Source organism: Drosophila teissieri, chromosome X (assembly GCF_016746235.2).
Source record: "Drosophila teissieri strain GT53w chromosome X, Prin_Dtei_1.1, whole genome shotgun sequence".
Classification (NCBI taxonomy): Eukaryota; Metazoa; Arthropoda; class Insecta; order Diptera; family Drosophilidae; genus Drosophila; species Drosophila teissieri.
The window spans coordinates 16807914-16876980 of record NC_053034.1 but is presented as its reverse complement, the minus strand read 5'-3'; the positions used below and the strand labels follow the sequence as shown (position 1 = coordinate 16876980).

General features: G+C 42.7%; 8 protein-coding genes across 16 annotated transcripts; 3 read left to right on the top strand and 5 right to left on the bottom strand.

The window, feature by feature from the left end:
- Positions 1-5051: 5051 nt before the first annotated feature.
- Positions 5052-6471, bottom strand: LOC122624418 (uncharacterized protein DDB_G0283357). Its single transcript, XM_043803949.1, has 2 exons — positions 6311-6471; positions 5052-6110 (listed from the first exon to the last, which is right to left on the bottom strand). The coding sequence occupies exon 2, from the start codon at positions 6101-6103 to the stop codon at positions 5384-5386; it is 720 nt and encodes a 239-aa protein (XP_043659884.1). The 5' UTR covers positions 6104-6110; positions 6311-6471; the 3' UTR covers positions 5052-5383.
- An 11467-nt stretch (positions 6472-17938) lies between these two features.
- LOC122624568 lies at positions 17939-18676 on the top strand. The gene has a single exon (XM_043804207.1). It carries the CDS (start codon positions 18079-18081, stop codon positions 18385-18387), a length of 309 nt encoding a protein of 102 aa, XP_043660142.1. The 5' UTR covers positions 17939-18078; the 3' UTR covers positions 18388-18676.
- A 4167-nt stretch (positions 18677-22843) lies between these two features.
- LOC122623804 (sarcoplasmic calcium-binding protein) lies at positions 22844-28279 on the bottom strand. The gene is made up of 4 exons (XM_043803145.1): positions 27763-28279; positions 25031-25252; positions 24090-24398; positions 22844-24030 (listed from the first exon to the last, which is right to left on the bottom strand). Exons 1-4 carry the CDS (start codon positions 27901-27903, stop codon positions 23797-23799), a joined length of 906 nt encoding a protein of 301 aa, XP_043659080.1. The 5' UTR covers positions 27904-28279; the 3' UTR covers positions 22844-23796.
- A 5552-nt stretch (positions 28280-33831) lies between these two features.
- Positions 33832-34775, top strand: LOC122625023 (antigen 5 like allergen Cul n 1). Of its 2 annotated transcripts, none has more exons than XM_043804847.1 (3): positions 33832-33945; positions 34034-34443; positions 34517-34775. In XM_043804847.1, the coding sequence occupies exons 1-3, from the start codon at positions 33832-33834 to the stop codon at positions 34737-34739; spliced, it is 747 nt and encodes a 248-aa protein (XP_043660782.1). In that variant the 3' UTR covers positions 34740-34775. The 2 variants fall into 2 exon arrangements, with proteins under 2 accessions (XP_043660782.1, XP_043660781.1); XM_043804846.1 differs by having other exon boundaries at positions 34031-34443.
- A 25-nt stretch (positions 34776-34800) lies between these two features.
- Positions 34801-36963, bottom strand: LOC122625020 (malonate--CoA ligase ACSF3, mitochondrial). The gene is made up of 3 exons (XM_043804837.1): positions 36771-36963; positions 36512-36701; positions 34801-36450 (listed from the first exon to the last, which is right to left on the bottom strand). Exons 1-3 carry the CDS (start codon positions 36846-36848, stop codon positions 34892-34894), a joined length of 1827 nt encoding a protein of 608 aa, XP_043660772.1. The 5' UTR covers positions 36849-36963; the 3' UTR covers positions 34801-34891.
- A 64-nt stretch (positions 36964-37027) lies between these two features.
- Positions 37028-43607, bottom strand: LOC122625019. Its single transcript, XM_043804836.1, has 3 exons — positions 43135-43607; positions 41992-42309; positions 37028-39977 (listed from the first exon to the last, which is right to left on the bottom strand). The coding sequence occupies exons 1-3, from the start codon at positions 43216-43218 to the stop codon at positions 38475-38477; spliced, it is 1905 nt and encodes a 634-aa protein (XP_043660771.1). The 5' UTR covers positions 43219-43607; the 3' UTR covers positions 37028-38474.
- On the top strand, positions 40111-53550 carry LOC122625021 (autophagy protein 5). Of its 8 annotated transcripts, XM_043804845.1 has the most exons (6): positions 44069-44302; positions 44382-44481; positions 44564-44669; positions 45071-45296; positions 45423-45528; positions 53042-53550. In XM_043804845.1, the coding sequence occupies exons 1-6, from the start codon at positions 44150-44152 to the stop codon at positions 53158-53160; spliced, it is 810 nt and encodes a 269-aa protein (XP_043660780.1). In that variant the 5' UTR covers positions 44069-44149; the 3' UTR covers positions 53161-53550. The 8 variants fall into 8 exon arrangements, with proteins under 8 accessions (XP_043660778.1, XP_043660779.1, XP_043660773.1 ...); XM_043804838.1 differs by lacking the exons at positions 44069-44302; positions 44382-44481; positions 45423-45528; positions 53042-53550 and adding exons at positions 40112-41230; positions 41290-41470; positions 41555-41805 and having other exon boundaries at positions 45071-45243; XM_043804843.1 differs by lacking the exons at positions 44069-44302; positions 44382-44481; positions 44564-44669; ... (1 more) ...; positions 45423-45528; positions 53042-53550 and adding exons at positions 40111-41230; positions 41290-41470; positions 41555-41805; positions 41881-41913.
- A 4087-nt stretch (positions 53551-57637) lies between these two features.
- LOC122623399 (homeobox protein prospero) lies at positions 57638-60994 on the bottom strand. Its single transcript, XM_043802544.1, has one exon. The coding sequence runs from the start codon at positions 60462-60464 to the stop codon at positions 58305-58307; it is 2160 nt and encodes a 719-aa protein (XP_043658479.1). The 5' UTR covers positions 60465-60994; the 3' UTR covers positions 57638-58304.
- Positions 60995-69067: the final 8073 nt, after the last annotated feature.

The following is a 69067-nucleotide window of genomic DNA, read 5'->3' as shown; positions in this document are numbered from 1 at the left end:
ATACATATGTATGGTATGAGTATGTTCTTATATCTATATTTTTTATGACTTTCTGTTGATCTTGGCAGCGAGGGCAGTTTTCCAAAAAACGGTTAGTGGGTGTAGTTGGGGGCATGTTTATGCTTTACAATCCCTATCAGAAGTTCTATAAAACGGATGCATCTTATTGTTTAAGACGGCGCAAAGTTGGTGGAACAACTTTTAGAATTGTGTGGTATGCGTACATCTTGTGCTTGGCCATAAAAAGTATTTCTTTTATTGTGTGTTTAACTGCAATCGTGATTTTTTAATTGGCTTTGCTTGTTACTCATGCAAATGTGTGTATTTTGATACTTAAAATATTGTCAAGTGAAAATAATTGTGAAGCTGGGTGTTAGATACTAAGTAAAGGCTATAATTTAAGTATAACATTTGCCCGTAAAGTGAATGGACTTTAAGAACCGCAGCGACGTGCAAAAAGTTCTATTTTTGCCAACGCGCAAAACTCTGAGGTTTTTCACATGCAAAAATCGACAGGAGGTGGGGGGGTTTTGGGGCAAGGCAACAGCTGGAGTCAACTATGGGGAAAAGCAAGGACAAGCATGGGAAAAGTCAGCGAGGCGGCGGGGCCAAAGTGGAAAATCTCAAATCAAAATGCCATTAAAGCGTGTACCGCTTGACTATAACGGTGAAAGTGGAAGTAAATATTGTCATTACTCAAGCTTAAAATTAAAATTACCCACCTGAATGGTTAGAGGGGGCGGGGGTGGTGGTGCTGGTGGTGGGGATAATGGGGCGCGTTGCAAAAATGATAAACTGCATAAGGCAAAACGGCAGAGCGCAACAACAGACGAACGCGTTTCCCAGCCAGAATTTCAAATGCAAAACTTTATTTTTTCGCCCGTGTGTTGAACCTGCCCCGCCCCGCCCCCAAAATGTTCGCCGCCGCCTCTTTTCCATAAATGCCGCAGCGGCAGCGGCAGCAAAGAGCAAAGTAATTTTCATAACGACAACAACAAAGTCGCCGAACTTGGCAAAAGGTGCGCACAGCAAAATCTCCTGATGAGCTGCAACCCAGTCCACAGAAAATATATAAACCCATCCTACCCCAAAAACCCCCCTCCCCCCCCCAAAAAAAAGTGAGCCCCACTCCCACTACTTCTTATGGAATGTGCCACGTTAAGCACATCTGTTTTTTATTGCTTTTAATTTGCCATTAATAAACCATTCCAAGGCGACCGTCGGTCGTCCAAAAATGCTAATTTATATATAGATAGATGTACTCACGACCCCTTCCACTCTGTATATATATATGTATATAGTAATAAGTAAAATATATCTCTGTGCATTTGGGAGGGGGGGAGGGGCATCCAATTTGAATTTTAGCCAATTATTTTGGGTTGGGGATACTATAGCCCAGCTAATGCCTCATAAGTCAATGAGTTTTTGGCATTTTTATGGCTTATGAACAGACACCAAAGTGTGGCAAAGTGGCAGAGTGGCAGAGTGGCGGGCAATGGGGTCAGGTGGTGTCCCGCAGCTGTTGGCGGAAAAACTCTACTCAAGTTGAGCAAAACTTTTCCAGACGCAGTAATTTCTGCCTTGCATTTACATGGCCGCCTAAAAAACAGCACCCAAAAAGGGCACCTAATATATATCTCAATTTGCACATACATTTCAATTTAAACTACAGCAAGTGCGTTGCCAATAAATGCGAAAACAAGTCCAGCAACATGAAGAATTCTACTGCTACAAAATATTATAATATTATATATTTTACGCAAATTTTTGTAATGGAATGAGCAGCTTAACTGGCCTTTTTGTTGCAGACAACATCAAAGATGCTAAACAAGAGAACCTTTCCTTTGGTTCTCGAGGCTAGTTCCACCATTGGCCAAAAGCAGTGCGAAATTAGCCAAAAGTAATCCTTTAAGTTTGCTGCCCAAAAATTGCACACAATTGTCCTTCCTTCGTTTGCCAGCCACATCCAAAAGATGGCCCCAAATCCCCAATCCCAAACCCCAAACCCAAACCCACATCCAACATTGTCAGCCACCGTTGATGACATTGTGTAAAATTTTGTTGCTGCTGTCGTCGCTTCGTGTTGCCGTTGTCGTTGATGTTGCTCCTGCTGCACTGCAAACTTTGAGATATTTTTCAAAAGTATCCATCGGATTCAGAAATATACACTCAGCAGCTACTGAAGAATTTGCCATTTTAAGCGTACTGAAATACTAGCCATGACTTTTTCTGTGCCTTGTTGCTTCTGTATTTATAGTTTCTCACAGTGTCGTTTTCGCGGATGCTTTTACTGGCTGGCTATAAAACTTTTATAGTAAAAAGTAAATGCCACAAATGAGCAATCGAAAATTTCGCATTATAATGCAAACTGTGTGCATTTTTCGGGGTTATTGTAGTCGGCTTTTGGGCGAAAAGACAAACGCATACCGGCAGGAGGCAAGGAACGTGGAACAAGGAGCCAAATACAAGGACCTAAAATCCAAAAGCCAAGGCAGTCGTCATGGTGGCAACGCTCAATGCCGTCGACTCTTCTCCCTCTCCCTCACACACACACTGTCCCTCTCTCGCTCTCGCCTCTATTAATAATAATAGAATTTTCGGAAAATTTCGCAGCACTGGTGGAAGGAGGAAAAAGGAAAAGGAAACGCTGCCTTTCGGCTCGCGATTTTTGCATTTGACAACGAAAACGAAGCGAACGAGTTGGGTTTTCTCACCATTCCAATGCTAAAAATGAAAATGAGTGCCCAAAACGCCCCATTTCCCCCCGGACTGCATTGCATAATTCAGGGGAGTCTGCTGCTCCGCCTGTCCGTTTGTCCGCCTGTCCGTCCGTTTGTCCGTTTTGTCCGTCCGTTCATTTGTCCGCCGTGGCTGACAATAATGCTAATAATGATAATGATTATAATGCATGAACAAAATATTCCCGGAGATGCCGTCCTTTGTCTATCGAACCATGGACTCCACAGAGTCTCCACTTCCCCGCTGTTTCTGGCATCTAATGAACTTCTTTATGGCTGCATCATTCGCATAGTTAATGCGCAGTGTCTATGCTGCGCCGCTTTGCCCAGGAGAAATTTCACGAGCTACTAGAGAGAAATTTTCAAAAAATGCAATACTACAAGTATAACAATACAGCTCCCTAAACTTTAAATACTATATTCATTTTGTGTACAGCCACCGTAATAGTCAGCCATTCCTGCCATAGATTATTGATAACGTAGTGGCATAACCGAGACGGCAAACACCTTCGCTACGCCCATTAGGTTTTACTGCTTTTGGGTTTTCAATTTTCCGAAGCTCTCGCGGAAAAGCCACGTGGACCAGAATGCCATTTAACGCTGCATAGGAAATCAAACGAGCGAAAGGTCAAAGACAAAATGGCGGGGTTATGGGGTTATGGGTTTATGGATGGGTTTCGGTAGTGGTGGCAGTGGTGGGTGGGTTAGGTTATCACCTTGTGATATATGCCAAAAATGAAGTTTCGCCCTGTGTGTCTGTAGCATCTTCGTGAGCCAGCCATACCAGCCGCCCCCTCCCCCTCCCCCGCCGGGAAAATCCGGCAATCCGGTGGACCAGTAACCCTTCATCGAACTGGAAGAGAGGGAAGGGGGAGGCACTGGGGAAAGGGAAAAGGGTGGCCCAAAAAACCAGCAGTGTTGATTTAGGGTTGCAAACAGAAATTATGATAATGCCTGTGAAAACAACGGGCACGCGGAGATATGGCAGCGAGTGGAAGTCGCCGAAAGCGAAGGAAAATATATTAAATGTTATTGAGAGGAACTAATTTTCATTAAAAGGATTAAAAAGCATTTGAGTACGGCGAAAAGAGTAAGGAGTCTGCCCCAAAAGGGTGGAGATGGTCGCTTGTTTTTGAGAACTGGCAACCGCGACGTTGTCGCTGCCAACGAATTAACATAAAAATCGTAAAAATATTACACTATGAGATGGCAGCACACCACCCAGGAACCAACCATCAGCATTATCATTTTGCACAGAGGCGCCGAGAAGGGGTCATCAGTTTGAATTATAATTACGATGAAAATATATAAAAATACATATATATTATTTTAAATCAAATATAGATCAATTCTTTTCGTAATTATTCTGATTGTGTTAGAAACATACTTTGTCTTTGAGTTTATGAGCTGTGTGATACCCTTTTCTTCTTCGGCGAGCCTCTGGTCATTATCATTACGATGATGACGAACGCATGATGCTCATTAGAGAGGGGGGGTCTGCAAAAAAGGGGCAACGACTTGAGTTTGGGTGAAAGTCAGTGGCGGAGTCTGGCAGGGGGTGGGGCTGCCATTGATGGCAATGCGCGACAATCAACACGAGGCGGTGCTGATACCACACAGCAGTGGGTGGTTTGGGTGGTTTGGGTGGCTGGGTGGTTGGGTGGCTCAATGGTTTGGGTGGACTTTCAGTGGTTCGAGTGCAGAGTTACTTGGATTTCGGGTTTGGTTTGTTTCGGTTCGGTTCGGTTGGGCTGGAGGATTAGTAATGGCCATGGCCAAGGACTCTGTGTGGGCCAAAGGTGGGCAGAGGAGCGGCATCGTTTTGATGATACCAAATGCTGATGACGATGATACCGCGTGCCCCACGAACCCCGAGAACCATCATCCCATCAGCCGCCAACTTGCCACTCAGCCCAATGCAAATAGCATTCGCTTGTTGGGTGTGGGACGTTGTTTGCTTTTTTGTGGGCGTCGCTGCTGCCACTTAGTAACTCACCCGCAGTTTATTATTTTCAAAATATTTAAATTTTTTGGTAATAAGCGAAAAATGGTTTTAATATAACCGAATGGGCGTGCCGAAGCGGACGTGCCTGATGAGGATGACGATGGCGATGACGATGTTCATGATGCTGCTGCTTATGTTTCGTAGGTAATCCACCTGGTGGTTTTGGGCACAGGACGACTTTTGAGGACATTAAGGGGATGATTGGTTTACTTGGCACAAACGGATTATCAACTACAGTATAAGAAACACATTCCCAAACAACCTAAACCAAATTCTACAGCACCATTTGCATTGAAAATACGTAGTTATACGAAAAAGATTGATTTATTTTCAGACATATGTACATTCTCCAAGTTTTTTTCATCTCCAAAAGTCACTATTATATCCATGATCATTTGATACCACTTACATGATCGATTCGTTGTGCAATCAGTCAAGTTTTGCTTGCTATCAACATCTGAACGAATTTAACAAATGTCAACTCTGACGGAATTAGGATAATGCATCACTGCTGTGAGTGCAACACTCTGCTTGACTGGGATATACATATACATATATATAGATAATATATATTTTGGGTAATTCTGTTATGACTGGCACGTTAGGCGGTTTGGTTTTTCCATAGAGCTCGGGGTCGGGATTATTGATCCTTGGGGGACGACTCCACGTTCCTGCCCCAATAGTTGTACTGCTGCTGATTTCTCTTCTGTTGTTGCTGCTGTTGCTGTTGCTGATTTTGCTGTGGGTGTCTTTGCTGTTGCTGTTGCTGTTCTTGTTGCTGTTGCACGTGCATCATTTGCAAATGTTGCTGGCGATTGCGTGTGCCATCATTGCGTGCCCCACCTGGTTGCATGTTCTTGGCATTGCGCTTATACGTCCTCACCGTCTCCTCCCAATCGCGACCCATCACCTCGCGGGATATCTCATCCGGACTGCGCATAAACTGCTTGCGCAACGATGTCGGCTCCGTTTGGCGGAAGTTCGGTCGATAGGCGGTGGGATCGCGGGGATTTAACCATTTCGTATCGATATAACTCTGATCCCGCCACATGTTATCCTCGCGATTGATGCGCCGCTCGAATGCACTCGTATTCACGCCACGCGAATAGGCGCCAGCATCACTCATCACCGTCGATGTGGCACTGGCACGCGGCACGCCAGCTCTGGCCGAATTTGAATTTGAATTGGAATTCCAATTTGAATTCGAATTTGAGTTTGAATTCGATTCGCTGTTGCCAGCACCCCGACCCCAGGAATCGGAGGCCATGGTCCTGCGAAGATCCATCCATCCGCCGCCCAGAAGCCGTCCACTCAGGCGGGGGCGCACAATGTGGCATAGAGAAAAAGACGAACGCTGCATGTTGATGCTGCAACCGAAAAAAAAGAAACCGAAAAACGATGTTACTATTAAATTTTCTTATTGAAAAACTACACGCTTTTAATGTCTATAAAAAATATGAGTTTTCACTACACGCTTTTAATGTCTATAAAAAATAAGAGTTTTCACTACACGAAATATTGTATAGCACACATTCGTAAGATTTCCAAAAAGTCACAAAAATCACACCTTTTAGATATACACAAATAATTCGGTTTACAAAATCCTATGTCACCATATGTTTGTAAAATTTGGAATTTTAGCTAAGTTTTTTTTACGATAAGATTTAGGTCTGGTCTTGCCGGTGGAAATTTCTAAGGTTGAATGAGAAAAACCCAGAGGCGCTACCCAAAGTATTGACAGGCCAACTAACACTAAAGTCAAGGATAGCTTAATCTAAGAATAATAATAAAAACATGCCTACTAGGATGATGTGATCATTTCATTCTCGCAACATATATAATATATTATACATGTTCTCGAATTCCCTTTATTTTGCACCACAAAGCAATGAGTATTCATATGCACATTTCGCCATGCATGTGGGTGGGTGTAATTATAGGGGCAAGTCTTGAAGCAATTGCAATTTTGTGGCAGCACATCCGCCTGGGAAAATCCACTACTGGCGACCATTAACTGCCTGAGTTGGTACTTTCGAGCCACCCTCCTGCATTTTCTTTCCTTTTTTTTCGACTTAAACGTTGACACTTGAACTCTTTTTGATTTCGCATATGTGCGTGGGCGCTGAACAATGGCACAATTATGTTAAATATCGACAAGTGGCCATCCAACTGCTGCTTTTGTTGTGGGGAAATATTAAACACTCGTGGGCGGCCACCAACAATCGAAATTCTAAAATGTTAACAAAAAAAAAGGGGTTAAGCACCTGGCCAGAGTGCAAAAGTTGCGGTTAAAGAAGGCAACGCATTCAAAACCAGTTATTCTTGATATATAAAAGATTTCAAAGGTATTTTCTTGAATATAATATCTTTCTTCCTTTAAAATCTACCGAACCAACCCTTTCAGTTACTTCCATTGATCTCCAAAGAGAGCATAACTTAATTATGCAATCTAAATGCATTGAATCACTTCAGCCAAATGACAATAATCATAATGACAGTGGTTGTGGGATGGCTGATGAAAATTGTTATCCGCCAAAAATGTTAACTCATTTGTTGTCCTTTTTCGCAGTTGGCTCGCTGACAGCCAGGGAAACCACACAGAAGGGCAGGTGAAAATGGTTGGTGGGGAGGGGAGAGGGAAAGGGGGTGAGGTGCTTTTCCTCGCAATTTTCCCATCATCGTTTTCTTTGGCGAAAAGAAGAGGGAACGACAAATCTTCGCAATTTATTTACGTGTCATTTCGTAGCGAACATTTTCGTTAGATTTTCCTCATTCGCCTGGCGGAATTCCAAGACAACTTCAGTCAGGAGGTCCAGGTTACCCCATGTCCCCATGCCCCCCCCCTCCAAATTTTCCAGGGGGTTTTCCCCGCCACTGCCATCTACCAGCTACCATCTAGCATCCAGCATCCAGCATCTTCTTTGGTTTTTTGGCGACGACAAAAGTCATGACGCGCTGATGACGTTGCCAGTGGAAGGATTTAATGGCACATTAAGAATTTTATTACCGCCCAGCAACAACAACAACAACGTGATAAGGTGCTTGGGCAGGGCGGTGGGGTGGAGAAGGGGTAAGAAAGGTGCTGGAGAAATGGGGCTATAGAAAGCACCCATCGCCTACCTTGGCAGAAAAATTTTTCGCGCGCGTACACACAAAATTTTTGACAAGCATTTGCCATGAAAATCTTTCGGTGTCAACAGAAAATGTTCATTTCATTTTGGTTCATTTTCATTTGGTTTCTTTTTTTCTTTTTTTTGTTCGCTACTTTATTTTTGCGTTGATTTTTGGTACGCGTCAGCGAAAGGGTGTGGCTGTTTAGGGCGTTCACAGGAGCTGCTCACAGGATCCTATCCTCGTGGAGCTTCATCTTCATCTTCACTTCCTTAGCCGGGAGTTGGCGACGTCTCGTTGGCTAAGACGATTGTCATTATTACAAGTTTTGCATAAATGAATGAATGACATTTATGTATTTCATTTAGCCAAAGCCAAGGACTCGACTCCAGCAGCTGAATGGTGGCTACAAAGAATGGATAAGAGCGACTTTGAGGGGCGGGGAGATGGTTACCCCGGGAATGTCAGAGATGCTAAAGAATTCGCGTTTATTAAAAACTCTAGATATATGTATATATTTACATATAATGTTTATAAAATAAACAAAAATCAGCAACCGTTTATATTTGAACAAGATAAACCTAAGATACTGCTGTTGGTTAATATATTTAATGTATATTTTTAATGGCAGTTTATTGTTGCCATTCAGGCATCACTGGTGGCAAGGTCGTGAAAAGAGGCAAGTAAGGTGGTAATAAGATGTCGGAGGCCATTTGGTTGCCTGAAATGATGCGCGAGTTTTTCAAATCTTTATGTCCTTTGTTTGATCAACTTTTGCCAGCGCTGCTCCAAGAATTTTGGACAAATGAGTGGAATGGGCTGCATTTAGGATGAGGTCAGGTGAATTCGTTGTGCCATTTACCCATTATGTGTCAGCGAAAATTTCAATCCAACCACAATTTCATCATGACATTTGTGCATAATTGAATTAATTCCGAAATGAAATTCAGACATTTTCGTTTTCGTTGTCGTTTTTGGTGCCTTGGCAATGGAGTGGCTAAAGAGCTTAAAAAGGATTTCGGATAAAACATAAAGATTCCTAATTGCTGATGCTTACTGATGATTGAAGGCAGAAGAAAGGTAAAGAAATGTACCTACAAGTATACATATATTTTGATGAAAAGAATTCTAGTTATATTTTGTTGTTAAAATCTGAATGAAAAAGATCTATGGAAATGAAGCAGCGAACCAATTAAAAAAGTATGTGACCCAAAAGAGCAGCTGCTGGATATGCGAAGTAATCCCCAAACCAGGCAATTAACGTCGATCCGTAGAACATCTGGAATGGCATGTTGCGGATATAATAGAAGTTCTTGTTTTCCGCCCTGTTATTTATATGCAATTTGGGCATATTCTTTCGCCTTTTTTCCTTCAATTTTTGTTTGTGCAACCCTTTTGCGGCCCAACCTCACCCTCACCCCGTGTACGCCTAATTTGAATGCATTTAAAAATGTTAAAATATGAGAATTACCAAGGCAAACGACAAATAAAAAAATTTACAAAAAAAAAGGAGGCTGAATTTATCTACAGAGACACGCACTTTGAACGTTAACTTGGGCGAGGGAGCTGCTGGCCATTCGCTTTTGGGCAGGCCTCGGTACACAAAAGATTTGTACGTGTTCCCACTTGATGAGGCCAACACCAACACCAACACCGCCCCCCCCTCAAAAGCCCGTCTTTATCAACCCCACGCCCATGACAAATACTACGCGAAAAAATGCCCTGAAAAAAAGAAGCAGGAAAAGAGTTAGGCGAGGATAAGGACTATGGTAAATGGAAATGGAAGTGGCAATGGAAATGGAAGGGGGCTATGCACTACAAAAATATCTATAAAATGTACAATTAATTAGAAGATACTACTTTTGGATTATACATGTACAGATACAGATAAAGAGATATTTATACTGCATTTTAGGTGCGCAAAACTTGCTTCTAATGCGCACATATTCACATATATTTTTCCCGGTGCAAGCATAGGCATTATTATAAAAAAAAAATGAAGTGGAGTACACAGAAAAGGGGGTGGCGCATTACAAGGTCCTTCACCACCCCCACCCCATCCCCCTTGCCAGTGGCTCACGTTACGCCGAAAAAGAGATAATTTTATTTCATTAATCCTTTTTTGGGACAAATTCTCTGTCGTTTTCTGTTTTTTCTACTTTTTTCCTTATTTTTTTTTTGCTGCCCGTCTCGCGTTTTGTTTGCTGCCCTCTTCTTTTGCCGGATTCAGCTTCTGTTTTTTCGTGTACTCCGCGACTGGGATATTCTGGGGCGTGGCTCGAACGTAATATTAGCTTAAAATTGTGTAAATAAAAATTACATTCGTAAGAAGGTTCCCGCGGCACTCACTGGCAGCAGCTGCTTAAGTCCCCATTCCCCGCCACATTATGCAGCATGGCCAGTTCCCTTCTTTTTTTTGTTTCCATCCCATTTCGGGATGGGGATCACATGAATCAGTGACCACAAGTCCATGGGCTCCATGTCGTCACTATGCATACATATATTCATTTTCGTGTGCAGTCAAGCGCTATCTGTATCTGTATATGTAAAAGATACAATCGTCTCAAAGGATAGGATACTGATTAAGATCAATAGGGGTTTCTAAATCTCTTCTACTCGTATGATATATGGTACTTTTTACATATACTATAATAAATAGCATCTCTCACCTTAAAGTTAGTGAAGTTAAAAGTCGTTTCTCATACCCCAGGTCGTGTTCAATATTAACACCTTGGCGAGTCATTTGTCTGGCAATTTACAGCACTTTTTCGGCCAATATAATTCGCGCTTAATGGCCTTTCGGCAGACACTTTGGCAATGGCCGGTGAGAGTGGTAAACTGGCTAACTGGCAAACTGGCGAACTGGCAAACCCTTTGGCACGCATAATTCAAACGGCGCAAAGTTCAGAACACACACCGCCACGCCCCCCGCCCCGCCCCTCATTTGCAAATTAATGTTACATTTTATTTGAAGTAGAAAATATAAATATTTTCGCAGCGCTACAAATAAATTTGCCAGGCGGCGCAGGAGTGCGCGAGTTCGCATTTTCATAAAAATTATAAACAGTCCAGGGTGTCCCCAGTTGTCCTTGCCGCCAGTTACGACTCCTGGTCCTCGTCCTCGTCCTGGTCCTGGTTGGGTATATAACTCCGCTCATTAGTTGCCCTACACGCAATTAAGCACAAATGGCTTTCGAGGCGGGCACACGTAGTCCTGAGTCCTGCGTTCCTGAGTCCTTTGCCATCCCATCTCTGCTTTTTGGCAGAAGCTGAAGCTCTCTGCCTATGGATGTGGATGTGCTGCTCCATCGCTATGACAACTCGGTTTTAGCCAAGCTCCCAGGATCCTGCTCCTGCTCCTGCTCCTGCTTCTCCCACTCGCTCAACTATAAATCCTTGGGCCAAAGTTATTCGCAGCGGAAACATTGTCATTGCTTGCTGGCGTTGTCGTCGCCAGCGCCGTGGAAACTTTGACTTTTCATATTTCTTGGGCAAATCCAGAGCGGACTGTACCTGTGTACAATGCAAATCGATTGATCAGTGTTGGAAAAGTATATATTTAATAAATCTTAAGATTTCAAAATCAACAATTCTTATTTGAAAGTCTTTATGTTTTGAATTTCTTTTGCGAAGAAGGAACTCTGCGTTAAACATTGAAGTGATCATGAAGTGTTTCTTTTCTTTATTACTCCATCTTAGTAATTTGACTTTGCTTATTTTTCAACACGTTGGTAACCCTGTTTTGCTCGTGTCGAGGTCACCATTCGACATTCGCGGCTTTTTTCGCTGCTGAAGCCGAGCCGCATTAAAATTTGTCGTTCGTAACTTTGGCGGACGGGCGCATCCGTTGTTTCGTCTGGGACTATCCTTCCCCCATATCCTTGCCCCCATATCCTTGCCCCATATCCTTCCCCTATATCCTACCACCCCCAAAGAGCAACCGCCCGCCAATTTTCGTTGTAACATTCGGGGCAAAGCCAACAAATTTATTACACGTAAAATTTCACCTGCGCAAGACATTGCTTTGCCCATTTTAACGGTTAAATAAACTTTTGGCGCCCATTCCCCCTCCGAGTTTTATTATATTTTATTTTTTTGTTTCTTCTCCTTTCTCTTATTGTATTTCTGACATAAATATACATAAGCGAAGCGAAGTGGAGAGGAGTGGAGAGGAGAGGGGCAGACAGACACACACAAAGGATTCATAAATTTCATAATTGTGAAATGTGCATTTTAATGTGCTCGCAAATGAGTTGAAGACAAATTTTTGAATTATTTGCAAAATTTTGTTGATTTATTGAAATTGCCCTGCGATGCCAGCAGCGCCGCACTGGAAGCTCCTGGAATTATCATTATCCTGGCTGCACTTGCGCTTGTTTGAGTAACCAACTGCTTGTTGATCGCAGGAAAAGTGGAAAGCTGGAAAAGTGGAAAACTGGTGGGACTGCAACTTAATAACCATTTTCAAACTGTTGCGCCGTAGTAGTCCACAAATGAAACTGTAGCTGAAATGGAATAAATTTCAGATTTGAAAATCCCTTTTTTTTGTGTTATTAACTACACTTTCAAGGGGTATATGCTTTTTCTAACAGGCTTTCCAACTGAAACTGAACTTGACGTTGTATGTTGATTAATAACTTTATAGTGGCATAACATTATTAGCATTTGCTTTTATAGGAATATAGTAATTAGCAAAAGGACATCCAAAGGTCTGTCAGTGATTTCCTTGGTCGGCTGGGGCGAAAACTCAGCCATGTGCATGATTCGTTTATGCCTTTGTCAGGTTCGTCAGTGAGCAGCAGTGAAAGCGGATGGAGAAAGCAGCAGAAATGCGGAGAAATGTGGTAGCGGCCGTTTGCTGCACCTGTCTGACCAAGTGGCCACCAGCCCACCCACCCACTCGCACCACTCGCACCACTTGCACCACCCAATCCACCCACTCAGTCTATCCGTCGAGTCAGTTGTTTGATTTTACAGTTGTAGTCCAATTACGATTTTGAGCGCATACCAACCGCACAGATTTCTGCCTTCAGCTATGTGTGTACCAGCGCAGTTGAGGTCAACAAAATAGTACAAATATTACAAAATTCATAAAAATGGTGACCATCTTCAAATAAACAAATTAGCAAGCCTATAGCAATGAATTCACATATTGCTAAATGAAAAAGCACTTTTAGGGTAAGAGTTATTTTACTATAAAAGGCAAATAGCAAGTGGATACTATACTATTACTATGAGCACATGTGTGCCGTGCTGGCAACTGTCTGTCAGCGCTGCAACATCGTCCTTTTCGTCCTTGCTTCTCGTCCTCAGTCGGTCATGCTCCTTTCGAACGGTTTGCACGCGGTTTTCGGCCAGCTCACCACCTGGATTCTAGATGGGTTCGTCCTGGGCTGCTAGTCCTGCTAAATTACATTTTAGCAAGTTAATTGAAATGGAAATTAGTTGAAATTGTAAAACGAATTGAATTGTATGTGATTAGCTGCAGCATTTTCGAATTGGTTAAACAGCAGCAACAGGAGGCAGACTTGCTTTCCACCTGAAGAGCTTTTTGGCCAAGACTGTCCTTAATATTCGAAGGCACAACTGTACCTGCAAAGGAAACGCGTCTAAATATTTTGTAACTTGGTTATTTAAGCAAAATACTTTGACTATACTATACTGCAACTATTAAATTGAAGACCAGAATTAGCAAATATTAAAACAACTGTAACCCTTTATAGAAAAAGCGTGTGTTTAATCACAGAAGTTACTATCTATTTGCATTCCTGCCCCTTCACTTCGGAATACTTACTCACATCCTGTTTCACAACGACCGCAGACAAACGTGGCGTACAGCTCGCATATATTTAACCGTAAGTAAAATTAATACCCATTTTTGTTAACCAAAAAAAAGAAGTGAGGAGTATGCTTTATGTGCGGGTTACTTGCTGGATGGGTGGATGGGTGGGTGGTGTATGGTGTATGGTGTGTGGTGTGTGTAAAATTATTATCCTTCACGCTTAATATGCACAAGCGGAAGCCGTCATTTGTACGCCACGGAGAGATGACGATGACCAAAACCCAGGGCCGCTGGCCATTTAGCATACGCAACTGGGTGTGAGTGTATCCTGCTGTCTTTTTTCCAACTTTTTTAGCCAGGCGTTTTTTATGTCATCGTCCAAGTCGACGTCTACTTATGTACCACATGCTTCGCTTTGCACTCGCAAAAATTAATTACAACTATATATAACTAGAAGAATAATAACTATAACTACTACTATAACTACTTTCAAGAGTAATCGGATGATTTTGCAATGGGTTTGAATGGTAACCCAAACTACGGCTTTTAAAGTTTATTGTAATTTAATTATCTAAATCTTTATCTATTTAATGTTTTGATTTTTGGTTATTTTTGCTAATAATTTTTATGATGCTACCAAATGCAAAACTATCAAAAAAAATGCACCAACAATTTTGTTATTTAATGTTGAAACCAGAAAAATTGTCTTTGGATTAGGGTGACCCAAAACTGGAATTCAAACATCCATAACTTAGTTTATTGATTTTAGATTTCTAAGTGTCATATACTGAAAGTGTTGCAATTGAATTATCTAACTAACTATACATTAAACTTTTTAATTTTATTTTTTTTACAATTTTAATAATATTACCCCTACAAAAAATTAACAATAATTGCTTCACAAAATATGCAGCTAGCTGTTCACTTTAGTTACAATTTCTCAATGCCCAGAGTTGCGCATGTAATATCATTCAATGATCCAACAATTTTGAGCCATGTTATGGATTTTATAAATTTTGCTAATTAATGGTTCATGCAAATTTTCCGCAGTGCATTCTCCTGCTTGCTACGTGAGTTGTCCGTTGTCCGAGGGAGAGCGTGTCCTTACAAAATTAGTGCTCTTTTACATTCATATGCACACATGCATCTATCCCAAATATATACCATTTTTTTCACAATACTCGTACATTATTTCGGTTGTACATTTAGCATGGGCTACAAAAAAATTATTTAAAAAAATGGGAGGGAGCAGCGGACAACCGGACAAGCGGACAGCAATCGCAACGCTGATATATAATATTATATATTTTTTTTGCAACTGTTTGTGCCACTTTGGCGGAAGTATCGCAGCGACATCAGCACAAATATACCCCACACACACCCCGCCCCCCTTTTCTTTGGCCCCATGTGCCCCACCCGAAAGGCCATTTTTTTTTGCAACAGGACACTCTCGAGCATTATGCGTTTTTTGTGTGTTTAGCAAAGCATAGAAAAGTGAGCGCATAAAAAATTGAAACCATTTTCTCATATTAAATGTGTGCCGACCGAAGAAGAGGCGGTGGGGGGGCGTGACAGGAGCAGTTAATAATGAGTGTGGCGCCCCCATCGGCCAGCGTTGGCATCTGGTCGCAAGCAGTGAAGAACTTGAGTGCAAGCAGTGCGCGAAAAGCAATGCAAACCTATCAAGGAAACATATCCTAAAGTAACCATGTTTATAAGAAGTTTTTTATTAACAAATATAAGAATATTTTTTAAGAAAACTTATATATTCAAAAAGTACCATGTTTTCGGTATTAAAATAGAAACTATTTATGAGGTATGTACATATATGATCATTCCTAGAGTCACTTTAAAAACTCATATATATGTACTGGTTACTGGCTGATCTGTCCTTCATTCTTCTGCTACTCTGGCATGATTTTCTCCCCCTTTTCCCCACATTTTACGCTATCCTTCTTCGCTTGACAGTACGTGTCTCCTTGTCAGATATATATATATATATAAATATATATATTCACATATACATATAGCTAAGACACGGAGACGCGACTGCTGATTATTATTCCGCTGACCGTTTCGTATTTATTTGAAAGGCATTTGCCGGCAGCCACCAACACACATGCAGGCGCGCAGGACACACACATCTGTGTGTGTGTGTGTGTGTGTGGTGGGGTATGGTTCCTTTTTTTTTTGTATTTTTGTCCTGCAGGCGAGGAACAAAACGACATATTCGTCCTGCATAAATGATGTAATTACAGCGCAAGATTTTTGCTATGAGCAATTTTTATTTTAATTTCTTCCCCCGGCTTCTTCTTCATTCTCTCCATTACCCCACTCATTTATTTCCCTCCTTTCCTCTTCCTCTCCCTCTTTCTTTTTCTTTATTTTTTTCTTCTTTTTTTGCCCTATATATGCATGTGTGTGTAGCCTCTGAAATGCAAGTACGTACATATGGCATACAGCAGTTGGTCACACACAAGTCAGCCAGCTTGTGAAATATTCCGCATGCTTTTATCATAGTTTTAATTAAATGCACAAATTACTATCATATTTATTTATTCATATTTATGCGGTTCTTTAAAAGACAACGATTGGTGAGTGCTTCTCGATACTATTTCATAGATTTCCAACGAGAAACATCTGTAAATTTAAGATACTTTTAAAATGCTTAAATTGCTGGTCGTCCTCTTAGAATATTTTTAATTAACCCCATTTCATGGTTGACTTTCTACCATTTATTTGTACCATTTTACCAGTCAAAGTCTCGAATAAAATCAACAAACAAGTGCTTATTTTTGCCACCTCTTTTTTTGATAAACCTTTTTTCTGTTTTTTTTTTTTGTAAATGGAACGCTGATATTTTATGGCCCCAAAACGAGACCCCAAAAATATGAACCCACCTGCCAAACAGACTCTAATGCATTTCTAACATGGGTTGAATGTGGGCGGGATGTGGAATGAGGGCTAGGGGGAGGGGCAAACGGGGCAAAAAAGGGGGCGGTGGCGATTTGTTGACACAGCCAACGCCGCAAAAACATTGGCGGGCGTGTTAAATGAAATGAAAAGCCAAACGCGCGACCGCGAAAATCAAACAACAATAAAAAATAAAGGGGAAAACCGCAGAAAGGTAGCTATAACAACAGCCGCCAAACTGGACCAGCAAAATTGCGATGGCAGCGGAAAAACATTAAAAAAAAAACAAAAAAACAAGAACAACACACTCGCGTATACACACAAACAAAAAACAAGCGGAGAAAAAAATATTAGTTAAACCCAATTTGTAATTTGTTTGGCAAATCGTGGAAATGACGGTAAAGGCACCTGAAAAAAATGTTCAAAAAATTTCCCAGTGATTGTAGACCATATTTAATGCGCACATTTTAAGCAGCAAATGCTTATAAGGTATAAAAGTTATATTTTGGAATCATAAATGTGTGAGATTTCCATATGAAATAAATATTTTTTTCAGTGCGCCAATATAGCAACAGCAACAGGAAAAGCCACAAAGCTAAAAACAGCTAACGGGTAAACGGTAAACCAGCGACCGCCTGAATCCTGAATCCTGAATCCCGAGTCCTCAATCCTTTCCCCCCTCCCCCCTCTCTGTGTGTGTGTGAGTGTGGTGTAGCTGTGTGTGTGTTGTCGCGATGAGAAACGTGCCGATGCATAATCATTGAGGCCATTATCATTTATTTCACTCAAAGGTGTCGTTGCCGTTTCGCTTCCGTTTGGCGCCGTGTGCCACCTGCAAAAATCAAAAACACACGCACCGCCAACAGAAACCGCCAACAGAAGCCAACGGAAGTAACAACAAAAGGCCCAAAAGCTTAGCCATGGCCAGGAGATTTTTGGCCCTAAACACGGTGGCACGGTCCGATTTGATGAATTTTGGCCAAATACAATTGCACGGCAATTTTCCGGCATACACGCGGATTTTATAAGTTATAAACATGAAACGTGTCCGCAATGCAGTTAACATAATTATTTGCCAACTACTCTCGATGGAATGTGGAAATTTAGGAAAAACCAAATTCGCCAAAAAACCTATCGTCCTTTTGCGTGCACAGTGTACGCGATTTTGGCATATTTGTTTAGGTCAGAACCATAAAAATCTAACAAACTATAGCGTAATGAAATCAAAATAAACCATGAATAAGTCAACAGCAACGGAGGTAGCATTATATATGCTGCTGATAAAATATGATTGGATTATAAAAATGAATGGAATTCATGCAAAGAAAAAACATAGATATCATAGCGAGAAACGTAGGGTTGACCTGTCACCTGAAGCTCGAACATTCGAGTAGAGTTCAGTTTTCTCTCACCCGCTGAACGATAAGCAACCAAAAATTAAGAAAAACAATTCTTTATTTATTTAACACTTTTTTTCTTAACAAATCACAAATCCCAACAAATCAAATCCCAGAGTTCCTACCAAAGTGATGGCGTTGAAGATGAACCACAACCAGAACCAAGTGAAGATCAACTATGCGCAGCAGTATGTGGCAAGGATGACGGGGCCATTGGTGGAACCCATTTTCCCAGTGCCGCAAATGTCATCGGCAACCCTGCGCGTTCGTCGCGCTGTCGTCGAATCCTATCGCGGTACCCAGGTGGCTCCCGATGATGCCATGCTCCCCATGCCGCCCCACAACAAGCCCCAAAATATTGGCGCAATTCTGCAGGACCTTCGATTGCGGCTAAAGGGTTTCAAGTTTTGGCAGCAAGTCATTCGTGTGCTGAAGAAATGAATGCATCTGATGCATCTGATGGATCTACACACCTTAACCCTTGTCTACCCTCAAAATCCCAATTAAACCAGTTCGCTTTGTGTTCGATGTTCGGTTGTAGTAGCCATTTGAATCAACGTAAAATCAATCTCACATGTAACTTGTAGTCTGGCGTCGTCTCGAAATTTGTGCACACCTGATAATTAACTAATGTTACGCAAAATTAATTTTACAAATAAATAAGTGCGTGGAAAAAAAGGTGCAAATAATACTAAAACTATGAAGATCCTTCGTTACCATGCCACACACAGCTAGCAATTTAAATGTATTAAGAGTGGAGTTGGGACATCTGGCCAGGCCCAAATCGCAGAAGGCCAACACTGCCAACTGGAACAACAACAATGGCAAAAAAGCGCAAAAAAAAACGAATTAAATTCCAACATTAAAATAAGTTTTTAAAACTAAGCACCGTGGCTTATGTCACAGGGGGAGAGTAGCAGTGGCACACAACAAAGCATGGCAGCAAAAAAGCCCAGCAGAACCGCAGGACAGACGGCAGGACGGCATTTAGAATATAAATTTAGTTAAACAAATCTCGGACGAGGCGGCCTCCCTAAGGTATGAATGCGGCCAGAGTTGCCACCGACATGTATAAGTTTTCGCGCGAAGAACTAACAGCGCGGCGTACAAATTGTGGATCTCCTATTATATTAAATAGAATTCAACAAATATCATTATTTTCCAAACGAAAGTTACTTGATTAGGCATTATTTATTTATCTGCAAAATCGTCGTTTTTAACTAATAAAAATGCATATAATAAATAATACCCTTTAAAAGCATTTGAAACTGCTTATGCCAACTGTAGAGCATTCGACCCCAGACCCCCAAAGTGCATTTCATACGTTTTGGGGTTAGGGTTAACGCGGCACTGTGCCTGCGACCCCCCTTAACCCCTCAACCTCTTAACCCCGGTGTCCTCTGCACTTTCTTGTTTTGCTTCTTTATCTTTTTGCCATGTAGGCTTCTCTGGCTCGTATTTCCCACCTCTTCCCCTTTCCCTTCCCCTTTCCGCAACGCCGCCAACCGCTGACAAACGTCAAAATATAATTTTTGCGTGGATTTGCGTTGGCCCAACAACACAGCAACAACAGTAATAAATGTGAGGGGCTAAAACCTCCCACCGAAAAAGTACAAAAAAACAAAAACCAAAAAAAGAAAAGAGTGAAACAATTTTTGCAACTGCTGCCTGCTTCTTATCTCAGGCACGTTAATGTGGCCTATGTGGCTATGTGGCAATGTGGGGAAAGGGTTGCCGGCATTGCATGTCCTACTGTGAGACATAATTTTTAATAATCTACAACACAGCCCGGCCACCAAAAGGGGTGGCGAAAGGAGGGGGGCCCAAAAATACGCGCATGCAAATGGCTTAATTTAATATATAATTATACCCTGACATCGCAGGCGGGCACCCACAGGAGATAGGGCTACGTCGGTTAGGGTATGCATTTATGTATATCATCAAGAATTTCAGAATATTTAATATCATTTTTATGGAGCATTTTTATAGATTTTAAAATATCCGGCATCTAAACTTCCATTGTTAATATATTTTTGCGCCTTTCTACGCGCTTCTCAAGTTTTTAATATATGTAGCTATGGTGTCTAAACCTCCCTTTTCAGTATATTTGTAGGTTCTTCTTCCGCGTTTTGAACTTCTCTCTTCAGTATATTTTAAGCGCCTTCCTCCGCGATTCTCAAATTTCTTATATACCTATGGCATCTTAACTTCCATTTTCAGTATATTTTTCCTCCGTGATCTTCAGTATATTTTTTAGTGCCTTCCTCCGCGATTCTCAAGATTCTAATATAGCTATGGCATCTTAGCTTCCCTTTTCACTATATTTTTAGCTTCTTCCTCCGCGATCTTCATTATATTTTTAGTGCCTTCCTCCGCGATTCTCAAATTTCTGCTTCGCTAGTACCTTCTATGCAATTTGCAAACGTCTTAAGTGAGTTTCCAGTTTCCTTATACCTTCGACTAGGGCATTTATTCGTCTGCCATTATTAATTTCTGACGCCCACACTGGCGGGGATTGCCACGGCTTCGGTTGTACACCGTGTGCCTGTTCCTTTTTTATCTGACTCGTAAGGTTGGCCAAACGGTGTTAAGACTAAGATGCCATATACTCGTGTGGAAGATTGTCTTGTCTAAGCTCCAGATTGATGCCGCCTTTGCCGCAAAACCCAATCCCAGTGCTGTAATTAAATTATCATGCCAACAGCATAACGCCGCCTTAACCCCAACCCATTGCATGTGTTTTTCGGAATGTGGGCGGTGTTGTAATTCAAACAGGAGCCAACGGGTTAACATTAGCGCACTTTTATGGCCTCCGCTGGATAAGTATGTGTCCTTTAACCCCCCGCCAGTTGCGAGTCTCTCGTTTTTTGTCTATGATTAGCTGCGAAATTTATGCCACCGCAAAGGCAATCTGCGCCAAAGAGTTAAAACAGCAAAATCTGCTTAGAAAACAGGTGAGCTAAATATAGTTAATGAGTTAGTTAAAGATTAACGCTCAGTTCTCTATATTGAAACCAAGTATAGAGCTTAGATCAGGCTTCAGTGGACTGTGACTCGAATGGAAATCCGGAAAGAAGGAGAAGGAGTGCGGAAAATCGTTTGGTAGCTTTCCCATCTTGGACAGCAGCTGTTGACCAAATGTGGACTTAGGACGTGCTTTTAATTTTTAAAAACTGCTCTTAGAACGCGATAAAACACGTTAAAATGGCAAATAGAGGACGGAGGAGGGTGGAGGGTGGACCATGGAAAAAAATCAAGCGACGGAGAGTAAAAGATGTAAATTAGTGGAAGAGTCGACGAAGGCGGGTTACATATGTACTTAACCAGTTACATGTAAGTATGTGATATATATTTTATTCATATAGAGCCACAAACACACACACACACACTCGGCCAAATCCCAAGTTGGAAAATAAAAAATATGCTAAAAAAAAATTAGAGGGGGGTGATGGGTGGTAGGTGGTGGGTTGGACTGCCAGAGTGGACAGTGCATCTGGAAAAAAATGTGTAAAGCGTGCATTTACATAATGAAAGATGTAGCAGTGCAAGTGTGTGTGTGAGTTTTTCCTCGAGTATATGTGTATATGTGAGGCAAAAGGATTAGCGATGGTCGTCATGTGCGTGGCACAACCAAAAAATAAAAAAAAAATAAAGGAAAAAGTAAAAAAATTAAATTATAAAATATTGAAGCGAGTAAGAAATGCGCAAAAGGAACAGAAAAGCGAGAACACTGCTTGCTCACAAGTGCACTGAAAAATACTTTCGATAATACATTTTGTAGATTTAATTTTGGGAAATTTTTTAGTTTAAGTTTTTAAGCTAAATTTAAGTTTTTAAAAGCATTCAGCTATATTCCGCATACAATCTGTGTTTCATTGTAAAAATAAATGAAACATTTTTGCAACGTGCAACCAAAATTAATGTCCTTTTAGATACAAATGCAATTTATAAGCGCCATTCCGTGTGTGTGTGTGTGTTCCGAAAAATGCTTTCACATGGCTTCCAACGCCCACTCAGCCCACTCTTCCTAAATATATATGTATATATATTATTTTTTTTGTCAACATAATTTTGAATAGCATTAAAATTATTAGCTACAAATGAATAAAAAACGAGCCGCGGTGCGGGGCAGAAAATGAGGCTGCGGGGCAGCTGGAAAGGAAAAAATTAGTGCGAAGGACTAGAAGTAAAGGAAAGAAATGGGCGTACCACCATCCTCGTCCTTATGTTAGGGGAACTTCCCATTCCCGCCCAGCACAAATGCGCATAATGAGCTCTGGTCAGCCAGCCTAGACGGCCGTGGGTGGTTGCCATCGCAGAGATTTACGCGCGACAAGTTTTTCTTGCCCTTTTCCACAACGTAACTTATTTTTGAATGCCCTATCTACGGCGTTTGGGCGTATGCCCTGCTAAGTTCCATTTTGCATCGCAATATAACTTGATCTTTTGACCATTTACTACTATATATCATAACCAAACAATGCTAGCCACTTAAGCTATGCATAGATATTGGATTATTAGTTTAAACAATTTTACTTTAGAGTATTTAGAGACTTGGCTCCACCCGTCGCGTATTTTAGGTAACATTTTTTGTAGCCTTGCAAACTCCAGCTAAACACTTTTCAGTTGATATCGCAAATCCTTTTCGCTGGCGCTTACATAATGATATGTGGCCGCAGATGCCAAGTGAGGGAAAATTTGAAAAAAATGCATGTACAAATAGCAACGGGAAGGAAGTAGCGTCTGCTGCTCGCCTTTTTCCATTCGCATGCAATTTGCGTAAAATGTGGAAAACGGCTTCCTTCGATCGAATAAAATACAAGTCCACAGCAGCATAAACTCGCTTTATAATTAGTGAAATAGTTTGAGCAGAATAATAATAGTGACAGAAAGATCGTATCGTTTATAGTATATTTAAAAATCAGTTTTATTCCGTTATATCATGCTTGCTGTATTGTGTAATATATCAGTTAAACGTAACTCTTAACTAGACAAAAAAATAATCGATTATATGGTAAATAGGGTGACCGTGAATATAAAGTATGTAGCTACACTTTTCCAAGTTTATAAATGTTGCATTTGATCCTCGACCAGCTTTTTGGGCCTTCGCTTGCGGCGTTTCCTTGCCTTTCGCCGTACACGATCGAATTTTCGGATCCGGTCGCAAATTAAATGCTTGAGGTCATCGCCCTCGGCGGCCGATTGACGACTGCATGACATCGTGAATAATATTAGCGAGTTAAGGTAGAAAAAGAATCTTATATCATAGTCATCTAATGATGGTTTGCCCTTGCTTCGATGATTATTATTATTATTATGATTGTTGTTATTATTATAATAATAATCTTTCTGTCGGCCTTCCTTTTCCCATTCCTTTTGGTAGTTACTAAAGTTGTGCTTGCGCATCTTGGAGGCGGGATACGTACTGGCCGATGGATGGGGTTCAAAGGTCGAGCGCTGGCGCTTCGAACTTGCCAAGTGTTGCCGTAAAAAGTCGTAAATGCTCATGTTCCTTATAACGATCGTGGTGTTGGTGGTGTTGCTAATGTTCATTTTCGGTCCCGATTTATGCGGCGCCACATGCTGTAGATTTAGCCAACTGCCGCCTGCCGCCTGCACGCGAGTTGGCAACGATGTGGCCACTAACTTATTGTAATTGTTATTGGCCAACATCGTTGTCGTTTTTAATGTATGTAGCATTGGCTCATTGGTGTTATTGTTGCCGATGTTATGGCATCGGTCGTTGTTGTTGTTGTATTGATGGTTCTGATAATCTTGATTGTAGTAAGGATTGTGTTGGGTTATTGTTGATTTGGTTGTATTGTAATCTACAGCAGTGACTGCAACCCGTCAATGATCGGCGACCAGCGGTCCCCAGAACATTTTCGATATCTTCGAGTCGTCCTCGGTTAGGAAGAACTGGCGGCCCAAATGCACAAACTCCTTGAGCGACAATTGGCCATCGCCGTTCTTGTCTATCACAGCGAATGAAACGGCAGCATCGTCTTCGGTCAGTCCCAGACAACGGAAGAAGAGCTTGTATTGTTCGAGATCCAAATGGCCAGTGTGATCAAAGTCCACAGCCTAAAAGAAACCCGGAAAATTAGTTTTTCTTCAATAATGTGCTTATGCCTTAGACCAACCTTAAACAAGTAGGGCAGGAAGCGACCAATGCGCTTGGCCATCTTCTTGTCGTTGAGACGATGGTGCAGATCGGTGAGAAACTGCTCGGCAGTCACCAGATTGTACGGGGTTATCTCCCCAAACTGCTCTTCCCAAGTATGTTTGATCACATCGTTGAACTCGGCAGCGACCTCTGGGCTCAAATGGCCCAGATCGCTGAAGCGTTTGGCCAGCAAACTGAAGTCGTCGAAGGACACAACGCCATCGTGGTTAACGTCCAAAATGCGGTGCAGAGTGCGCATTTTGCGGCGCCAGAAGGCTGAGTCGCCCTGGAAATGAGGAAAAATATACATATTAATTGGTTTGCCTTACGTTTTAGTTATAAATAAATATATATTTGAGTTAAAACGAGGCACAGGAAGTCCTAAAAGCTTTCCAAACTACAAAGTTCTTTCTAATTCTTCTACCTATTTCAAACTACTTATGCACTCGAAAAGTAAAGCTTTTAAGCTTTAAAGGACATTAGCCCGACTGCTTGCGAGCTTTTAGATGCTTTTAACAATGAACTCTTCAAGGACTTAAAGGAACTGCTTGGTGAACTGCTTGTAAAGCAGGATACTTTGCCATCAACCAACTGCTTTAAGCTTCATATTCTTTTGTTATTCACAACCAAAACCAAAGCTTTGATCGTAATACAGTCCGTACTGAAAACCAGTTACCACTGTTAAATGACCGCTGTTAACCGGGTTACAATGTTGAACTATTTTAAAATGCCGCTAAGCAGGTTCAAAAAACGACATTGAGCGCGATAACCAAATTTCGAAACACGTTTTCTTCGCCTGCCCAGCGAACACAATTGAAATTTCTCGTGGACCAAGCCACGTGGACCCGTGAGTTTTATGGGTCTATGTTTTGATTGGGTTTATGGTTATGCATTTCTGAAGCAATTCAGTTCACTCACCCGTTCGCTGCGCTTGGAATCCATTTTCTGGCGACGACGCTCGAACTCATCGTCCGAGTCGGAATCGCTATCACTTTCCACCTCACGTCGCAATTTGGCCGCTCCGGCCTTCTTTGAATATTGACGGACAGCCTGGACCACGGCAGTTGGCATTTGATGCCACAGCAGTGAGTGTTGTGCTCCATGTCCACACATGTGGCCACCAGTTGCCAGAAAGAGGCGCTGAAATTGGCAGACAAATTGGAAATTAGCTAAATGTAAAGTAAAGTAAATCATTTTGAATGTGCTTTGGAAAACTGTTGCAAATGTATCATTAATAATATTACCCAATCATTGTGCTATTGTGTGCTATTGTTCTATTTTATTCGGTTTTCATAGCCCCATAGCTGAATGCTCTTTTTGTTGTTGATATGATTGCTGTATGCCCTTCGGTTCGTAAGCAATCATTATGTTTTTAATTACAACTCAGCGCACTGCTGTTTTCCCGTGTTGTTTTTGTTGTGCTTGTTGTTTTCCCATTGTTAAGGTCAGTTCTGTTTACACACAAAACAATTCTAAACCACATTCGTTATCTGTTCTTTTTTTATTATTCTCGTTTACGAGTTTTTCCATAAAAGTGCCACAGCATGACTGTCAAAATGTATCTCAAAAAACTGTCAGTTTCACAGTTTGAGAGCCTCTCAGCAATGGTAAGAAACCACGTGGCGATCATGTATGTTACAAACTTAACAGAAGAAACTGTAAGCTAGTAGGTAAAGAATTTTCAATAAATATGAAAGATATATGGCATATACATAAGAACTGCGTGGTATTCTAGAAATATAATACAAACAGTGCAACAAAGATGAATAGATGAAAAAGATAAATATATGTGAAAGATGCCAAAAACCAGTTCGAAGAAAGGTGTTTTCCATCATCTGTGCGACAGCTACCGTCAATGCCATTCGAAAAAGATAAAAGGCTCGTCTCATTTTTAATTACAAGAAACGGAATACTCTTGTAAACGTTTAGAGTTTCAATGGCTCTCGATAAGAAAGAATCCAATAACAGATGTTGCCAGCCACCGACGACGATGATATCATACACACCATGCCATATAACATTATCATAAAGCCCGCACGCTTATTGTATTGGAGTGTTTTGGAACCTTTTTCGGTTCCAGTTGCTTCGTTTGGTTAAACGAACTTTGGATTGTTACTGTTTTTCTGTTTTTCGGTTTTTTCGTAAACAAGTTTCTCCAAAATACGAATTAATGAATGCAAAAAACACGGGCCTCCTTTCATTTAAATGTCTGCGCGTCTCACAAAAAAAATAGAGAGAAACACGTTTCGACTATAAGAAAATTAAACAAAAAACAATGCCAATGATTTATGTAGAAAATGAAGAGGCAGAGAGTAACAAGTCGGCAAATAAAACTCAAAGTCGAGCAACAGGTCAATGTTAATTTAGCAGCAAACAAGAAGTAGAAAAATCGCGATTAAAACCACTTTAATCATTTCCTGTGATTCTAAAACTGCTTTTTCCGGGGCGCTAAGAGAAAAAACGGATGAGAAACTTCTGTTGTTTTCTATTTTCAATGCTTTTGCGCAGGATTTTCCTGCCACAGAATTTGCGCAGTTTTCCGACTGTCAAAATGAGGGGGTTGGTTGTTGTCGGTGAGAAGGGAAAATAAGCTTTCACCTGAGTACACGGTGGAAAATACCAATAGGTATTAATGTTGGCTTAGCTGGTTACATATATATGTACGTAAGTATGTATGTTGAGTCAATAATATCAACATAATATCATAAATTTCGTTTCGAAACTGATACAATTATGTAAATAATTGTGACACATGTTGGCCGGTATTTTCAAAGCTAACATAAAAATAAGATGAAACATGTTTAAATATTAACTGAACAATATAGTGAATGTATTGATTTAATACCAACGTTTTTTTGTGTGTGGTTTTCTTTTGTTTATCTTACTGTATCTTGTTTTGTTTTATTTAGGGATATGCCTCTTTCGGTGCCGGTTTTCTTGTTTATTATTGATTGATTGAAGTGCTGCGCCCTTTAATGATTGATTTGCAACAAATTTGCTATATGAATTTTCTAGTCAATCATCAATGCAACTCAACAATCAGAAATATATAACGCTGCGAACAACGAAAATATAATGTGAAAATTAATATCAGAGAATTTATAATTCCAATCTCGTATTGCTAAAATAATAGTTCAGAATAAATGTATTTATCTGTAGTTATATCAATAAAATAAAATTGAGTTCGACTTCGTACAGTTTCGGATGCACTGCTACAGTTTACTTAGCACTGGCCTCGTTTCGTGAACATTCCCGCTCCCAATTTTCATTCTCCGCTTCCCTTGCTTGTCTCTATTCTCCCCTCTTCCTCCCCAATTACATTTCTCCTTCCCCCCATGTTACCGTTTTTCGAATTGCGATTCTATTTCTCTGCTTTGTTTTGATGTACATATGTATATGTACATACATATCTTGCGGAAGCTGTTTTTTGGTGGAACATCTTTTGTGGAACTGGTTTTAAACTTTATAACTTAAAACTGTTGCATTTCAGCTTGTTTTAATAACTGTTCTTTCCTGCCCTCTTTATGATGCTAATTTGAGGTAAATTATTTTCAAACTGCTTGTTTTTAACCCTGCGATTTCTTTTAACATACAGTTTCTTTCAATTCACTTAGATATTGAATGCACTGTGATAAATAAGATGCACTTACGTGACAATCGCTGTGCGAAATGGGCGTGTTTGGGGGCGGGGAGGCGGTCTGCTGCAGAACGCCGACAGTTGCGGCCATGTTGCGTTCCAGAATTTCTCTTGAAGTGCGCAAAATACCACGGCTCACGATTGAGAATGCCATTTTGTTTTTCGGTCAAGTTTTAGGCTCGGTTTTCTTTAATTTTTCCACAATTTTCGCTTCGTTTTCCTTACAGTTTGAGCTGCACTCGAGAAAATGTGCAACGTTGCTTTAGTTTTTAGGGTTTTTGTTGTTTAACTCTTGCGATTATTTCGATTGCAACGCGCATTTAACAACCGGTTTTTCTTCGAAGATGCACCACAAAAAAATGTTTTCTTTAAAGTTTTTGCTTTGTTTTGTTGCACTTTTTTCTTTTGAGTCCGCTAATTTGTGTTTCGATTTCTCTGAGTTTTCAGTTTTTCAGTTTTTCTTTTTTTTTATATCTTTGTTTTGGAAGTAAACACAACCGTTCGCTTAAGCGTTCGAATTCGTTTTGAAAACCATCGCTGCGCAAAGAAAAGAAGTCGACGTCGACGCCTGTAAAAGCAGAGCGGTCTATCAGTGTGTGTGTGAGCGGGAGTGCAAAAGTGTGTGTTGTGTGAGAGGTGTGGAGAGGAGAGGACAGCATAAGAAGGGAGCGAGGAGAACAGCTGCTACTTGGAATTGTTACCACAAGCAGACAACACACACTACTGCAGCCAAAACAATAGTAGTTACATTTTCGGATATTTACAAAATCCTACTTTATCTGCATACATGTGTGTTTTAAGAATACTTCGAATATGATGGTTTACCAATGTTAAGACCAGCTTAATTATATTTGATATAGTTTCTAGTTTTGCGACCACTGCTGTACGCATGTAAGTACAAACACACAGGCAGGCCATGTAAGCCGGTTGAAGAAGAAAATGAAGAGGAAGCAGGAGCAAAAGAAGAGGCAAAAACAAACAAACACAGAACCCAGTGAATGTCAAACCTCGCTTAAATGGTGAACTTTATTCATTTACAAATGAGAGCCCAAAGGAAAATGCATTATATAAACATGGGATTCCACACACACACATGCATCACAGTTTTCCATTGATAACGTGAAGGAAAGAATCCAAAAACAAAAACAAAAGCCAAAACTCAAAATGAAAATATCATCAAGTGTGCGTATTTAGGTCGCTGCGTGTGACAAACTGTCGGTCCAATACAATATGCCCCAAGTCACCCTTCACCCCTCGCGCCCCACTTCCCCCAAAAGTGCCCTCAACGCACACACACACACACTCACACGCATATGAAGTTACATACACACGCAACAATAGTTTCTGTTTTTCCGTTGCTGTTCTACTTCATTACCCCACAGCAAAACGCATGTTTACACCCATACGTGTGCGGTAAGTGTAATAGGATCATTACAACACTTATTAGAAACATAAAATATCAAAAGACTGTTTCTAAATACTGACTATTTTGTAGGAAATAGCATTTTTAGTTTCCTAAAACTAATTAATTTTCTCCAAAGTGTCCAAAAGGATACGTTATATGTTGATCATTCTTCTCAGTGCAGCACTATTTCTGGTACCTTCACTGTAAACACCCAAACAGACTAGTTACATACATACATGTATACGTATGTATGTACGTTAACGTGTAAGATTGTATAATAGTCTTGATCAAATAAGCGCCAGTGGACTTGGACCCAAAAAAAACCACTCAAAAAAGAAAAAACGAAAACAAAAAAGAAACTACCGAAAAATTAATAAGGGGGGAGTAAATTCGAAATGGATATATCAGAGGCCGGTAAAAATTAAAGGGAATTATCAGCTCCACTAGTTCACTATTATCTGGCTTCGTTTTAATAGTTTTTACTGCCAATCAAGATCAATGCTTTCATAAATCCCCTACAGTTTTACAGTCACTGGTCCCCCCAAGAAGTGCAACATTTGACGTAAAAACACAACAAATCGAAGGCCCCCCACTTTACCGTTTCGTATGCGGCAAGCGGAGTGCACTGCACTCTGCGGAGGCAAAAACTTGAAAATACAGACGGAAAACCAAAACATGTGAGCGGCCGGGAAGTTTCCAATGCGGATTATGCGGCGGTGAACTCGAGATAAATTGAACCTAATCCGTTTATAAAGATAATGGAGCATTTGGGCGAGAACGTTCTGCTTCTGGGGTATTCCTAAAACAAACAAGTAATGGCATTTGAATTCAAAATATTTCTTATGCTTGTATTATTGTGTAATAAGTTTTATAATTCGAATTATGATATAATTTGTCTAATATTATAGCACAATAAAAACTATCACCCTGCTGATAATACTAGATGCGTATTTGATATCCCTATAATATTCTCATAATATTCTCATAATGTTTTCATAATATTCTCATATATTTATAATATTCTCATGATTTTTAGCACCGCATAAACGTCACTTGTTTCGGGGTGGACGTGTGCTTGCAACGAGAACAATTCGACCGGCGCATCGGCTGTCTGCTGACTTTCCGACCGTCACGTAACACCAGGTCCAGGAACAACAAAAGCAACACAACACAACACAAAACAACTGCAAACATATGACCACGAAAACAGGGTCTCAGCCATATAGTATATACAAATGTACATATGTATGTATGTATGTATAGGGTGTGTGCAGTATAGCATGCGCCCGCTACAAATACATAAATTATAATCTATTTGCCGCTGCACCTGCAAAACTAAACAGAGGGGGGAAGTGGGAGATGGGCAAAATAAACAACGTAAATTGGAGCCACACGACCTGTGTCTAATGACGTCACAAATAGCATTTAACATTACACCCACGATCCACATGACATCTATGTACCATATAATATACGTACATACATAAGTAGCTCCAAAATTCAATTGCCGAAAATTAAAATGCGTAATATAAAAGCGCGCGCAAAAGAGGTGAAAAAACGCAGTAGATATTCGCACGTTTGGCTTTAAAAAGAACATTTTTTAAATTCAATGAAATGCTTGAAATCTTAAATGTAAGAGATGCATAAATCTAAAACATAAATCAAGAGTTCTTAGGAACATTTAGTACTCAGTACTTCTTTAGACTGCCACCTTAGCTAGTGCCCACTGTATTGTAATTGTAAGTCCGCTACCGAGATTTTGTTTCTGTTTTATGTGATTTTCGGGCGTGTGCCTGGGTTCCAATTGGAATGGGTGGATCGTTGTCGAGCACACACACAACAAACACGTGTGCGATTCGAGGTACCCTAGAATATTGGACAAGATCGTCTCGTCTTGCCTCACCTTGTGCTCCATGCTCCACGAATTTGTGCTGTTGTTTTCAGCTTCTTTTTAGCTTCTGCTTCTTCTTCTGCTTCTGCTTCTGCGTTTCTAGTATTTCTTGTCGCGCTTTTCAAGGTCCGCAGTTTCACAGTTCCACAGTTTGGATGCCATTTCAGATTTCCGCAACGCCATTTATATTGATGTGCGTACATACACATATGTATGTGTGTGAGTGATGAGCGAGTGTCTGGTGTTGTTGTTGCCTTCCAGCCTTTCTGTTTTTTGGCGTACGTGTTGCGCCCCAACGCCGGCTCAAAAAAAAGTTAAAAAAAAAATAAATAGTGAATTAAAGCACAGCAACATGTGAGCAGAAAATAATCTAGTTTCTCGTTGGATGCTGTTTTAACCCTCTGCAATGACAACAGTTTAATATTCATTGTTTTTTTTCGAACATTTACGCAAAATAGAAAGTAATAACATAGAATGTAATGTAACATTTATGTAATGTAATATTTATGTTATGTAATATTTAGAACAAAAGGTTATTTTAAATTCGAATTCAAAATTCTATAGTTATCTTTCTACCATTTTGAGTTTATAAAAATTAAATTTTTTTAATGCGTTTAATTTTTTCTACTTTTTGTTTGTTAACACGGCTGTTTCGAGGGTTAAGCAAAAGGGTTGTTTTTGTTGCGGACTCACTAGTTTTTCTTTCAGTATGCGGATTTTGGCACGTCGACACACCGGCGACAGAGGAGCGGCGTCGACGCTGGCAGAGAAGTCGTGCTGCGACGGCTCTAAATAAAATGACATAAAATTTAATTGCGTCGTGCACTGGTGTGTGTGCGTGTAAGTTTTCCAGTTGCCTGCACCAAAAAGAACAAAAAAAAGACAAGAAAAAGGCAGCGACTACGTGCCACTTGCAACGCATCCTTTTCCACGTTGTTGTCGTAGGTCTTCCATTTTTCCAATTCAAAACACTCCAAATTTCACGTGGAAAAACTTAAAAGGGTTTTCATACACAGTAAGAAAATGCAAGTATACTTTTAATTATAAGTATGATAATTACAAAAGAAGTTTTTAAAAAATTACATGCAATATATTTAAATTTTCAAAATGCGTGATTAGTAATAGTTTGGTTTGTTATAATGTATTTTTTGTCGTGTAATTAATTAAATTACATCTGACGGCCGCCTTATCAGCGACCTGCTTATAATGGCTGATAAAAGGCCAAAAACAACAGCAACGCCCAAAACAAAAAATAACAACACATGACTTTCTGACCATCGCGGGTTACAAAACCCAAAAAGCTGGCGATAAAAGCCAGTCCAACTTTACGGCAAAGATTAGGCCAGAAAACAAATACGAAATGAAAATGAAAATGAAGTAGGCAAACACAAAACAGATTTGAAAACTCGGCACTGCTTTTCGAAAATGTTCGGTACACAAAGAGCTCGAAAATTTGGCGGGTAAACAAGGCTGTTGATTTGGGATTACAGTTTGAGAGCCACTTAACGTAACGAGTTTGAGCGCTGTAAGTAATAATATGTTAAGTACACAAATATTGAATGTCCATATTGCATATGTAAGCAAATCATAACATTTTTGTTACGATATACATAACTTTATAAATACCAAGAGAGAAAGATTTCAAGAAAAGCTAATGTTTGATTAACTAAACTATAAGACAATCGTAGTTTTCTTTCAAAGAACTAAAATTGATGGATTTATGCGGCTTGAGTTCGCCTTTATCGGTAATGATAAATAACCTAAATTAATCTTTTATTTATGGCCAATAAACACACATTTAGTGCTTGTGTAATTGGCCTTCAAACACAACGGCATTCTGAGAAAGGAAAACAAAAATCAACAACGTGGCCCAGAAAAACAAAACCAAAACAAAAACATGCTAAAAATCTAAACAAACATAAGAGCCATGTGAGTGTTTTTTTTTTTTTGGGTGGCAATCCACACCGGCATATAACATTAGACATTTAACCCTGATGTCGGCCGATTGAAAGCTCCTTAAGTGGCGAGTGGATCTCCACCACACTGGAAAAAAACAAGTTAACATCGGTCATTATTGCACTTTCGAGTTTTACGCTCTTCAGTTTCAATACCATAAACAGTTGTCTTTTGCTGAGTGGTTTTAAAACTTGGTAATGTTTATGTAACCATTAACAGTAACATAAGCTGTAAAAGCTTATGTAAAGTTCTGAATTGTACTGATAATCATTCAATATCCCTTTTACTATTATGTACTATTTAAAGCAATATTTTTTCCCTGTGCAGTGCGAACTCCCGTTTGAAATAATTGTAAATAGGTTGTTGTTTTTCCCATCGCCTGCTATTTTTAGCTGCCAATTAGAATTCGCCTTTTGGCTTTATCTGGCTCCCAAGAAGAAGAAGAAACAGAAGAAGAAGAGTGGAAAAAGGGTAATTTCGATACGACTACGTTGTTCCCGTCACGTTAACACAAAAATTGGCGTAAACAAAATTGTAAACAAAGATTACGCAGTAATCTACCATATCTCTGCATGCTTTTGTAATATATGGGCGCTGGCGTGGGCGTGGCAATGTTTTTCGTTTGGCCAAAAACAAAACTCGTGACAGTTTTTTTGCAGTTTGAAGGCGACTGAGTGAAATGTAAATGGGTTATAACTGTATAGCTATTTTCTAGATTTAAGTATTGTCGTGCCAATTGCAAGGAGATAACACTAACTGAAACTAAAACACGATAGAACATGCATATAAAAGCACATTGCATTTGTTAAGGGCTAAACAAAGATTCTAAAATGTCCGGCTATACGGTGGTAAATATATTCGTACTATCGCTGGTGCTCCAAAGCCTGGCTGAGAATCTTTGCAGACAGGATCTCTGTCCCAAAGGAACCACCCATATAGCGTGTGTAAGTGGTCCAATTCCATCTCATCTATTACATTAAACATGTGGTAATAGTATAGTAATATTAATTTCCATTTTAATGTGAGCAGCAGAATGTAAACGCATCCTTTGGCAGCTCCTGTCCCAAAGATGCCAGCGTGATTAAACTGAATCTCAAGGATAAGAAACTACTGCTCAGGGCCCACAATTTGGTGAGACAAAAGTGGGCTAGTGGCAAGGCTAAGATAAGGCGGCCCGCCTGCAAAATGGCCAAAATAGAATGGAGTAAGGAACTGGAGAAGTTGGCGCTCTTGAATGCCAAAACCTGTGTGGTGGCGCATGATGGGTGTCACAACACCGAGCAGTTTCGGCAATCTGGCCAGAATCTCTTTGTGGCCACATATTCGCTTGGGATGAATGTGACGTCAGCGGTGCTCCTCGAGACGGCAGTGGCGGAGTGGGCAGGCGAGGAAAAGGACATTGCCGCCGAGGATCTGCAGAAATTTGACGCTAACAAAGTATCGTATGTTACTTACTTCCCTTACTTTTCCCTTCATTTTCCATAGTTACAGCTTTGTTCTAACTTTTATTTTCAGATCGATTGGCCACCTGACCGTTTTGGTCAACGAGCGCAGTTCTGCTGTGGGCTGTGGCTTGGTGTCCTACAAGAGGACTCAATTCAAGCAATACTACCTGGCCTGCAACTACGCGTATACAAATGTGGTTGGTGAGCCCGTTTACGGCGAGTGCGCGAAGGCCGGCAGTGGGTGCCCAAAGGGCATTGACCCCATTTATGCGCCGCTCTGTGTTGCTCTGTAAATGCAAATGCTTAAATACAATTCAATCTAAATTATATTTACTATGACTATTTACTATAATATTTATGACAAGGAAAGAAGCTTTATTTGGATAACAGTCGGAAATCACTTGAATTTGTAGCGAAGGGCGCAGAAGTCTTACGTCTTACGTCTCTACTTGGAAACGAGCGTCTTGAAAACGGTGGGGCACTTGTGGGCGGGCAGGTGGCGATAGCAGTACGTCTTGATCGCATCCAAATCAATATCCGCATCCGGCGATACAATGCATATGACGCCCAGGCGATGGCCCCACAACTTATTGGGTATGCCCAGGACAGCCACATCGTTGATGTTGGGATGTGAGATCAGTACCTTCTTGATCTCCGATCCATAGACCTTATAGCCGCCGACGGTGAACACATCGCTGCTTTTGCTCAGAAAATAAAAGTTGCCATTGCGATAGGCGCAAATGTCGCCGGTCTTAAAGAAACCATCCTGGGTGCTCTGCTGCTGCTGCTCCTTGTTGTTTGTGGTTCCCGGTTCCATTTCCGGATTGTGGCTGGCCAACGTATGGGACACCAAATGGGAGGCAGCGATTTGCAGTTCACCAATGACGGTTTGCGTCAACGACGTGTCACCGCCGATATCCTCCACCTGTATGAGGCCGTGGTCCACGGTGCCGCCCAGTTCGTTCTTGCAGGTGATCAGCTCGTCACCCGTATTGCTGATCAATCGGGCGGTGACTCCCTTCAGCGGCGCACCCAACGTGCCCGGACGATAGTCATTGAGGGCGTTGCTGTTTGCGGCAGACACCTGCACTGTTGCCCCATCGCGTTGTGGTTCATCCAGTGGATGGCCCAGAACCAAGCCCGTTTCCATCATGCCATAGTATTCGTATATGTTCTGACCCGTAATCTCGCGCCAGCGGTAGAACACCGAGTCCGGTAGCAGCGCGAAAGCGGTGGCCATCAAACGGATCTTCTGCCGGCAATGATTCACAATGTACTCAACCATGCGCGAGTCCTTGGCAAACATTTTCTCGTACTCGGCAATCAGCCGCTTGTAGACAATGGGCATGGCCAGAAACAGCGTGACCCGCTGCTTGGATGGGCTATTTATGCCCAGGAGAGCACTCCACGCATTGTGACCGTCGAACTTTTGCTGCAGCACCACATTGCCGCCCACATTGAGCACGGCTCCCAAGGCGGCGTGCATGCGATTCATGGACAGAATGGGCAGCATGCAGTCCGTGGGTCCCAAACGCCAGCTGGCGATCAAGCAGCGCACCTGTGCGTCGATATTCCGATGGGACAACATTACGGGCTTGGGATTATTGACCGCATTGGGTGTGTAGATCAGCATGGCCGGCGCCTTGGCATAGAAGTCACTGGGCAGCGTACTTTCGGTTAGGATGACTCCCTGGATGCCCACCAGCTGTTTGGCATACATCGATGTGGAGGACACACTCTCGGCCGTGGGCACAAAGGCGTGATCCAAAATGATGGTGGCCGATTTCAGATCCTGCGACAATTCCTGCGCCAGTGACTCGAATTCCGGTGTGGCTATCAGCAGCTTGGTCTTGCAGTGCGATGCCTGGCGCTGCAGTTGGTCCATCGCCTGGCCGGACTCCAGTGGCACCGCCACCTGTCCGGATATCCAACAGCTCCACTGTATGGCTATCCACAGCGCGTTGTTCGAGCACAAGTATGTCACATTCGATAGCGAAGCGCTGCCTGCAAACACAGAGAAGGATTTACCAGTGAAATAAACGGAGCAGATAGTTTTCCCACTTACCGCATATGTTGGAGATCTGAATGGCCAGACGTTTGGCGGCCAGGTACAACTGGAAGTAGGTGTACTCGCCGGTCATGTCCTTCACGGCGATCTCATCCGGATAGAGCATGGCCCTCTTGAACGTGGGCACCACCAGATTGCTGCGCTCGTCCTCGTCGAAACTGTGGCGCAGCTTCTCGATGAAGCCATCCTGAAGCACACAAATTGGAAATTTATTAGAATATTTAATAGAAATAATTAATTAGCATAGATTGATTACCTTATGTATCAACTCGGCGGAGCAAAGGCGAACCCATGGACGCAACTTTAACTTGTGGCAACGTCGAAGTAGCAGCATCTTTTATGTTTGTAGTTTTTTGTAATTGGTTTTTCTGATTCGTGTGGCGCTTTTTTTTGAGTGAATAGTACGGAGAGCAGAATTTAGCTCCGATTTTCAATTGCTATCGCTTGAAAAGCCAAAACGATTCTGAGATTTTTGGCATGGCATACTTGAGATACAGAAATGAAACTACTTTATTTCGATTGGTTTGATTGTTGGTTGGTCTTTATTTACACAATAATAGTTGGCAGACACAAAAATTAATAATTACAATAGGCATAATCGTAAACGTAAAGTAAGTAAAAAAAAATTGATGTATTTCAAGTAAAATGGAAGTCACAAGTTTTCTTTTGGTATTTCTTTTCGATTGTTTGTTTGTTTGTTTGTGTTCGCCTTCGTTTGTTCGATTTAATTGGTTTTTATTTATTTATGTATTTTTTTTGTTGTGACCTTTGCATAATACTCAAAACTGTCGTTTACAACAATCCTGGCTTGAGAACTCGAACGTGCATGGGTTACAGATGGGGGGCTAAGAGAGGAGGTGCAATTTGGAAAACAAACACTTAGGAAACCTATATGTACAGTCTAAGATTGAACAAGCGAATGGAGTCAACTGTTTTGGGAGATTTGTGGGATTGAGATAATGGCATCACACCGTTTGTTCCTATGGCAGCTATATGATCTAACATACAAGAACGTATAGGAATAACAATTCGAATAACCAACCGATCTATGTTATATGGCAGCAAAACCTTGAGAAGACGGACGGATAAACCAGCGGAGAAACAAGTACAATTGCGGTGTGTATTTAAAATCTAGTTACATTAAATATACAAAAAACACATATATTTAGCACAAATCGCATACACATTTTGTAAATTTGCGTTACGTCCAGGATTCGATTGAGTTTTCTTTGTTTGTTCTTCTTTCGTTTCAATTAAACTCTACATTTTAAGTAAGAGCCGGGTGAAATTTTTTCGAGTGCGATCAAGTGGCGGGCAGTGCTTGCTAACAATGTAACAGCTTTACAATTAACAATACAATCACAGATTACGAATTTAACATAATTAACGAAAAACAAACAATTACAAAAAAAAAAAATTGAACGATTCGAATGGTATTTCTTTTTTTTTTTTGGCATGGCGAAGGAAAGGACAGATTCTATGATTTGGAGATTCGACGCACTTCCTTCCCTCGATTTCCAGCCGGTTTCAGTTTTTTTTTTTCATTTTCATTCTTTTTGTAGAACTGTTTAAGGCACTCGGCAGTCTCTTCTTTTTCACTTATACTCAAAATGCGATTAATGAAAATATGTAGAAAGTTACTGGCACGTTACTGTTTTCAATATTTCGATTATTTTTCTTTTTAACATACTATTTCATGCTATTTCAAGCCTTAAAACGAATCGAAAAGCACACACATGCTTATTCATCTGGCGTCAAATAACAAAAATAGTCATGCATCTGACGACTACTGGGAAAGTCCAAATTGACAAGGCAACATGATTGTTAAATTGAATTGAAAACAGCAACAGTTGTGGGACAAATAAAAACTAGGACTATCTACCCCCGATCCACACCACAAACCCCACTGCACCCAGTTCGATTCCAGGATCTCTGGCTCCTTGCCAGAGCTCAGAGCTGTCTACACTCGCTTCGGTTTGCTGACCATCGTGTAGTTGAGGCCATTGTAGCTGCGATGATCGATGGCTGCCGCCTCGAGGCTGCTCTTGTTGGCCGTGGCAGTGGTGATGGTGGTGCTGCTGCCGCCGCCAACGCTGCTGATATTGCTATTGGAGATTCCTAGATTATTGTTGTTCGTAGTGGTGCTAGCCTTGCGCAGCACACCGTAGCCGCGATGGCTATCATCGGCCTTACGGAAGCTCTCCGTATCGGGACTAGCGATCAATTCGTATTCATTGGGCGGCGGTGGACTGCAACGTATGCGATTGCCGGGTGTGACATTCACAATGGTCTTGTAGCCACTGGATGTCTTGTTGTTCGGCGATAGAAAGTCCAGGCGATCGTAATTGGATTCACTGATGGCCGTGGCGCTGGCGCAACCCTCACCGATGTCGATGTCTATGATCTTGGGTGTATTCTGGCCGCCGCCACAGGTGGATTTCGATACTGATCGCTGGCGCACAAATTCTGAGGTATCGCAGAGTATGGGCATGCGTTCGCAGTGCCTAACATCGCCCACGCCCCTTGTGCGCCACGCCTCTGTGATGTTCTCGATGCACTCGTAGTCGCGCTCCGGAGGCGGTGCTTTCGAGGCGCTCTCATTGCGCAGCGGCAAGTCGGGCGGTAGGTCGGGCGATGTCTCCGGCAGGGATATCGATTCACCTTCGTGCGGTTTCAGTATCACTGAACTGTTCACGTCGGAGGTGGCGGATGGCGAGGATATCGTCGTTATGGCCACAGGCTCATATTTAACAATGTTCCTGTATTTATCACAATGGGTTGTCGGGCTTTTGCGTGGCGGTTTGTTGGGAATGTGTTTACTGCTGCTGCTGATGCTGTTGTTGTTGTTGTTGCTGCTGTTGCTGTTGCTACAGCTATTTGCGGGCACGGATAGCGTGATGCCACCAGTACTTCCTACACCCGTTGCTGTGGCGCCACTGGCTGCCCCTCCACCCGCCGAGAAGTTGTTAAGCGAATCGTTGGAGCTAATGAAGCCCCTCAGGGATATGCAGCTTTGCGTCGAGTTGATCTCGAACTCGCCGCCGTGCGGATTACTCGACGGCGATGGTGGCAGGGGGCTGCGCGAGCCGGGCTCCATGCCAGCTGCCGCACTAAACTGATTCTCGCCGCACTCCAAGGTGCTCAGACTGTCGCCGCTGATCAGTTTCTTCATCGACTTCATCTTGGCGGACATGCAGCGGAACACCTCCTGCGGATTGGTGTGATCCAGGGTGAACACGCCCTCGCCGGTGGTGCACTTTCTGCCCGCCTCAAAGGTGAACTTGCCATCGCGATAGCCGTACTTCCTGATGAACCGATATGGCCACATGGCGATTGTGGCGCCCAAATCCTCCGATTTCAGCTGCAGCTCGGTGGGCGTCATCTGGAGCATATACGTCTTGGGTTCAATGCAGCAGCGAATGGAGGCCTCCGATGGAATCAACGTGATGATGAACAGGCCATCCTGCAAAATTTATAAAAGGGTTGTTACAATTATTGTTGAAGTTTCGTAATATATTCATAGATTTAATAGTTACGAAAGTAATATAACACTCTTATGCTCAGTATTTGATTGTACATTAAAAAGTTGGCATTGTTTTTCCTTTTCAGTGTAAATTATATTTCTTAGAGCCTTTATTTTTTACTAAATAACCCAAAGAAAAACAGCCAAAATCCAACGTCAAAAACGATTATGTATCCTTTAACATTATGTCCAAAATATTTAAAAATCATATAAAGGATAAGGATAGGAAGACTCCCAATAAGGGGACTACAAATAAAGCGAAACCCAATGAGGAGAATCTCAATAAGGACAATCCGAATGAGAAGAATCCCAGTGAAGAGCCTTGCAATGAGAATCCTCCGAATGGGAAGACTTCTAATGAGGATACGACGAAAAGTAACCCGGAGGAAACAAATACCAGCGATTTTGAAAACTCCGAAGTGACAGAAGACACGGAAAACAATGACCTCTACAAACTGCCCTTTGAAACACCCTTTCCGCTGGAAAAGCCTTTTGATCTGCGAGTGGGCAACTTTGACAGTGTTCTGGATAAATTACGCACCAGCGCAACGGGAATAGGTCATCCGAAAATAGCATTCAAAGAACTGGCCAAAAAAGTGGATCCCGATGAAATCATTGCTCATGCATTGGACAAACTCTGGGCTAAAGCCACAGGTCCGCTGCGTAAGTCATCCGGCGATGCGTTGCTGACAATGTTTCGGAAAAACCTAAGACCTGGCTTGATTGTGGTGGTGGAGGACAAGCAGTTCCGCTGCCACGCCATGGTGCTGCAAGTGCTCTCGAGCTTCTTCCGGCAACCGGAATTGGCGCCTTCGCAAATCTTCCAGCTGCCCAGCTCGATGGTCTCCGCCCGGGCCTTTGTGGCCATGTATCGTTGGGGTCTGGAGACAGCCGACACCATGTCCTCCACTCTGCTGATGCAGGTCTTAAGGGCTGCGACGTTCTTCGATTGCCAGGAACTCATTGGCAACTGCTGGACGGGAATCAGTGAGGGCACTCGTACTCCGGACCGGGCATTGTGCACATATCTGCAAGGCAATTTGATGGGAATGCGCCTGGAGGAGAATCTGCTGGAGCGATTGAGCAGTATCTTTTTGCAGTTCGCCGCCAGCAAGGAGTACTTGTATCTGGAAGCTGACACGGTGCAGAGATTACTGGGATTATCTTCGCTGGCGGTGAATTCGGAAATGGAGGTGCGTTTTTCGCTATCAATAGCTTCATCGTTTACAACTACTTCTTGGTTATTATTTAGGTTTTTCTAGCCGCCATTTATTGGCTGCATCACAAGTGGCCACAACGCATCAAATTTTCATATAAGATGATGGATGCCATTCGCTTTGACTGTCTGCCTTACACGTTTTTAATGTGTCTTCTAAAGAAAATGGATAGCGGGCCGCCAGTGCTGAAAATGTTGTCCCGCACTCCGTTTGTGGGTAAGAAGGCCTACAAAGCCATCAGGGGCATGTAAGTCTCGGTCGCTGATTGGCAACATAATGGTTATACAATTCTCGCAACAGGCGGGGTTCGAGAAAGAAGTTACAGGGACGAGGCGGAGATACTGATCGCATTTGGATCTACGATCGCCGGGCTCTGCATCATCATACGCTTAAATGTAACCGTGTCCAGTTCCTGGGCTATGACACCTTTGTGCGTTACCTGGAATTTCTACAGACTGCCGGAAGTAATCACTGGCTGTCCTTTCGCACCATCGATGATCCGGAAATCAGATGTTGCCCCCTGCATCTACGCTACTAATCAACTAGGCAAGGTAGTACATTAATCTAAGAACAGCGTGTAACCCCTTTCTTATTAACTGTATCAGTGAAATGGATGTGCCCTGTAGAGTGCAAAATTCTGGTGAATTCTTTGAATACATATGCAGTGCAATAAGATTAACCATCTATGTATAACGACACACCCCAACAAGTTTATACAGAGATGATCCAACACTCACAAAGGAGCTGCAGTAGAGGTCGTTGTCCTCCTCGATGGCACCGATTCCGCCCGATGGTGAGGTGTCGCAGAAGGCCACCGTTTGCAGGGCGGTGATCCAGTCCTTGAGCTCCTCCTCGCTACTCGTGCTCAGTGTGAGGGTCGCCTGCCGCTTGACGATGTGGATGAGGCGTTCGGGCGGCGGCTCCTGGGTGATCTTCACGCAGTTCTCGAGGGTGAAGATCTTGGGGTTGCGGTCCTCCTTGCTCTCGCACATCTCCAGGCGGGCGATCCCATGGCGACTGGCCTTGAAGAGCAAACAGTAGCGGCTGCATGCTTTCTGCAAAATGATTCCAAAAGGATTACAATTTACTAACGTTCTGAAGAAAAAGTAACCATAATGAATTCGAAACTATTCTGCATGGGTTAATGCTGAATATTATATAGAGTATTAGTAGAGTATGAGTAGGGCTGAGATTCTGGTTTACATAATGGGCTAAACCGCGAAGTACTCATTCACCCTCACCCTGCCCCTTCGTTGCGACCCCCCCTCCACCACCCTTTTCCCCCAGTTTTCTGCTGGCTCAAGAATTTCCTGTCGCACATAAACACAAATACCATGAAATAGCATGAATCGCCAGCTGTGTGTGCCATCTGAAACTCCAACAACGGGGGTAAAGATAATAGTACCTCACACAAGATCAACATATGTATGCTATGTAATATGTTATTTAAATTTGACTATAACTTCAAAACATCATATATTGTTTATGATCATTATTTCGCAAAATCAATTTAATTTTAAGTTTAAAGATATCAGTTCTTGATATAACAACTATCTCAAAATATCAAAACTATGTGTGAAGCATTGTTTGATGCTAGTATTTTGGCCCTAACTGTATGGAGTCGGCCCCTCTCTCGCTCACTCGCTTAGTGCGTCTCACTTCCACTCGCACAGTGGGCCTCATTTGTATGCAACAAGTATGCAGACACAAACACACGCACACGCACATGCACACACTCACATAACACATAGGTCCTGTTTGGGGTTTGTCGAAAACTACGCACTTGTGGGATAATTACGAACAGCATAAACAGTTTTTAAAAGCCGATAAATGGTGAAATATTTAGATGGAAGGGCGGAGAATACGGCGATTTTCCATACCTTTTTCGAGATGCGATTTAGCGAAAATCCAGTTTGGGTCGGCACATTAAGATATCCAGCCAAAACAGGTATTTCAACATCCATTCTGTGCACCACTCCTCCGCCTCTCCTCTCCTTCTTCCCACTCTCCTTCGTCTCCTGCTCTCTTTCCCTCTCCTCTCCTTCGTCGATCTAGCTCACACAATGCGCCTCTGATTCCGAATTGTTGTTGTTCTTGTTGCTGTTGTTGAAGTTGTTGTTGCTGGAGTTGGGCTATGCGATTTCTGGAGTTTTCCTTCAATTCATCCGATTTATTGGGCTTTACGATAGCTTCGCGTTCGCATTTAGTTGATCATTTCATAGTTAACATCACATCATATCGCACAGCGAGTACGGAGATTCGAATTTCGAAAAGCGCAGCCGCAGCACAAAAAAAAAATCACCCAAAAAGCGAGCAGAGGCAAGTCGACTTTATTTATTTATGCGCTGCACGGTTGCATGCAACTGCTGCAATCGTCATCGATAAGTAACGGCGATCGATAAATTATGGTTTTTCAAAAACAAACCGGTTTTATGATTTCGCAGCACTAAAATAATAAATGAATTGCTTATATATAATGTTAAATATAATCTTGTTATATTTTCCTGCCTAGCGTGCATTTTGAATTTCTCATAATTGCGTTTTTGGAGTTACCAACTTTTTGATCGACACGAAAAACCTGTTTACAAACAAATTCAATTTATTTATACATTTTATAAGTTATATATTTAAGGTGTAACTATTTACTGTGATCAAATACTTCAGTGGCTCTGAAGTTTTTTTTAAAAATAGGCGTTGAATAAACCTTAATCCAACAGTCTGGCAACGCTAGTTTTGAGCCTCGCCCGCTCGCGATAGTTCAGCGCTGCCATCATTCGCGGTCATGTGCCATCACTATTATCAAATCGCATTGTTTCGCCCATCTGGCAACGCGGCCAGTCGTATTGTGCAAAAAGTAAAATATAATTTAGCCAAAACAAAAGCCAAATAAGGAACATGGCCCACGACCGCGAGGTGCTGCGTATGATCTGGGAGGGCCAGATAGGCATATGCTTCCAGGCGGACCGGGACGAGATCGTGGGCATAAAGCCAGAGCCCTTCTATCTGATGATATCGCGACTCAGCTACTTGCCTTTGGTCACCGACAAGGTAAACAAACAATGGCTTCCAAATCGCAATATTCGTACCACTTATCACAACCCCACAACTGTCGTTCATATCCTGGCAGGTGCGCAAGTACTTCTCACGCTACATAAGCGCCGAGCACCAGGATGGAGCCGTGTGGTTCGACTTCAATGGCACGCCCCTGCGCCTGCACTATCCAATTGGTGGGCTTTCTATATGCATTCACTAGATGATAACATAGCATGGCTACTTAATACTAATGGTACTGTCTTGAACCCTGCTCAGGTGTCCTGTACGATCTGCTGCACCCGGAGGAGGACAGCACGCCCTGGTGCCTCACCATTCACTTCTCCAAGTTCCCCGAGGACACGCTCGTCAAGCTCAACTCCAAGTATTTATGAAAGATTGCAGTTTGTGTGCCCTACAGCTATACTATATTATAGCTTATAGCTCAGTTGTGGTCACCAAATCTTATCTATAACCCATCATAACTTGCGAACATATACACCGAAATAATAGCAGGGTAAATCATTGTCTATCAGCCAAATTGCATGTTACAAGAGAAGTAAACCATTGTCGCAAAATGCCCAATATGGCAAGTTACGATTGGTAATAGCACCTAATTATAAAATATAGAGTATAATGACTCATAAGTTCAACTTGGCCTAAAGAATAGCGTACCAGAATAGTTTATAGCATTGAATATTTAATCAAAAGCGTAGTAATCCCTGAAGGGTGCACAAACTGTTGCTTGCAAACTGTGAATTATAACCCATGATCTGCCACTTTCAGGGAGCTGCTGGAATCGCACTACATGTCCTGCCTGAAGGAGGCGGATGTGCTGAAGCATCGCGGCCTGGTCATATCCGCAATGCAGAAGAAGGACCACAATCAACTGTGGCTGGGGCTGGTCAACGACAAGTTCGACCAGTTCTGGGCCGTCAATCGGCGGCTAATGGAACCGTATGGCGATCAGGAGTCCTTCAAAAACATTCCCCTGCGAATCTACACGGACGACGTAAGTGGAAAACCAGGATTAGATCAGATCAAATCAGTTCAGTTCAGTTCAGTGCAGTTCAGTTCAGTTGAGCTAAGAAATTGATGGATTTTCCGCATGCTTCTCTTTTGTCTCCATTACTGATAGGACTTCACGTACACCCAGAAACTGATTTCGCCGATCAGCGAGGGCGGACAAAAGAAGAGTTTGGCCGATTTGATGGCCGAATTATCGACACCTGTGCGCAAAGCTGGTGAGTTGGGATTTTCCATTTCGTTTTCGTTTCTAGCCCTTGCATCTTTGGCTGGCTATCAATTACCGCAGGCACTCTAAAAAAAAGAAGAACCTGAACAAGGGAAAAGGAGAAACGGAGGAAAAACGAACGCATTGTCTGCGCAGACGCAGCGTCTCTTGGAAATTAGGGAAAAGGTGCCAGTCAGTCTGGCATGGCCAAGTGCATGTCTATCTATCTGTATCTCTTTCAGATGGCCCGGCCCACACCCGTCTGACTTATTTATTTTTCTATTGAATAACACAAACGAGCCGAGCCGAGCCAAACCGAATCGAACAGAACAGAACAGAACAGAGCTGAGCAGAGCCGAAAAGAAAAATCCGCCCTGAGCGGCACTCTCCGGCAATCATTCTTCAATTCATCAATGTCCCATCCGAACAAAAAGCCGAGAAAAAAGAAATACAAATACAAATAGGAATGGGAATGGGAATAGGAATACGAATACGAATAGAAGATATAAAAGGAGATTCTCCGATGGAAAACAATGGGCCCGGGGTGGAAAAGCGACCCGGAGCGGAGCGGATCGGATCGGATCGCAGGTCTTTTTGGTCATCTCGCTTGTGGCCATTGAAAACCTGGCCAAAAATGCGCCCTGTTTCCCTCTAGTTCGTCACATTTTCCCTTTTGGCCATTCAGACGACGGAGTGCGTGGCGAGACAATAACGAATGGAAAATGCTTTGTCCTGCCGGCTGAAAATTTGTCGACCATGAAAATGTGCGTGTGGATTTTCGGCAGAGCAACAAAATCACAAAATCATCCAGCTAGAGCTGCAAATGAACGAAAAATAACATCCGAAAAACCATAAGCGATTTCAGGCGCAAACAACATGGGCAATTGTTTCAAAACGCAACAGCCATTTTGGGCGACTTAAGTCAGCAATGCAGCAACTAAATATATATTAATGATTCATTTTAGTAGCAAACATAATCGTGGACTCTATAAAAAGTCAATAGATTGTGCAACATAGGCAGACGCAGGCAGCAACTTGCTACTTGCAACAGCAGCCATATCAGGTGCTAAGACACCAGCAATAGAGAGTGCAACATGCAGCTGCAGTGTAAACTTAAAGCCACTTGTTGAAACATGCAAGCAGCAGCGAATGCGTCATCATAGGGAAGCTGCCACACAAGCTGTGCAACCTGCAACATCAACATCAACGTCGTAGAACCTGCAGCATAGAACGGCCACAAAACCTGCAGCCTGCAACCTGCGACTGCAGCAACTGTTAGAAAATGCCACACATCGCTGTTGACCTGCGGCGCCGGCGACAGCACGAACCAGAGCGGGATGGCGATAACAGAGCGACAGAGAGAGAAAGAGGAGGATAGAAAGAGAAGGAAGCAACGCACTGGCAGCAACTTGCAACGCACTGCGCACACACACTGCAAAACCTCCCACTCCAGTGGCTTAGGTGCAATAATAGCATTGGGAATTCCAAAGTTGGACAAAAGGCGGAACTAAATACCTGCGGCTGGGATTTACGAATTATATTGTGAGGGTTTTCTACTTTTTTCGGGAACCACTTGGATGGATGGATGGATAGCTGGCTGGTGCCTATAGCTATAGAGCTCTTTCCATTTCCATTCAGAGCGCGAGAGATCCCTGTGTGCGTCCATATGTTTCGGGCAGGTTGGGTATTTCCCAGGTGTCCCTCCCGATCCGCATCCTCACTGCGTTGTTTCGCGTCCTTTTGGCTACAGTGCAGCCTACACACCAGTGCACCCAAGTGCAACATGCACCCTAGTGCGCTGGCCGAGGTGTGAAATCTTTATTTGCATGCTTATGGCCGGCCTTCTCTGCCCGAACGCGATGATCCTAGGGAATTTCCCATTCGAAAGGTGAGACATTTCCAGCGATTTCCCAAACAATTGCCAATGGATGTCGATCAACACGTATTTTCCCAAACCCAAAGGTCACTCCGGCACTCGGCGGCACTGTCGTCCATTGGCCATTGTGTCCTTGGCACAGGATTGCGATTTCGATTCGGATTTGGATTCGGATTCGGATGCAGCAGGGATTCCTCATCGGCTCCTTTTTAGCCGCACGCCTGGCTTAAGTGGGCCATTCAAGGCAATCTGATGATGCCGGTTCTGTTTCTGATTCTGTTTCAGATTCTGGTTCGACTCGGTGGATTTTCAAGTGTTGGGATCTTTCGGGATCAGTTTGGAATATTGCGTGTTTTTGGCGGGGATTTTGCGTGGGCAAGGCAAACAGGTTGTGTGACTTCTAGTCACATACAAACCCATTACTGTAATTGAGTATAACCATCACCAAGTTAAATCTTATATCTAATATCCTATCTTATATCGATCTATTGCCACTCCAGCCCAAACATTCAACCATCCATTCTATGCCCCCAACTGCAAGAATCCAAGAATCTTTCGCATTTTTGAAGCACACACAAATCGAAATTGAAATCAAAGAGAAATGCATTCAAAACATGATCAATTTGTATCCCCGGTTCTTTTTTTTTTCTTTCATAAAACTCGGATGGTATTTTGGATGGGGGGCAAAGAGGGAAGGAGGAGGGGCCGATGGCTTGGATAACGATTGCACGTATTTGTGGTGCGTGCATTTTCATAGAAAATCGTATTTAAATTGAAATGAAATTCAAATATACAATGCAGTCGAGGAGAGTTGAGTCTTCCGATCCGTCGGAACGTGGAAGGTTCAAAGTAGATGCGATTCCAAGAAATCAAAAAACACAACAAAAAACACAAAAAAAATGTGAAAAAGTGAGGAAAAAACGACGCGAGAAGAAGAAGCGGCAGAGGAAGAAGAATCTAAGACGCGTCAAAAATAAAAGAAACGCATTTCTTTTGGCTTTGCCTCTTGGCTCCTGCTCCCTCTATTGCCATCCCGCTCCGCCGCGCTGCCCCTTCTCGCTCGCACTCGCTCAGCTCCTTGTGCATTGGCATTCGCTTCATTTGTTGTTGCTGCTTTCATCATTTGCCGCCGGCAGCGACGCCGACTGCGCTGCCCGCGAAAGCAGCAAGCACAAATGCAAGTGGCTTTCAGTGTTGCCAGGCTTTAAAAGTTTACGAAAATTTAGCATTTTTTTTTAAAGCTAAAGAATGCAAGTTAAGAAGTCCAAAAAAATGTGTGGGTATTCGGCTATGTTATTACGTATATTTAACTGTATTCATACAAAGTAATCCATTGCTATATTTAACGATCATTTTCGATTTTTCAAATATTTTTTCGAGTGCAAAGGCCGAAAAATATGCTGCATTTTGCACAGTGTCTTTGTAGATGTTTATAAGTTTTATTATTTATAATAAGTTTATTATTTCGTTTATTTAATGTATTCATTTTGTATAATCAATTTCAATGTTAAACGATCATTTTCAAATCTTTTTCCGAGTGTATAAGCCAAGAAATATGCAGCATTTTGCACAATGTCGTTTATATGGATGTAGTAATGGATGTATATAAGCTTTATACATATGTTTTTTTTTGCCGTGTAAAAATAGCTAGAGGCAGCTTGAAACAAGCTAAAGCTGCCTGAGCTGCTGGAGCGTGTGTGTGTGTGTGTGCGGGTGTGTGCGTGTGAGGCATGCTGGCTGCGCTTGTATTTGTGTAGGGTGCCCTCGAATGTGTGAAAAGGAAGTTCTGAGATATCACCTCCGCTTATTTGTATTTACACCTTCGCCGGCACCTCGATCCCCTGCCCCTGCCCCTCCCCCTCCTTGCCTCTCCTCCCCCGCGCCTGCTGCATATATTTTTCTTTTTTTCCTGCTTATTCTTTTTTCTCGCTGCACTCCAGCACAAAAAAAAAGAAGAAAAAACTCCGGTGAAAACGGCGGCGCACGGAAATCGCACCTCAATGTTTATCACTTCTATGCCCCTCTCTGTCGCTCTCCCTCACTTTCTATCTCTCTCTCTCTCTCTCCCGCTAGCCAAATGCCCCAGCCCCGCTTTTTCGATCTCCCTCTTGCTCGCTCTTTCATCGGCGCATTTGCTTAGTCCCATTTCGACACATTTTTCGTTTGCATTTCGTCAATCAGACAAACAATACAAATACAAATACAAGTATATGTAAAAATACAGATACAAATACAAATGCCAACCTGCAAAATGCAACCTGGACAATGCCCATGTATGTGTGTGTGTGCATGTGTGCAGCAGGTGTGTGTGTTTCAGTGTTTGTGCGACAATTGGTGGTGCCACGCCCCGCTTTTTGGGTGGGCTGTGCAGCTACATGTGTGTGAGTGTTTGCCTGTTGATCTTCACAGCATCATTATTTAAACTCACCTTTTTTTTAACACCCGGCGATCATCAATCATACTTCATTTGAATTATTTGAATGATTTGAATGATGCCGAAACCCAAAGGAAACCTTCCACATAGAGAACCATTTCAGAATCTCTAGAATTTTAAAAAGTTTAGCAGTTTGTTTTTAAAACTTTGTTTCTTAAACTTTTGGTTGTAATTATGCAAGTAACCCTGTAATCTCTGTAATTTCCATCGCCAAAATTACTGTTGCCATGCTAAGTGAAAAAAGAGGGAGAAATCACTTGAAAAGCCCTCGATTCTTGCACTTCCTGCCACGCCCCCCGTCAGTGCATCCACTTAATTGCCCACTTTCTGGCTGGTTTGTCTGTTTGTCTGTCTGTCTGTTTGACTGTCTGTTTGTTTGTTTGATTGTTTGTTTGTTTCTTTGTGCCCGGTTGATCGGCCATAATCGGGTGCAATCTAGAGTCTTCAATTCACAATTCAGAATTCACATTTCAGAATTCAACTGCACCGTCAACGAAATCCGATTTGATTTCTTTGCGCTAAACATCCGCAACCCCACCGCCGCCGCCCCCACTGCCGCCCCCCTTTGATCGCAATTTCCCCCACTTTGTAGCTGCATGAAAATAAACCGAAAATTCAATTTGAAGTTATGGGGCATACAAAATGAAAGAGTGAACAAATTCATTGGCAAAACTGACAAACAGACAGACAAACAGACAAACACGAGCAAAAACAATTGATTAGCACTTTTCGAATTCGCACTCTTCAATGGCGTCACTGAACTGCAAAAAAGCTGAGTTTTCCAACTGCAATCGCGAAACGTTTGGCATTCTGGAACGGAGATAGAGTTTATTTTTTTTCACTTTTTTTCATTTTTTTGTATGTATTTTACTGCTATTTAATGGCTTTATGGAACACAATCTATTAAGTGATTATGATGATTGGGCCGCCTTATCAGATCGATGAAGCGTTGTTATTTTTAGCCATGAGCTATGTCGTTCGTTTTCCAACGCCCCACCCCCCAACCGCCCCCCAACGCCCATCGTACCTTCCACGTTGACGATAATAAAAATGGGATCAATAAATTTTCAGACTGTTTGGCGCCACTCTCGCGCTCTCGCTCCCTCGCTCCCTCTCTTTCACGCCGCCTTCTCGCTCCCACGCTGCCTCGCCTTCTACACACATACACATGTACAGGCTATATCATCGAGATCGGGGGTATATATAATGCTTGTCTGCGGGCCTGTCGCCCATTTAATATAGTATAGTATAGCATAGTATCGTATGGTATAGTAGGTACTATATCGTTCGGGTTGGTTTCCTATTGAAGATTTATGATCTCTTTGGCGCTTTGGAGGTGATGTCTTTGGTTTTATAGGTTTTCCCCACAAATCCCCAGATATTACTCTATTATGTTACCATTAAAGCGGATCAGGTTTTGAGTTTAGATGGGTTAGGGCGACTTACCTTATAGGGTTTATAATTAAAAAACTAGCAATTTCTTTCACATTTAACAAGACTTTTTTGAGTTTAATGATGAGTTCTAATGAGATTTTACTTCTCTGCAAAATGACTATATTATGCGGGCTCGTATTATTATATTACTTAGCTATAGCTATGCCCACACAAGTCATTAAACATTTTTATTTGCAAATGATTGTGCATTGCAATCGCTCATTTACGTTTTACCACTCGGCTCAACTCGACGAACTTTGGAACAATCTAATAGATTTACATCCATCATTTGCACTTGTAGCGATTAATATTTATTGCTTTGCTTTATTGCTTTCAACTAGTACCTGGCCTTAAATATACAAAATTTATATTTATTTCTAGCTGGTAATTATATTAAAATACAGCCCAGCTGTGAAACTGATTGGTCACACATTCCAGCATCTTAGCTTTCCGAATTCTCAGCATCTTCATGCAAATATATATATACGTACATATGTATATATGTATTTTGATAGCACACATTCAGGTGCCTGCCCCTGTATCGCCAATCAATTCCATTCGCTTCCCATATTTATTATTTTTGGGCTAGCGCCATTAGCCTGGTCATTAAACTCGTGACTTGCCCAACCGCAACGGATCCAAATCGAAATCAAAATCAAAATCGAATCGAATCGAATGGAATGGAATGGAACGGTAGTATCGCCGGTTCCATGGATCCATAGAGCCATGCGGCCTACTTGAACTCGCGTCCGTTGCACAAATCTTATCGCCTCCCAGCGCCTCCCACCGCCTGTAATCAGCCACTATCAGCACAACCAACACACACACATAACACCATATATGTATATATAATAGGTATAATGCCTTGTCCGTAACGCCAGTTTTAACCCATCGAACGGATGGCATCGAGAATCGGCAATTGGCAATTGGCAATTGGCAATCGGCAATCTATAATTACACTTTGTATGCTAAAATTAAAAATGACGAAATTGACACGATTAGTAGCCCAAAAAGTAAGAATAGCAAACGTTGATAAGGCGCCAAAACTTTGATTTCCAAGCCATGCCAAGTTTATGCCTCCATTCCTCCCATTTTCCATTCCGATTGCCACAATCTTTATGGCTCGCCAAATTGATCATGATCCGCTGATCAGATGCGCTGTTTATGCGCCAAATGGAAGCGACTGCGATAAGGCCTTATCAGTGGGTGCAGTGTGAAGTAATCTAGCTGGCTGATCTCATTCATTATAATATAGCTGTACTTGCATATGTACGAGTACTTGCTCATTAATCAAATATTGATTGCTGATCTGTTATGTAAGTGCGTAAGCGCTTAGTACGCATTTAGCAAATCACAGTACTGATCGTGAATATCCGCAATATCCTGTGCTTGATCCTGGGTTCATTTTTATGCGAAGCGGTGCAATTGCTTTGAACTTGAAATAATCGCATTAAATTTTATGAAGATCGATTGTGTTTGCGTGCCGCCTTTTGCGGGCTTAGCAATGATCGATAATGGAAAATATAAATACTAGGGCTATTTCTAAATTCAAATTGAATTATAAATAAAATACTTTATAATGTTTTCAAGCACGAAAGGTGAGGACTTTGTGTTTAGAGTGCCATTAAGTTAGCTGCCCGATGCTAAAGATGCCATATATACCTTAGATATGTACCTTAGATACCATAGTTATATATAGTTATTATTTAGTTATTATTATAGTTACTATAGATGGTGTTACCAAAGTATTACTGCAACATTCTTCCTACTTACTTCCAGTTGGATGCCGCACCCACGGCATCGATCTTCACGAGGAGACGCAGCTGCAGTGGATGTCCGAGCACCTGAGCTATCCCGACAACTTCTTGCATTTATCGGTGGACTACAAGGATGCTTAGTCCTATCCCCCTATGTATATAGCCCTATAATTTCCACGTTTTGCCCAGTTCGCCTGTGTGTGTGTGTGTACATTTGTATTTGTATTTGTGCTTGTGTTTGTGTGCCTGTGTCCGTGTGTGCTTGTGAATTTGTGTGTGTGCTGTTCTATTTTTCGATTCCAGCAAATCCCAGGGCGATCCTCTGCGATCGATTTACAGTCATATACGAGTATATATATATATATATATATAAATATATACCTCTGATTAATGAAAAACGCGTCTAGTTAAGCTAATCTGTATGTTATATTTACGATATATGTGAGCATTTAAAAGCAGCGAGCAGCGCAAACCAAACGATTACTGAAACTACCCACTAACTAATAATACCAATACATATTATTGCATAAAGTTACACTTTTCTTCTATTCTGCGGCCCTAGCTGCCGATTTGTGTTGCGGAAAAGCCTATTGAAATTTAAGCACAGTTTTCTTTACGTTTAAGTACTAGTTTTATACACTGAAATAACATCACGCCACACTAAGGACTAATGGAAGCTATTTTGTATTGACCCAATCAAAAATATATATACACAAAAGTTATTTCCCAATATTGTATATTTCGGTGGGAAAAAGTTTCTAGCAAAAGTTTGCCAACGAACTTGCCTGATGTTTGGAATCGAAACGTTATAGAAACTGGATTCTATATATATATATTTTTTTCGAGTGGATTGGAAAATCTGTGCATGGCAGTGTTCATCGATCAACCTGCTGTGCTAACTTTTAAGCCGCCGGAAACTGGTCAAGCCCTGCAAAAAATAAAAAAAACTAAAAATATATAAAAAAAAAAGTGAAATATACATGAAGAAGCAAAAGTACCGAGGGCGAGGTTATCAATTTCGGTCGCGATTTATCCGTCTGTCAAGATAGTGCCTGGAATTGGAAATTGGGTCTGGAGTGGTGGTGCTATATCTGTTTGCCTTTCTTTGTTATTTTTGCTTTTTTTTTTGTTATTTAGTTGCTATTTGCAGACGGACCTTACACAATATGTTTTTGGCCAACCCCGAAATCGGAGATCTCTCCTTTATTTGAAGAGCATCGATTTGTGACTGTCAGCCACGAAAAAAAACACCACATAGTCACAGTGTAACAACAACAACAACAGTGTAACAACAACAACAAGGAGAAGAACAACCAGAGCAACAAGAACAACCACATTGTCCTGTTCTATAATTAGTTAACGCTTTTGCAGCACTCGAGAATGATTTATTTGATTGTTATTTGTATCGTTTGTCTGGGCAGCGCGCGTCCAAAAATAAACCGCACATCTGATAAAAAGCCAATCCAAATTAGAATCAATTTTCGTATGAATTATTAGTCCAAATCGAAGTTTGTAAGACATTATGGGTTTAGCAGTATCAGCAATCTGATGGATCCACCGAACTGCCGCCGCTGAACATTGATGGATCCCTTTGCAAATTCTGATCGATCAGGCATCTTTAGCATTTAGAAGTGCTCTTGGTATACAGATATATACATTTCCTTTCACTTTTCAGGAGCTGTATTATGTAATCGTTGCTCGAAAAGATATATGTATATATATCCCACCGATTGGTACAGTTCACAGCTGAAGGTATTCATATAAGAGATTATGTCACGATGGCCGATGGGATCGCGCGAGATCCGTTCCTTTGATTACAACATCACACGGTGCGCAAAACTCGCTTGATCAATAACAAACTATATAAGTCTATATATGTATATATATATGTATAGGTATATATATATAGATATATCTGCCATCTGCAAAGTACTCGAGATTCTAGACTCGAGACTCGAGTCTCGGGACTCAGGTGAATTCTATGTGCCAGTGCCTTCTTCCCCTATTTACTTTGTAAATTTTTGGCTGGCTGCAAATCAAAATGTATATATATATATGTACATATTTTTTGTTACGTCCGAACGATCGAAATTTGTCACGTGGCATGGGCGGCAGCAACAACAACCACATATGTATGTAGTTTGTTGGGAGATAAATGAAAAGCGAGCAAAAGTTTACACGGCAACGCGCTTCGAGGAAAATGGCACGAAAATAAATTGAAATTTAGCAATCATCTGCGGTTGCTTCTCCTCCCACAGTTCCTTCACACGTAGTATGCTCCTCTCGGGGATTCTGGCCCCGTGATCTTGGCCATCTTCGTACCTTCCACTTTTGCCGGGTCCTCTTCTATGAATCTTGGTCTTTTCCCTGCGTTACTGAGCTTCCATCCTCCTCCATTGATCCTTCTCCATAGTTCCACTTCATCCAAAACTTCCTATCGTTTTCAGATTAAAGATTAGGGTACTGTAGTTATACACCACGTAAACTGTTTTTATAAACTAAGTAAGCTGTATTTATACACTAAGTAAGCTTTATTTGTACCCTAAGTAAACTGTTTTTTTAAACTAAGTATGCTGTATTTATACACTAAATACACTGTTTTTTAAACTAAGTAAGCTGTATTTAAACACTAAGTTAACTTCATTTATAAACTAGGTAAACTGCATTTATAAATTAAGTAAACTTTGGTAAGTAAACTGTTGGTACTTCCCAATCTGCTGCAGTGCTCCAATTCGCTGTGTTCTTTTGACTTTTGTGCTGATCTATCTGTATCTATCTATCTGTCTTTCCTCCCGAATCGATCCCCCCCCACCCCCCGTTCCCCATTTCTTGTGTCGCCAAACGTCGTCAGCAGTTTGACTTGACTACGTGGGAACGATCACCTGAACGATCAAATCGCATAGATGCCAACAGTTCCGATCTGCCAGCAGCATCACCATCACCATACTCGCCCTTTTCTACACCGAGCAAAATTGCGTTGTTTAAGTAATATGAAATTCATCCAATGAGCATAACTTGTTCATCTAATGGTTGCTCAAAGGACTAACACTCTTATCCTTATGATCCTCAGTAGTGGCACAATTTGTTGTCTAGTGCATGACTATAGGGTATAGTCTTGTGACTATAGGGTATAGGGTATCCCATGGGGTCTGCGATCGCTCTGTCCGTCCGTCCGTTTTGTCCGCAAATGTCGCAAAAATTCTTTGGCAGCGATCGCTCCGATTCGCCTTTTGCTTCCCTTCTGCAGAAGGGAAAGCGCGTCAAGTGAAAAACAATGAGTGTGCCGCTCTGTCTCGAGAACCGATCCCTCAAAACCAAAACCAAAACCAAAACGATCCAATCCGATCCGATCCCATACGATACGATGCGATACAATACGATGCGATAGCTGGCGGCGGTGGCAGTTGCGGTGGTGCTGATGCTGATGTGGATGTGGCTGTGGCTGTGGTTGTGGCTGTGGATCGCAGTGGTGCTGAATGCTGAATGCTGCGGCTCGGGGCTCGTGATTGGCGCACACATTGGCAAACGAGAGCACTTTATTTTTAAACGTTTTAAAAATACGATCATTATAGAATTTGCGGCTTAGTCATAGCCCGCCGTTTGAAATGTGCCAAGCGAATTTCGACCAGAAACCGAGTTGTTCGCGTATGGGGCGGTGGGTGGTCTCCTCTCTGAGGGGGCAGGGATATGGAAATGGAAAGCCCCAAAGCCTTAAGCCATGCCCCGACTTGAGTGACGGATAGCCCATGAGTTGTCACAATGAGGCACGCAAATAACGCACACCATTCGAATGCCGCATTCGCCATGATCGCAGAGATCAAACGGCGATCGGTGCTATAAATGGGGTCTTAACCACTCACCACTCACCCAGTCAGCTAAGAAGCATTACGAAGCTGAAGGCGGGGCGATATTTCTAGAATCTAGCATCTAGCTTCTAGCATCTACCATCTAGCTTCTACCATCTAGCATCTACCATCTAGCAACTAGATTATCCCCATTGATGGAGGCACTTTGGCAAAAGGTACAAGTCAGTGCTTTGGCGATATGTTTTAGAATCATCTATTAGAAACCAAGCAACTCGATTATCAATCTATAATTTATAATCAATAACCAACTGTTGATCCCCAAAAAACCAGGAAGATCTTCCTGAAATATTTGCAGTCATCTGAAAGCGAACACCCGACACACAAATTCAATGATAAAACCAGTTCAATTTAAAGTTTTTTAGTTTTCTGTTGTTAATTTAATCAATTCGTTTTCTTTTGGATTTTGTTGTTGTGGTTGTTTGTTGGCTTATGGTCACACAATTATTGTTGTTGTTGTTGTCAAATGTAATATATAAAAATACTGCTTTTATATACACACATGCACTTAGGTATATGTATATCTCTCTCTATGTAATAGGCTCATTTAATATTTCCCTTGGCAATGACAAAAAAAAAACGTTTTCCTCTTGTTTGTATATAAATATATTGTATATATGTATATTGTATATCATTAGAATTAACTTTTAGATGTAACCCTTAATATTACGTTAAATTTCTTGCTCTCTTTTGTGTTTGTAAATATATATATTTATATATAGATATATATATATATATAAATATAAATGTATAGCTATATATTCAATAAGCTTCAGTTTTCAACAATTTTATTAAAATTTTGTTTTGTTGTCATATCACAAGAATTTTCAATTTCCAAATAAAAACATGTGTATTGTAAAGGTGTGTATTTGTTTCGTTTTTAAAGCTTTACTCTTAACAATTTTCTCAGTTTTTCCAGTTGCATTTTTCACATTTCCTCACTTAATATACTCATATACTCCCCCACAAGTTCTACAAATGAAATGAAGCGTTGAAATTCTTAAGCAAATTCAAATGTTTCGCCTTGTTTTACTTTTTGTACACAACTATTTACACAAGTTAATACAAAACGAAAATAAAAAAAAAACTCAACTTAAGCTTAATTTGTTCTTAGTAGGTAACCAAAAAAAAAATAAAATAGATGTATGTATACCTAGGGTTGGGGTTTTTTTTGCTGATATGCTTGGAAGATATATGTTTGCGCTTAGATGTACAATTTTGTATTAAGGTTAACTTAGGTGGTAGGGCTAAAAAAAAAGGTTTTTAAGCTTAAATATGGCTTAGGGTACTAAAAGGCCAGGCCCAGTGACTGCCATTATAACATCCGATTGGTGGGATTGCTGCTTCCTTAGTTCCTATTCTGTGTGTTGTTTGTTGTGTGTGTGGTTGTGGGTGAGGGTGTGGGTGTGGTTGTGTGTGTTCTTAGGCCACCAGGGTCAGGTTTGTGGGCGCAGTATCCGGCACGAGGATCAACGGTCGGCTGACCGATGAGGTCCTCGCATTGGCCAAGGACTCCTGATCCAGCCAGCGCTGCAGGTGTTGCTGATGTTGCAGGTGATGCTGCTGCTGCTGTTGCTGCTGCTGCTGCTGCTGCTGCATGTACATCAGATTGTCGTTGTAGACGGCATGCAGCTGGAGATTGAGGCTGTAGTTGCTGCCGCTGTCGCTGTAGGTGGATGAGCTGCTCTCGTAACCGGAAACGGGCGATCCTTTGGGGCAGCAGAAGCCGGTGGGCGAGAGGGCGGGCGCCGAGAATGGGCTGAGGGGCGTGGTGGCTTTGCTGGAGCTGCAGTTGTCCTGAAATTGCTGATTAGGACTCCCGCCGGCGACGGGAAATGTCTGCGTCTGCGTCTGCTGCTGTTGCACATTGGTGGGGCACTGAAAGCTGCTGGTGATCGAACTGCCGGGCGATGCACAGCCACCGGGATACGGATGATTGCTCCAGATGATGGGCTCCCTTTGTTCGTTGATGGCCGCTGGCTTCTTCTTGAGGCGACGCTGTTTCTTGTCGGCCGACTCCTTGGCGTCCACCTCATCATCGTCGGCATAGCGGGATTCGTCCTCCTCGTCGTCGTGCTCCTCCTCGGCAGCGCCCTCATCCAAATCCTCTTGCCTATGGTGATGGTGATGGTGATGATGATGATCCTGCTCCTCATCATCGTCCAGCAAATAGGGCTTGAAGAGCTTCACCTGTTTGGAGGGCAGCTTGTGCTCCTCCGGCTGTTCCGGCTGCTCCGTCTCCACATCCACGTCCACCTCCACATCCTCGTTCTCGTTCTCCGTTTCCGTTTCCGTTTCGGGCTCCTTCTTGATCACCTCCTCCAGCTTACTGATCTTATCCGGCTGCATCGGACTAGTGATGACCTTACGCTTGCGGAAGGTGAGATCCACACCAGATGGATCCTTATCGTTCAGCTGCATTTGACGGCGGGCAGAGGATCCGAGGGAGAGGTCCATGGGCGCTGGTGTGGCAACCGCCTCCAGTCGATTCTCCAGATAGCCATGGTGATGGTGATGGTAGGCATAGGGCATGTGTGGAATGTGACTGGCTGACGACGTGGATCCCGGGGATCCACTCAGGATTGGCACTTGTATTGGCACTTGGTTGCTGTTGCAGTTGTTGCTGCTGCTGCCGCTGCTGCTGTTGTTGTTGTTACTGCTGCTCGGCAATGTGTTACTGTTGCTGCTGCTACTGGCGGGGATTGTTGCTGTCGGTGTGGGATTGCCATTGCTGGTAGCCATGGCGGCGGCAACAACAGCGGCTATTTTGGCCGCCGAAAGGGCACTCGAGGCTCCCTGATTGCTGCCGTTTGTGGCAATGGTTGCCGGTGTCTCCTGCTGTTGATGCTGCTGCTGCTGATCCTGTTGCTGCTGCTCCTGCTGCAACTGGTGCTGCTGCTGCTCCTTCGGATGCTGCATTTGAGGATGCATTGCCACCGGGACATGCAAGTGTGGATGGGCGGCCAGTGGGTGGGGAACCATGCCATTGGCCGCCAGCAAATGGTGGGCGGCATGATGGTGGGCTGCTGCTGCTGCTGCTGCCGCTGCTGCTGCCGCCGCTGCTGCTGCCGCATGATGATGATGGGCGGCATGATGGTGGGCGGCATGATGATGATGATGACCCACCGCGGCGGCATGATGGTGATGCAACTGATGCACCAGCGGATGGCTCAGCTGATGGAACACCTTGACCGCCGGTGTCGGCGATACCGATTGCTGCGGGAGTAGTTGCTGCTGCTGCTGTTGCTGCTGCTGCTGTTGCTGTTGCTGCTGTTGCTGATTGTTGGCCACCGATGAGCGCAAATTTGACTCGCACTGCAACCATTTTTGGATTTGCCGACGGTGAATATTGTATTTCCTGGCCGTGGCCCTCTGATTGCCCTTGCAATCATTGTCATTCCTGTACGATTCGAGGACTTGCAGCTTAAAGTGGGGCGTGAAAATGCGACGACTTCCCATCTTGGGGCTGCCCGAGGAATTGCCGTTGTTTGTGTGGCTGTTTGTGGCATTCTCCGAAGAATCCTTGGGCCGCTTGAAATTCAAAGCTCCCGAGCCGTTCAACTGTTCGCTGCTGCTATCCATGATTATGTATTACTTTCGTGGCGTTCTCTACAGAGTGTTTGGTTTTTTTCTTTTCCAAGATTCTGGACAGTTTTGTTTGATTTGTTGTTTTAGCAAAAAAAAAAAACAGCTACAAAAGTGTGTTGGCTGGTGTTCTGTTTTGCAGTAGTAGTAGGTAGTAAGTTTTAGGTGCTTTTGTTGTAGCTGTTGTTGCTACTTGCGTGCGACGCTTGCGCTTTCATAACTCGCGATCTGGCAGCTCTGTCCCCAAAGCAGCGACGTCGACAGCGACGCGTCTCACATACACACACTGGCACACACTCGCTGAGATACTCTTGGAGTTTATTTGAAAGCACTTTTCAAAATCCGTTTCAAATCTATATGATTGTGTATATTTCGATTGGTATAGATCGGATATATAAAACACAGTTAAAAAAAATATATGTCTGCGTGCTGTTGCTTCTTCTGCTCTTTTCCTTTTTCTTGTTAGCTACTTCTCGTACGTTTTACTACGCTCTTCTCATAACTCGCGTTTGCGATCCGCACGGCAAGGAATCCAAAACACAATTGTTCTGCCCTCGGCGTTCTAGTTCGAAGATACGTTCTAGACTGCCGCGCCTCGGCCGGCGTCGCTGCCGGCGCCGCTGTCGACAGCGGTTCACTCAGCAATGCTCACGCACACAGGCGTAAAGTGCCTGCCTGTCTGGTGTGCGCTGCTGGCTCTTGTTGTTGCTGCTGCTGTTCGTGTGGGTGTTCGTGTGCGTGCAGTGGGAGAGTGAGTGAGAGAGAGTGAAAAAGAGTGAGAGAGGGGGAGCGAGAGAGCGAGCAACAAAGAGAGAGCGCATGGCGCTGAAGCTGAGCATTGCAGACAAACTGACGACAATCGTGTCGCGAGGTGTCTGCGCTTGCATGTGTGCGTACTTGGAGTGCAAGTGCGAGCGGGATGCCAATATACCAGTTCGCTGTAGCGGCGCTTTTGTTGCTGCTGTTGTTGTTGCTGCTGTGCCGTGCTGTGCTGTGCTGTGGTGTGTTGTGTGCACGGTGGGACCGAATGGACAACAGGGGACGGAACAACCCATTCCCCCGCCCCTGTGCGCCTGCCCCCCTCCAGCTGTCGACCCCCCTCTCTTTTTCCACTCTTTTCGATTGCCACAGTCACCCGACTGACTGACTAACTGACAAACACCGCGAACGGCACAGTGGGTCCAATTCGCATGGCATTTTTGTGTATAAACAAAATTAAATATATAATGTGCTTATTTTACAAGAATTAATTTATCTAGAATAAATCAAGTGATTAAATCGAGAAAAAGTATAAAATATTTACTTCTTAAAGAAAAATTAAATATGTTGGACATCGAGTCAATTACTGAAACGTTTTTTAAAATCTTTCAATTTCAAAAGACTGTAAGCTTTTTACCAAGAGCGCACTTGGTTTATTCATAACTCTTAAGCTAACAAAGGTACGAACAAGTTGGATATCACTTTAAATCCCTGTTTATATATAAATTATTTAAAAATGTTATAGTAGGCTTAGACTTAACCCTTAGCCGGCAGCTTTTTGCGCCACTGTGCTGCGACTTTCGTTAGCGGCTGCGGTTGCTGTTGCCGTGTTGTGCTGTGTTGTTGTTTCTGGCTGCGCTACAAATTCGCTGGCTCTGCCAGTTGCCCGCACAGATACACACATGCACACACGAACACACACACGCGTGCAAAAGGCACCTTTGAATGGTGTGTGTGTGTGCGCCAGAGTCGTGGCTGCCAGACATTCTGGCACTGCCACTCCACACGCCCCCTTCCCGCGTAACCCCTTCCACGACGGCCATAGCCCCCCACCCCTTTTGACCCACACCCCTGTGCCCCCGCCCCCCTCCTGCCAACGCACACACACACATCCGTCGAAACGACGCAACAGATCGCCGAACGAACTTGTTGAGCGCCGCTCTCTCGCTAACCAAACCGACCGAGAGAGAGCGGGTTCTTTCGCTCTCTCTTGAATCAACTGTTGAATGCATTGCTGCATTTTTTATATTTCACACACACACATGTAGAGCCGTGCAAACACAGAGGTTTCCAACTATCTTGGTTTTTTGTACTCGTTGTTATGGCCGTGGGTGCATATACATATACCATATAGACTTGCATGTAGCTTTAGCTTATTTCTGTCGACGTTGCCGCCGTTCTGTCTAAGCTTAAAAAAATTGAAAAAATAAAACAATGCAACCAAAAACTAAACTAAAAGGGCATGCAATAAGTGCAACAACATTATGTGTACGAGAGAGCCAGCCTCTCCGCACTTGTTGCAAATGACAAACCAAAATGCTACCTCTTCGTTGCCAGCTTACTCGGCTTCTTCTTCTTCTTCTACTTCTTCTGTTCTCCTGCTTCGGCAAAATCTGGAATTCATGAATGAAACACACACACACTGGCGCACACACCTCGCTCTCTTTTGCTATTCGCATGCGAGTTTGACTGTGTGTGTGTGTTTTTTTTGTCGGTGACAGTGGGCTGCTTCGCTTGCGTGTGTATGCAAATTTATGAAATAAAAATAGAATAAATGACATAAAACAAATCAAATATATGGTGTTGTTGTTGAGCATCAATTTGCGCGTGCGATATGGTAAGATGAAGTGCGAGCGGGATGGGGCGAGCGATCTTTGAGTCACCTATGTAGCTCTCCAAAAGAAAATAAAAAACCAATAACCACAAAAAGAAAAAAAACAACAACAATCCATAGATACCCAGCGTCCAGATTCCCACGTCTTCGACACTCCGCCGCCCCGCCCCACTGTACCCAAAAGCAAACCTCCGCCCCCGCCACCCGTCCCACTGTGCCCACGAATCAAAAGCCGACGACGGACTGTCTGGAGCGATCAAGGAAGCTGGAAAGGGATGGCAAGACAAGATGGTGCCTGCGAAGCGCCTGCACACGGAAAAAAAGGAATACAACAAGCGGGGAGAACAGCGAGAAATAAACTTGGATGCACTGACCGAAAAGGGCTTAGATGTACGATCGTGACGTAATAAATCCTTGGATCCCTGAAACTAAAAAGAATGTTAATGCTAAGGGTAAAAAAATTTAAATACTTCAAATTTATTATTTAAAAACCAAAATCCAACATTTTAAAAAACAATACATATCACAAAAAAAAAAGAAACAAAAAGATCTAATTTTAAAACGCTACAAAATACACAGAATTGATAGAACTGTTGAAAAAATCTGTAGGACAACCAGAGAAAAAAAACCCTTTGAAAAAGGCGAGAGGAATACATTTTTGAATTGCATTTCCAAGTAAAGCGGCCACAAACAACCCAAAAATATGCCGAAAAAACGCACACACACTCGGGCCGAAAAATTCAACCGACAAAAAAGTTCAAAAGCAACACACACACACACACTGGCACAGAAAAATCAAAAGAATTCCACTTTTTTTTTTATTTAGACCCCGTCGGCTTCTAAATCGATTTATCAAAAACAAAACAAAAAAAGAAGCAGAAAAGACGAAGGCGAAGAGATAAAAATTGAATATAAAAAGGTAACGTAAAAATCGAAGAAACCTATACACACATCCACCCATACCCATGAATTGATTAAAAAGTTGAAGAAAAAAAAAGAAGTATAAAAAATTGGGAAAGGGAAAGGGCGCGGCAGCCGACGAAAAGGGAAAAGGAGGAGAACGACGTGCTGGGGCACTTATGATCTCCAATCTCGCAGAGAAGGGGCAGTAGGTGGAGGAGGAGAAGGAGGAGGTGGAGGAGACGGAAGACGAGCGGTAGGAGTAGAAGAACCTCAGGTTGCTTTTTTTCAACGACGCTGCTGCCGCCGCGCTGTCTGCGTTTGAATAAGCCCACACAAACAAACAGAAGAACGGTGAAGCAAGGAGAGATGAAGGAGCGGCGAGAAGAACGAGCGCTTGAAGACCGAAGAATCGCAAGATGGAGCCCCAAGAAGATGAAGCACATATGCCAGGATACGCTCAAAGTTCCGAAAATGGAATAGTATCGAAAACCATACCAATCAAAATCGTAAGAAGATATGATCCCTTGAGTATCCTAGCATTGCAAAGATCATATATTTGATAAGAGACAGGTTGACTTTTAGATACTGTGTTTTGAATGTGTTTCTATCTACTATAAATCCAAAAATGAACCATAGTCAATGATACACCATATTGAAGTTGGTGTTTCTATTATGATTTTTGAACATACTTCTACCTTAAATGTTGTTCTACCCAACAATTCGGATGGCAGCTCTTTTGATTTATACCCACACCTACGTTTATGTAATATAATAAGAAAACAAAACAGGAAATTCCTCGACTGTGAAGGCAGGCATACTCATTTAGCCTATGACTAAACGCAAGGAAACGAAAATATAGGTACATATACATATACATGAGTACCTTATCAGGTGATAAGATCAAACAAAGGCGATTCAAGTGCCAAGTTCTACTTGTCGGCCAATAAAAGTCGATTCTGTAAACAATTTTCGACGGAATGGGGTTCGAGCAATTACAAAGTGCACTATATAGTGGCATCCACAATCAGAATCGTGAATACACCCCGTGTCTGTGTATGTATGTATGTATGGATGTATATGTGTATACTTATGCGATCGCACACTCATGTCGGCACTATCTATCTGAACACGTAGTGCCCCCGGGTTATCGGTTGGGGGCCCCTGCTGCAATCTCTTCCCCACTGGTCACTTCGGTATCTTTATGGGGCTTTGGGGGTACGTCACCCCTCGAATAAGCCCTATTCGCTAGTGGCCCCCACCGATCCACGCGGATCGATCACGTTTCGGGCGGCGAACAAAAACTAGATCCAGGAAAACATTGTACGAGTGTTAAATTATATCAGTTGAAGGCCTAAATGATATAGTACGTACGAATGGTGGTTTCAAAGTGCGGGTTCCACTCTTGCACTATAGCACCTATAGTACTATATATGGCAAGCGATCTAGACTGGAACACGTCTCTTGTGCATTCAAGATTAATTCATATCAAACTGTTTATGGAATGTAAGAAGAAGTAATCCATCTTTATAAACAACTTAACCCCAATCATTCTTTGTACACTGCTCTCAAATGCTATGATTACGTCTATTTGAAAGTGTAGCTGCAATCCAGGATTCTATCAGCTCTTAATCGCAACGCATTGCGGCTAGTAACTGAAGCTTTTCAATGTGAAATATATTATTTTCACTAATGCGATTAGTAAGCTTCTTGGTCTTATTTAAGTGTCCTGGTCTTTGAACATCATAATGATCGTATGCTTTTCCTTCGAATGACGCTTGCATTTTCCGATTTTCCGGTTAATTATGTGCTGTGGCACTGGGAATGTGTGAAATATCCATTTTCAGTTCATCTCCTCGAACGTTTTCCTTCCCTTTTTCGAAGTACTGGTGTTTGCCCAATCTTAACGACTTCCAATGGTAACATTAAGGATCGTTCGCTGCACGATCGTTTCAACGTGGTGCCTCATCCAAGCCCCATGCCCCATGCCTCATACCCCATGCCGCATTGCCGCATGCCGCATGCCCCATTCTCCTCTTCCGATTCCCAATTCCCGATTCTCGAAGAATCGACTCGCCAGTCCGATTCCAGGTAACTACGAACCGAAGCGAACTCAGGCGCCTAATGGATAGTTCTTCTCGGAAAAGAAAGCGGCCTGCCAAAGCTGCGAGCCAAAAAGCCAGCGTCATGGTAAAGTAACGTTGTCGTTGTCGTTGTCCCATCCCCAGTATTCATCCCCAGTTACCCCCACCCCCTCCCACCTTTTTTGGATCCCCGTTGCTCTCTGCCCCTGCCCCTGTTCCTGCCCCCTGGAATCTCAAGACCCCCGTTGCCCCCTTGGTTGCTTGTGGCCCCTATGGGCCAGACATTTGGCCGCCTTGGCGGTTGGAAGGCGCATAAAAATGCACGCTGACCATATACAAAGGAAAAAAACCGCGCCACGTACATAAATACATACATATATACATACATATCTATACATACATATATGTACATATCTATAAGGAAGGAAGCGGAAAGCAGTGGCGGTTGGGGAGTGGTCAGGAGGGCTGCACTGCAACAAGTTGAAGTTTTAGTTTATATAATAAGTTACCATTTTCTTCTGTAGTTCTAATACAATGTAGGGAATATCCTTATGTATGACTCTTACTTAATTCGATCATTGCATCTATAATTATACACATGCATGTATCTTGCGGATAGCACATCTTTTTGTCGCAGTGCACACATGAGAAAGGCAATGCGCGAAGGCAAAACTTTTATTAACTTTTCCGAGAATTGGAATTTCTTGGATCCTTGTGTTGCCTGTTTTCGCCTCGCTTCGCCTGACTTTTAATGCGCTGCCTCTGCCTCCTTTTCTTCCTCTTCCACGGCTCCTTCTCTTTCGCTCCCTCCTTCGCACAGACACACGCACACACACACACACGCACACATGCGAAGCTCAGCCTGTGAGCTTCAGGTGTTTTGTCGCTCCCGTCTTCTTCCTTTTGGCACCCCTTCGTCTCTCGCACACCCCCTCTCACACTCTCTTTCTGGCTCTCGTCCTCTTCTCATCCTTTTTTTGGTCTTTGGCTAGTTAGCAAACGTCGACGCCGGCGCTGGCTGCGCAATCGCTGTTGGCGTCGCAGCTTTGCGGTTGCACTTTTCTGACCACGGGCGGTGCTAAAAGGGGGTTCGCAAAAAGGGGGGAAACTTCGCCGATTTGAGTCAATTTCTGTTTTGCAGTCGAACGTGAACGAAGCGCATAAAAACGTGAAAAAACAACAAAAACATATAGGCATAGAGCCCCAAGAAAGGGGTTAGGGGAGGGGGGGGAGAAGAAGCAGCAGAAGAAGGCGCTGCCTGGGGCCTGTGCCTCAACAAAAATATTGGGGGCCCTCCAACGCCAACACACGCAAGCACACACTCGCGCACATTGAAATAGAAGCACAGAAGGAAGCTAACACACAGTGCGGGTCAAGAAAATGAAAATTTCTTCGTTACCTACACATTTTGAATTATCTAATAGCTTTTGTTATGCCATATTTTACTTATTTTTATTCAGAGATCTTATCTTATCAGACGAAGTGATTTACTCGTGCTCAACGCACTGGTCACGGCAAATGGTTAATCAAAAATAGCAATCTAAATTGCAAACAATTACGAAATTCTTTAAATGCTTAAGGATTTGAAAGTTAATCCTAAAACTCTAAAACTTGTGGAGGTCCTACGTTTATCCCATTCTGCTTTGATATTGGCTGCTATTTCCGTGGCGGCGTCTGTGCCCACAGCGACAGACGAACGGACGCCTACGTGCTTGGCCAGCAGCAAGAACTACAACAACAGCGCACGAAATGTTGCCTCTGCCGATGCAGCTGTGTGCACAGCGGGCCGTGTTGTGAGGGGGTGGGGGTGGGGGAGCTGAGCGCGATAAAGGGGGGCAAGCGACGGCGTCAGTGGAGGGGGCGAAGAAGGGCTGGGGGGAACACAATCGAAGACTGTGTGGCGCACTCTTGGCAGACAAACTGGCAGGCGGTTCTTCCTCTTCTTCTTGGCTCTCCCCCTTCTCTCAATGTCTCACTCTCTCTCCCTCGCACTCACTCTTTGCATTCTGCCGCTGCTTCGGCTTCTTTGGCTCCTCTTTTGCCGCTTCTTCTTCTTCTTTCGGCTGCGCTCCAAGCAGCGCAGCATAAAGCGCCACACCGTGTGCGTGTGTGTGAGTACAGGAGTGTGTGCGAGTGCGATTACGAGTTCACTCTCGCACTCGTGCTCGTTGGTTTTGTTTTCAGCCGTTCTCTCTCCACCGCGTCTTCTTCTTCCACTTCACAGCTTTTGTGTGTGTATCTGTGTGTATTTTTAGTACAAAATTGTTGTTTAAACAAACAGGTTTTTTTACACCGCCAGCCACACATAACTCGTCTGTCGAGCTGTTCTCCCCCGTCCCCGTCACCATCATCGTCCCAGTCCCCCTCCTGTCCCCTCTCACTCTTCCTCTTCTGCCGCCCCCTGCTACCTTTCTTTTGCAGCGCCACACTTTGTTGTTGTTGCGCCGTTGTCGATTTTCAATTGGAAAGACAGACAGAGCGGCAGCAAAAATGAAAAAGTGAGTGGGAGAGAGACGTACAGAGAGAGAGAGAAAAAGAAAGAAAGAGGGGAGCTTGGCTAATTTAATATGCCAGCCCTGGCGCCATGTTCCATGTTGGATTTCCAGCCCTGGTAGCTGCACACAGGAAATAGCAGCGATCCCCCCTCTCTCTTGCTCTCTATCTCGCTCTCACTCTTGTCCCTATTTCAGGAGTGAAGCAAAACTTTGCAGGATCTTGGCTTTTGCCACGTTAACAACAACAAAACAACGGCGCCTCAATGTCTGCTTTGGCTGCAAAAGAGAGGGAGAACTAGCCAGAGAGTCAGAGAGCCGCACAGTGGCAATCGCAAGGTGTACCAAGCTAATGTTATTTAATTTATTTTCGTATTCACACATTGTGCTGGTACTGCAGAGCGCTAGAACGAGATGGCGCATAGAGAAGCGGACGTGGGCAGCAAGCGCCAAAGTTTAAGCGTGTAGGTGTGTGTAAATTTGTGTGTGTGTGTGGATGAACGCCAGAGAGAATGAATAAGAGAATAAGGA

What these genes read in the sequence shown, in the direction of transcription:
- LOC122625023 (XM_043804846.1), top strand. Translation starts at nt 33,832, where the DNA reads ATGTCCGGCTATACGGTGGTAAATATATTCGTACTATCGCTGGTGCTC. An exon ending in GAACCACCCATATAGCGTGT is followed by an intron (nt 33,946 to 34,030) that starts GTAAGTGGTCCA and finishes TAATGTGAGCAG; the next exon opens with CAGAATGTAAACGCATCCTT. An exon ending in TTTGACGCTAACAAAGTATC is followed by an intron (nt 34,444 to 34,516) that starts GTATGTTACTTA and finishes TTTTATTTTCAG; the next exon opens with ATCGATTGGCCACCTGACCG.
- LOC122623804 (XM_043803145.1), bottom strand. Translation starts at nt 27,903, where the DNA reads ATGGCATTCTCAATCGTGAGCCGTGGTATTTTGCGCACTTCAAGAGAA. An exon ending in TTTCGCACAGCGATTGTCAC is followed by an intron (nt 25,253 to 27,762) that starts GTAAGTGCATCT and finishes TGCCAATTTCAG; the next exon opens with CGCCTCTTTCTGGCAACTGG. An exon ending in ATTCCAAGCGCAGCGAACGG is followed by an intron (nt 24,399 to 25,030) that starts GTGAGTGAACTG and finishes CCTCATTTCCAG; the next exon opens with GGCGACTCAGCCTTCTGGCG.
- LOC122624418 (XM_043803949.1), bottom strand. Translation starts at nt 6,103, where the DNA reads ATGCAGCGTTCGTCTTTTTCTCTATGCCACATTGTGCGCCCCCGCCTG.
- LOC122625020 (XM_043804837.1), bottom strand. Translation starts at nt 36,848, where the DNA reads ATGCTGCTACTTCGACGTTGCCACAAGTTAAAGTTGCGTCCATGGGTT. An exon ending in CCGCCGAGTTGATACATAAG is followed by an intron (nt 36,702 to 36,770) that starts GTAATCAATCTA and finishes TGTGTGCTTCAG; the next exon opens with GATGGCTTCATCGAGAAGCT. An exon ending in TCAGATCTCCAACATATGCG is followed by an intron (nt 36,451 to 36,511) that starts GTAAGTGGGAAA and finishes CTGTGTTTGCAG; the next exon opens with GCAGCGCTTCGCTATCGAAT.
- LOC122625021 (XM_043804838.1), top strand. Translation starts at nt 40,223, where the DNA reads ATGTCCAAAATATTTAAAAATCATATAAAGGATAAGGATAGGAAGACT. An exon ending in CTACTAATCAACTAGGCAAG is followed by an intron (nt 41,806 to 44,563) that starts GTAGTACATTAA and finishes AACCCTGCTCAG; the next exon opens with GTGTCCTGTACGATCTGCTG. An exon ending in CTCGTCAAGCTCAACTCCAA is followed by an intron (nt 44,670 to 45,070) that starts GTATTTATGAAA and finishes TGCCACTTTCAG; the next exon opens with GGAGCTGCTGGAATCGCACT.
- LOC122624568 (XM_043804207.1), top strand. Translation starts at nt 18,079, where the DNA reads ATGGCGTTGAAGATGAACCACAACCAGAACCAAGTGAAGATCAACTAT.
- LOC122625019 (XM_043804836.1), bottom strand. Translation starts at nt 43,218, where the DNA reads ATGGATGTTGAAATACCTGTTTTGGCTGGATATCTTAATGTGCCGACC. An exon ending in TAAATCGCATCTCGAAAAAG is followed by an intron (nt 42,310 to 43,134) that starts GTATGGAAAATC and finishes ATCATTTTGCAG; the next exon opens with AAAGCATGCAGCCGCTACTG. An exon ending in ACCTCTACTGCAGCTCCTTT is followed by an intron (nt 39,978 to 41,991) that starts GTGAGTGTTGGA and finishes TAAATTTTGCAG; the next exon opens with GATGGCCTGTTCATCATCAC.
- LOC122623399 (XM_043802544.1), bottom strand. Translation starts at nt 60,464, where the DNA reads ATGGATAGCAGCAGCGAACAGTTGAACGGCTCGGGAGCTTTGAATTTC.